Source organism: Chenopodium album, chromosome 18, assembly GCF_948465745.1.
Source record: "Chenopodium album chromosome 18, dcCheAlbu1.1, whole genome shotgun sequence".
NCBI classification, from domain to species: Eukaryota; Viridiplantae; Streptophyta; class Magnoliopsida; order Caryophyllales; family Amaranthaceae; genus Chenopodium; species Chenopodium album.
Window position 1 is genome coordinate 46,698,362 of NC_137851.1, and position 72,089 is coordinate 46,770,450.

At 34.1% G+C, this 72,089-nt stretch overlaps 2 protein-coding genes across 2 annotated transcripts; both read right to left on the reverse strand.

Moving 5' to 3' along the window:
• Window positions 1–42,837: 42,837 nt before the first annotated feature.
• LOC145592241 (uncharacterized) lies at window positions 42,838–43,197 on the reverse strand. The gene has a single exon (XM_081648695.1). The coding sequence runs from the start codon at window positions 43,195–43,197 to the stop codon at window positions 42,838–42,840; it is 360 nt and encodes a 119-aa protein (XP_081504821.1).
• Window positions 43,198–51,338: 8,141 nt separating this feature from the next.
• On the reverse strand, window positions 51,339–53,130 carry LOC145590960 (RING-H2 finger protein ATL20-like). Its single transcript, XM_081647341.1, has 4 exons — window positions 53,021–53,130; window positions 52,832–52,882; window positions 52,512–52,682; window positions 51,339–52,036 (listed from the first exon to the last, which is right to left on the reverse strand). Exons 1-4 carry the CDS (start codon window positions 53,060–53,062, stop codon window positions 51,893–51,895), a joined length of 408 nt encoding a protein of 135 aa, XP_081503467.1. The 5' UTR covers window positions 53,063–53,130; the 3' UTR covers window positions 51,339–51,892.
• Between the last annotated feature and the right edge of the window lie 18,959 nt (window positions 53,131–72,089).

Sequence of the window (72,089 nt, forward strand, 5' to 3'; positions counted from 1 at the left end):
GGAAAGATGATGTAGATGGAGAGATATGAAAAAATTAGGAATAGAATGTACCCCCAATTCAAATGACGGAAAAAACTGACTCATGCATGAACCTAAGACATGGTCATGGTGACATATACAAAGTGTGTGCTAAGACTAGTGAGTGTAGGTGACATGTTAAGACTCGTTTCACGACCATGTGGCTAGACTATGTGACTAGACTCAAGCAAAGACTAAGTTAAGACCTCACATATGTGCACTAAACTGGATAGGCTGTAATATTTTAGTCATTACTTTTTATCTGTGAATCCGGATTGGACGAAACCAACGGCAAATGAAAGATAAAACTCGGGGATACAGATCCATATCTTATACGACTCGTAACTCTTCCTAGAACTCTGGCTATGACCAAAACAAGTTGACGTTTGTGCAGTATACGGGAATAAAAATCCGAGTTGACTCAAAGGAACTATGACTCGATTTTAGACATATTTATTAGCCAAATTAATTAACTAATTAATTAAGCAAAGTCCTTTAGTCTTTGGTTAGTTTATTTAGACTTAAACACAAGTCAAACAAACGGTTAGCACATATAGGGTATGCACAAGCAAAGAATGCACAAATAGTTCAAATAGTCACAATATGATGCAATGAGTTTGCAACCAAACCATGGCTCTAGTTCTCTAAAGTTCAAGGAGATGGGTTAGACAAAGAGGGTCCATGGTTATGAGTCCAGATGCATCGCGCGGAAGCCTTACCTTTTGAAGGGTTGGCGCGTATGGATGGGACCCCGCAAGTTAAAAACTTGCTTCCACGGTTTGGTGGATTCACAAACTCGGATGTACCCGTCGTTGCCCAGAGCGTTCGATTGGGTAGATGGAGCGTTAACCCCCAGAGGGTTATGTCCATATGTAGAACACATATGGGTTTTAGAAAAGAGAGAAAAACTCAATCAGGAAGTAGAATCGAGCCAACAGTGCTAGAAATGGTCAAAACAAGAAGGCAGAGTTCTGGCTCGGTATTGGAAGAACTTGTCGCCAGACTACAGGGACTGTCGCCGCAAAAGTACCCCTGTCGCCAGGCGACAGGAGCATTTTACAGGCGACAAGCTCTATTTTCTAGACGCTAGTTCCTACATGCCTCAGCAGGTATCTACGTTCTTAGAATTTTCCAGATTTCGCAGTATTATTTCAATTCTAGTTGTGAAAGATATTTCTCAAGTTTTCTACGTGTAAAAATCCTATGTTTTTGACTCATTTCGGATGGTCTATCCAATGAGGACCTTTTTTATACATATGACAATAATGCTAATCAAAATTACGCACATGAAATACTTAGAACTTTTCGAGACTCATCCACTCATTCTAAATCATTGCCGAAATAAATTTCAGGAATAAAATAGAAATCCTCCCCAGTGGAGTCGCAAAAAACTGTAGGGAATATTTCAAGCATTAACCCCAAGCTTGAACCCCACTGTGATCATACACTTAATCATGGTGGCGTCCAAAGGGAAGGAAGCTAGAGCAAAAGAGTCGCCAACAAGTTTTAGGAACTTGTAAACCGTTTACAAGGTAAAGATTACACCCCTTAACGATCCATGAGATCGTCAACTCCAAAAGGTCTTGAACCAAATAGGGTTCGGGGATGAGGGTACAAATCCAACCTAAAAGAGATTGAACCTGCCCTAATAATAGGCCTCTACATTATTCTTCTCGTATTCATGTGCGCTTTCTGACTAACATGCAAACAATAGGTTAACCATAAACCTGTTTATCTATGCTGGTTAAATATTAATGCACAAATAAAACTATTATTGGCGATCACTTGAATTATAATCAAATTAACCCTAAATAAGATTATTAATTATCTTATTAAGCGTGATTACAAGTACAAATTCCCTTTAAACATGCATAAAAGGCGTGATCAAGCAATAACAATAAATAAACATCAAGAAACATAATAATAACAATAATCATAACAATCACCATAATCATAATCATAATAATAATAATATTCTCAATCTCAAAGCATAATAATATTAGCAAGATCCTAGGCATGATACTAACAAGATTAATAACAAACCCTAGCATGTCACTAAGCAATAAAAAACAAAGCTTTAGCTCTAACATGATACTAACATGATATTAGAAAAGAGTAAAATGCACCTTAAACATGATACTAGAAATCAATAATAATATCCTAACATGATGCTAGGAATTAATAAATAATAAACATGCTTTCTACAAGAATAGAGCGATAAGATTACATACTTTGATGCCTCGTACCTCTTTCTAATAACAAAATACACGCGTTAGTAACTTCAAGGAAAATATAAAATCAAAACAATTAAATCAAATAATTGAAATAGAGATTTGGGACCCAACCCTCAGAAATTATAATCTCTCACGTCTAGGGCGAAGGCAACTTCGACATTGACTAGGGAAGGTTTAGAAAAAGAATAGAGAGAAGGAAAGCTTCTAGCTTTAGAGAGAGAAAGATGATTGTGTAGATGATTGAAAAAAGGGGAGATATGACCTCTATTTATAGGAAAAAAGAGAGTCGAAGAATAAGAAAAGAATCCGAATTCGAATCGAAATAAAACTCGTCGGTCAGCAGTTTTTGCAAATTTTGTTTTTATCATAACTTTTGATCCAAAAGTCCAAATAAGTCATATAATATGTCTTTGGAAAGATATTGAAGTCTACTTTCCAACCCAATTGGAATAGGATTAAAATGTTTTGTAGATAAAAAGATATGTCCGAAATAGTGGAAGGGTATCATTTTTGGATAGAGTTTCGTATTCCTTTCATATTTTTTTCGTTATAGTTCGGAATTAATATTATAATATATTATTGGAAAGATAATTTCAAGATCTATCCAACCATATAAGATTTGGATAAAAATTATGAGGCACAAAAGTAATATCTGACCGTCTTTGAACATCTTTAAATTCGAATAGAATTAGGACTAAAAAAGGAAAGTTTTTATTCAATTTCAAATTCCTTTATTTTATCTTTTCAAAAAGGATAATTTAGATATTTTAGAAACTTATGGAAGCTTCTAATTAATCCTAACTAGTTTAGGAATAGGATTAAACCTTTGGACCCTCCACATGATCATTGGGCCGTAGGTAAACTCCGGTTTGAGCCCAGTTTAGTATTTTGGCCATAACTTCCTCATTTTTCATCAGAATTGGGCTTATAATATATCGTTGGAAAGGTCTTTTCAAGATCCACCCAACTACACTATTATTGGACCCATATCATGGACCAAACTAAACTGAACTGCACGTTTTTATAAATAGAGTAAGAAAAGAAATATTTTCTAAAACAGAAAGAAGAGATATTTTAATAAAAACATCCGCATCACTAGACTTTTCACACTTTCGCTTTGTTCGATAATCAAATGACATGAAAGGTATTCATCACCGGGTTTGGTTTTGGGGAGACACATTTGGGTGTCTACAGAATGCTAATGTACTTAAGAAATATCATGTGTAAACCCTTCGGGGCAGAACAATCTATGTAAGTACATTTCCAGTTATTAATGAAAATGCCTCTGAGCCACCATTTCTAAAAATACTTGCAAAATTTGTTATTCTTTAAATTCTGTCTTCTACTTACTCTTTAAGGGTTTTTCTTTGACACTGGCCGAAACTTTGCCCTAGAGGCACCATGTTTTTTATTTCCGCTAAACCCGCCTAAAACGGAATGTCAGTCTTTTCACCGAAGCAAATGCTTCGGGCATACTTGTTCTTGAGGGCAATGAGTCCATGGACGAGTCTGGGGTATTGCCTTAACCGAGCCTTGTACCCCAGATGGTTATTGTTTGAGACACTTCCTCAGGTTGGCCTTGTGTCTCATATATCCATTCTTTTGGATAGACAGAAAGCAAAGAAAAGTAGCGTTAAGTATTAGAAATGTTGTTAACATTAAAAGCTTCGTCTGAATCATAACGGACAAGCAGCAACCTCAGAAATTCAAAGACAATGACTTCAGATCTCTGGGGGGCAGGAAGTGCTATAATTCCTTCAGCCAACATTTCCAAGCCGAAGTTTCATACTTAGAAAATTTTTTGCGAAATTTTCAAAAATAAAAAAAGAGCAAGTGGCTAAACAATTGAAACAAGGCAATGAAATGAAGGAGAAGCAGTATATATCATAAGAAATACACTCGGATTCACGAGTTACATCAAACAAATGTCTCTAAACACAATAATGAAATCGACTTCCGCCCACAAGCGGAAAATTACAGCTGCCAAACCAAGTAAAACTAAAAACAAAAACAAAGTAAAAATTTTGTACAATGAGGCAAGCTGAAGCAAAAACATACAAGGCAAAAAAAATTTCAGAAGCGGCAAGTCAGAAATTAAGTGCACGTTGATCCACAAGATTCTGAAGACGACTGCCCGAGTTCCTAGGCTTCAGCTGAAGGATCTGGCTGAGCAGCAGTGCTGGGGTCTTTGTCAGCTTCGGCTCCAACTGTTGAAGAAGCAGGCTGAGCCCTCGTCTTGGCCTCCTTCTCTTTATCCTCAGCCTCCTTCTGAGCTTTCATCTGCTCAGCAGCATCAAGTCTGACCAGGAGGTCTAGCTCAGCCTGACTGGGATAGATCATGTGAGGATCTTTGGCATCCAAGGCCCAGACCTCACACTGATCCCAGCTGATGTTAGGATCGGCATGAAGAGCAGTCTCCTAGCTACATTGAAACCATACTCGTAGCCCAGATCATACTGAGCCTGAGTATAAATCTTGACCTTTAGCTGCTCTTGAGCATCCGCCAGCTGCTTCTTAGCTTCGTCGAGTTGGAGCTGAATCCTTGCAGCTTCTTCCCCTTGGTTCTTAAGCTGATCTCGGACAAGGCCCACTGTAGTTTGGGCTTGAGACAGTTCTTTCTCCTTCTCTTTCAGCTGAGCATCTAAATCACGCAGCTTCTAGTTTCAGCAGCGGCTCGGGCGTTGATGAGCTGGGTATCTCTGTCCTCAACAGCCTTGTTGAGGCGTTTCACCTCTTCATCCAGACTCTCTTCCCTTAGCCGGAACCTCTTCTCTCTGGCACCCCCTCAACAGCCTTGTTGAGGCGTTTCACCTCTTCATCCAGACTCTCTTCCCTTAGCCGGAACCTCTTCTCTCTGGCACCCATTCGAGTCCTGGTTTCCTCTTCAATCTTTTGCTCAATATGGGCTCAGAAACCAGGGATATCGACAGCCCCGTACTCATTTATCAGAGCTTCACCCTGATCTATTACAGGGAGGATGTGTTCCTCCATTTCGTTGCAGAATGTGCTGAAGGCTTCCTCTACTTTCTTTTGTCGCTTTTCAACAGCCTCACATTTCAGCTCGGCCAACTTGGCTCTGGCCTCAGCCTCCTCAACCTTCAGCTGAAGGGTGTCAATCATCTCTACAGTAAGAGTATGATTATACACCACCTGAAAATCCAAGGAAAATTAAAGTCAGCTGAAATTCAAAAAAATAAATAACAATAAAATACAAGTAACTGGAGAGATCGAAGTTACCTGCATCAGCAGCCTTTGATTCTCGATTGTTGGGTCGGGAATCCTCCGGCTGGACTCTCCAGTTCCGGCAGTGGCTCGGATAGACCATTCCCTGGCCCTATCCACCTCCGACAAAGTCGAGAGGTCCCCAAAAAATGTTGCAGCCTCGTCCCGATGCCTTCCCCAGATGGTGTTCCGAACACCAGAAGGGACAGGGATGAGGGGCGCAGAGAAGCCCATGTCGCCGGACTGAAAGGTTCGAAAAGAAGGAATGGAGGACGAAGGAACCTCATTAGGATTTAAAGTTTCGTTCGGTTCAGTTTCGTCCTCCTCCCCCATTTGACCACCAAGGTCATCAGCTCCGGCATCTTTAGACTGATGCCCCATCAAGGCATCAGCTTCTCGCTGAATAGCATCAGCAAAGGGTCCTTCTGCTGCCTCCTTCGCAGCATTTACTTTATTCTGCTCTTCCTCCCGAACCTCCTCCATTTGGTCAGGAGTTTTTAGGTTCACCTCCACGTCTTGAGTGACGAGAGGCGGAGGAGGGGTCTTCGGAGGACTCCTAGCAGGAGTCTTATGAGGGGCTTTGTCCTCGGGCTCCTAGATTCTAATTCCCCCGGTTGGCCTAGCTGTAGAGCTGAACCTTCCAGGAGGAGCACCGCCCTTCTCTTTCTCGGCGGCCCCATCAAATCCGGGTTCATCTCGTTGTCCGAGTCCGAACTATCAGACGAGAAGCCTTCGGCCACTAGTAGAAAAACTTTCATTTGCGTCGCCTTATTTGCGTCACTCGTAGAAACAAGCGAAGCAAATGATATATTTTAGCTTCATTATAAGTTATTTGCGTCGCTCATTGGCTATGAAGCGACACAAAAGCCTGATATGCTTCAGCTTTATGTTATTTGCGTCGCATTTATTTATTAGAACGACACAAATAACACTCTTATTTGCGTCACTCCTTTAGGGACAAGTGACGCAAATGAGTTTGTGAGTTATTTGCGTCACTTCTTTAATTAGTGAGCGACGCAAATAGTTAATTCACATCATTACATTTAAGTTATTTGCGTCACTTCTTTAATTAATGAGCGACGCAAATAAGTATAGGTATGTAATTAATTCTAAATTTTCTACCCATCTCGCCATTTGCTGCTGCCTCCAAATTCGATATACCCACAAAAAAATACTCTTGCTACCCTATTTGTTGCTGCCTTCAACAACTGAATTCAACATAGCAATTCTACCAAACCAAAACCCCAGAAAAATAGAAAGATTGAAGCCAAAAATCTCCCATTTTCGAGCACAAAATCGAACCAAAACCCCCAGCAAAATCGAACACTAAAAACCCCATAAAAATAGAGCAAAAACCCCCCCTAATTCGAGCAGAAGTTCGTTGTATAAACCCCCAGCAAATTCGAACCTTGCAAACCCCAAAAAAATCGAACATTTTCCAGCCAAAAACCCCCCAATTCGAGCAGAAATTCCAACCTCAACCCCCCAGCAAATTCCAACCCTGCAAACCCCAGAAAAATCGAACATTTTCCAGCCAAACACCCCCCCAATTCGAGCAGAAATTCCAACCTCAACCCCTAGCAATTTCGAACCCTAAAAACCCCAGAAAAATTGCACATTTTCGAGCCAAAAACCCCCCCAATTCGAGTAGAAATTTGAACCTAAAACCCCACCAAATTTGAACCCTTGTTTTCTTTATGATTTTTGTTGATTTAATGGTTGAATTTTGCCACAATCCTAGGTTTTTTTGCCCTAAGTTTTAGGGTTTTGTGTTATTTTTAATTGGGTGCTCTTCAATTGTTGTTTTCAATGCATTTAGTGATTCAATCTTTGAATTTTGCCTCTTATTTAGGGATATGTTCGGCTTTCTAGGGTTATTGTGATGTTTTATTATTTCTAATTATTTGTGTTTTGGAATTGTTATTAGAAAAGAAAAGCTTTACAAATTTGATAAAGAAAGAAATCAATGGAAAGAAAGGGGTACTGGTACAGTGAAGTTTCTAAAGCATAAGGTTTCTGGGAAAGTTCGATTGGTTATGCGGCAATCTAAAACTCTTAAGATCTGTGCTAATCATCTGAGTATGTGACTTTATTTCTATCATTTGTTAATTGTTCTGGGTTTTGTTTTTTTTTTTTTTTTTTGTATAATTATTGTGGGAAATTGCTTGAATTAATGAGTTTTTTCTATGAATGATCAATTTGTATTTGTAGTTATTGCGGGTATGATGGTTCAAGAGCATGCCGGGAATGAATAATCTTGTATGTGGGTTGCTAGTGATTGCTGATGGAGAGTTGAAGGAGTAGATGTTCTGTATCTGATTCGCATCGATTGAGAGTGAGTTAATTTGCTTTGAATTAAATGTTTATTATCTGTGTTGCTGGTCCAATATCCTTGTGTTTTTGCAATTTTCCAATTAAACGAATTTTAAGGTTATCTTTGAGTTTGTTGTCCAATTTTTTGATTAATTTGGTTTCCATTGCGAATTGCTAATTGATTTTAATCTCGATATTAATCTCGAATTTTGCTTGAAGAACCCCAAACATTGAATTTGTTGCCCTTTTGCTGAATTTGATCTTAAAATTTGCTTAATTCTTCAAGTCTATTTGTGAATTTCATTCAACCCATACAATTTGCTGAATTTCATTCAACCCATACAATTTGCTGAATTTCCTTATCCTTAAAGAAGGTTTTTCTCATTAATCTTTTAGTTTTGCTAATTTCCCATGTTAGTTTTGCTTAATTTTTATCTACTTTGCTATAATCCATACGATTTAACGAATGTTTTGGGTTTTGTCAATTTCTCATTACTATATGTTTACTTATTTCGTCAATTTTGATTCTATTTTGCCTTATTAATTGGTTTTTTCTTTCTATTTAATCAATAATTGAAGCTATAATTCCATTATATGTTGTCTATATATAAGTAGCACTTGAAGAACTCCCTGTCAAAAAGAAGAGGCCGAGAAAAAGACATTGATTAGGTATGTTTATTGCTTGTTTAATAATTTATGTTGTTTAATATATGAGTCAATGATTAATGTATTTGGTTGTCTACAATGAGTGCTTAATAACATATCCCCTGCTTCTATATATTTCAGATTTTTTTTTAATCTTTTAGTTTTATGCTTTTGATATTCGCTACTTTAAATTACCTTGATGTTATATGGGTAATATCGTTTGATTTTATAATGTTAGAATCTTTTTGGTTAGATGTTTAAAGACTTTTGTAGTGCTTTGCATTGAATTGTAAGCAGCTATATACCTGTACAAAATCTGTTCATAATAAACTTGTATCTAAGTTCTAAGGCTTAGTTGTTGGGGTGGGGGGTTTTAGGGGACTGAAAAACTGATAAATTTAGGCCTTTAAATAGGCTACAGCTATGTTAGCAAAACTTAGAAAACAAAGCTAAGAAATTGTATAAAACTTCAAGGAGAACAACCCTTGCAAGCAGAACATGCTTATCAGACTTTCCAGCTGTACCAATTGACAAAACCTGACTTTATTAACTGACTTTTAGATATATCCTTGTATATGAAGTCCCTGGAATTTATGGCTTATCTTTTTTTATCTGGTATAATATTGTAGAACTTTTAAAATGTGAATCTTACAGGGATCTAAGCAATATAATTTACTTCTAAGCAACACAATCTTACTTAGGTAAAACATATTTAATGTATGTAGTTTGTTTTGATGTATGTAGTTTCCTGTGTCTGAAATTTTGTGCTCTACTTAGGTAAAATATATTGAGTTGTAGCAATATAGCTTAGTTTTGTTCTGCTTTGCTCTTGGTTCTTCCTTGTCCTGGTATAAAAAAACTGATTATCATTGATACCACCATCGATTATTAGGGTGCAAAGTTGGCTAGATGAATGAGTAGCTATTAGATGTCAATTTTTTTTTTTTTTTTGTAGTCTGTAGAATTACATGCTTTATTAACTGCTTTTGTGCAAGGTCACAACTCACATATTTATGTTCTCGTTGCTATATTGATGTTAGCTATAATGAATTGATTGCTTAGTCATCATGGTTCCATTGAAAATGTTTAATGTACAATAGTAGGGCAATGCTTGTAAAATTAATTACATTGGTTTATCAATTGCTTTCCAATCAAGTGTCTGATTGAAACACCCTCTCTGTGCTTGAAATTTTGATGATGTTCACATATTTATTTATATTTTCATTAGGTTTTTGGTCTGTATACTTGTGTAGAGAACTCAGGTATATGTATTATCAGATCGCCAGTATATGCTCCATGTGGATACCCTTGAGAAAGTGAGAAACATTCCAATGCTGCGTTTGTAGCTGATTGTATGCCTGGTTTTCTATCACAAGAAAGAGAATCTATGTGAGTGTGGCTACTACGTCATGCGTTATATGTATGAAATACTTGAACATCATCATAGTAGTGAGGATCTTATTAAGGTATGAGTTGTCAAATATTTCATTTTTGTTTGATAAATACAATTTGATGTTAGCTACAATCTTGAATTAAAACTTTCCTCTTGTATATTTGTTGTGTTGATAGGATTCTTCAAGAACTACACCGTATACCGAGGAGGAGATAAATGAGATTCGAGATATTTGGGCAGAGTATTTTATATGTAATGTTGAACTTTAGATTTACACTTAGCGCAGCGCATGTTGGACTCTTGTTTTGGATTATAGGCTTGACATGAATGATTTTAGTTTATTGGTGTTGGGTTGATGAGTATAATGTCAATGATATTGAGATGTAAATTATTGGACAGGTTGTTAATATAATGCCGTCATTCCCAATTTTATGGGTAGGCCAAAATACAAAGGAGACTTTGCCGAAATTTACATTTGCATTCATTAATATTGCATTTTAATTTCAATTATTGGCGTTAGCATATTACTTTATACCACTACCAAGGAAAACAGGTACTACAAACATATACAAGCAATTATTATAATTTTTTAAAAAAAAAAAATTCACATCATTTGCGTCACTCATTAAACAAATAAGTGACGCAAATAAAGCAATTTTGTATTGTCTAGTAAGTCATTTGCGTCACTCCTATATAAACAAGTGACGCAAATAACAAACAAGAAGTTGCTCAGAACAGCTATTTGCGTCACTTGTTTATAAAGGAGCGACGCAAATAACTCTTTTTTGCGTCACTTGTTTATAAAGGAGTGACGCAAATGACTCTTATTTGCGTCGTGCCTAGGAGCGACGCAAATGATTTAAAAGTTATTTGCGTCGCTCATAGAAGCGACGCAAATACACTATAAATGAGCGACGCAAATGAGCCTTTTTCTACTAGTGGCCTGCGGCAGGAGCTTTTCCCTCACGCCTCTTCCCGTCGCCCTCCTCCTCGTCGGAGTGCAGAAAGTAGGGGGGCAGGAAACAGGATAAGTGAACGGAGAAGAAAATCCTTTGTCAAAAAAAAAAAAATAAATAAATAAAATTGGCTAAGTCAGAAGTCTGGACTCATCGAAGTCTTAAGCAGAGGCTCGTCTTTGCTAGCACCATCTTTTCGCTCTGCAGCAGCAGAAGTCCCGACCCCGCTTTTGAAAGCCTCGGCTACTCTGGCTACTTCAGCAGCAGTAGCAGCAGCCTCTTCCTCTTCGGGAGTTAGATAGAAGAGAGGATCCCACTTCTCCCACCAGCGCTTCTGCTTCAGATAGTCAGAAGCAGCGGCAATCAGGAACCTCTTTGCGTGTAGAGAGAGAGGTCGGTCCTTCGGATCTGTTATGTCGGGCTTGTTGTTGGTCACAACCCTGTTGGCACTAATGCTGAGACGTGTATAATCAATCCCAGAGTTGCCTTCGTGCACTACTGAAAGATAAAGAGCAAAAGATTCAGCAAAGCAAAGACAATTGTTAAGTACGCTAAAAAGTAAGGCAAGAAGGAAAAAGGGTAAGCCTCGGCCCCAGCCGAAATTTCTTACCGTCTCGGTACTTTCGGCTGAGGCCAACGACTGCCAGCATGTGTTCCTTGAAGGCGTAGTGGAAATCAGGCAGCCAAGTTTCGGGCATGTAGTACATTCGGCTCGTCCTTCCTGGGTTTCTCTTCTTGCCGAAGAGTGTCAGCTGAAGGTAATTGGGATCCCTAGCTGCTCCCTCGTATTCAGGGCCTAAACCTCCCATCTTCGGATCAGGCTCCGTCAAATACCGAGGAGCACCGAAGAAGTTCCGATGATCAGGATCCGAGGGAGCCCGAACCCAGATCCACTGGCCTCTCCACTCTTTATCAGAAGTGTTGTTCGGCCACATAGTCAGGTGCTTCGGCTTGCTTTCGATCCGCCACCACCCAGCACCGTGAGACCCATGGTCGCTTTGAAGGTTCGGCACCAGCTTGTGCAACTTCTTAAAGCAGTGGAGGTTCGCCTCGAGGGTGTAGAAGAGGCAAACCCAGAGATAGGTCATAATCCTTCGGATACTGACCGGTGTCAATTAACACAGAGAAATTCGGTACATATTCGGCACCCTCGTCACAAAGGAGTGTAAAGGGAACCGAAGCCCATACTGCAACTGCCGAGTGTACACCCCCACATAGCCGGGGGGTGGACGATGAATTCTATCGGTTGCGACGGGCATTCGGCACCAAGACCCGTCCTCTTCCAGGATGCCATAGAAGAGCTCAAGTTGCTCGGCAAAGCGGCAGGTTGACCCATTGTTCACCCACCAGTCATAGGGCATGAATGTCAGTACCCCGAAGTTCTGGTTGACGTTCCCCCATTCTTCGGCTCCTTGGGGAAAATCCCAAGGTGTTGCGGCCGGAACTTCTTCTTCTTCTCGGCCAGCAGTAATGGCCTCTTCAGACCCTCTAGGGGTCGCCAAATTAATTGGCACCGCATTTATTCCTGCTCGCCCAAGAGCAGCAACTTCGGCCTGCTGATGCCCAGGACGAGGAACTTCCCTTTCCTCATCACCTGCGGCCTTTTCAAGCTGTCGTCTCTGACCTCGACCTCTAGCCATTCCAGTCACCGGAATATCGAGTAAACGGAAAAAGAGAAAAAGTTCGAAAAATTCGAAAAAAGCAAGGGTAACCCGGAAACCAACCAAAACTGAAGAAAATTCGGGAAAATTACCTTTATATGAAGCGGAATTTGCCGATCTGCAAGTTCGTAGCAACGAATTCGGGTTTCGGAGCGCAAATCTCAGAGAAAAAGCGAAGAATCAGGAATTGGGAGTGCGGGTTGCGTGAGTTTGAATGAGAATTGGTGAAGAAATGAGGAGAGAGAGTGGAAGTTTGGCTTAAATATCTCCGAAAATGGAATTCAGGAAGTCGCGCCACTAAAATCCCATTAACTCCCCATTAAGTAACCGTTAAACACATTCTCTCCTAATTAACTACCCACAAAATCCAAACAGCAGTTATTTCACTAATAACAGTTCGAACTCAAATTTTTTGATTAAATTAAATCATTTACTTCCCTCCATTTCTTGTAAATCAAGACCCGACCCGTCATGCTTCCAAATCAGGTATGGGGGGCAAGTTGTTTGGGTCCAATTAATGTCAATTAGGCCAAGTCCATAAATGATTCAATTATAAGCCCAAGGTCAAAGGTCCAATCCTCTACCCTTGCCAAGTCAAGTCAAATAGCCCAGTCAACGTGGCAAGCCCACTTGGCTTGCGGCCCATATCTCCAATTGTGCTAAGGTATAAAAGCCTTCACTTCTCCCACTTTGCATTCATTCACATATAGCCTCACGCAATTAATTCTCTTGCATAGCTTTCTCTCTCTCTAAACACCGTTTTAACTTCGACATCGGAGGGGCCTTCCTCGGCACAACCCCCGAGGTCAGTTTACGTGCGTTTGCTGTGCAGGAAATCCTCGGCCCAACATCACTTGAACCGAGTCCTGTCTTCAGCCCATCAGAAAGGACTTCACCGAAGGTCCCATTGTTTTCACCCGAAACAACCTCTATAGTTGAGAAATTGTGCAATTAGTTCAACAAATTATTGAAGAATTGTTTAAATTGTAGCAAAATTCATGACTTTAGAGCTGATAATTAAGGTGAGAAAGCTTGAAACACGCTAGAGGAGAGAGAAAATGTTGTCAGCAAGAAAGAGGAGAGAGAAACACAAGTTTTTTGTTTTGGCTAATTTTCTGATTTAATCATAACACAATCGCAGCCATCCACTTTGTTTTAATCTGACGGTTGAAATGAGTTCTTAGTTCATATTATAGGAGAGGTTCTCATTATAACCTAGTCCATATATATATATATATATATATATATATATATATATATATATATATATATATATATATATATATATATATATATATATATATATATATATATATATATATATATATATATATATATATATTAGAAGTTGTTAGAACTAACTGAAACTTATTATTATTATTATTATTATTATTATTATTATTATACCTCAAAAACAAATAATTTTATACAACCTATAAAAAGTTAGTGAGAAGCCTTGTTGCCAAAGTCGTCATTTTATCGCATAAATAGTAAGTGAGTCGAAAATATACACTTCCTCTATCTTTTTAGTTGACGCTTTTATTTTTCCACGTTTGAAAATGCACTATTTTAATAATTAATATCTATAATTCCCAATTTCTTATAAATCTCACATGACTATGTTTTATTGTATCCATTAATCATAAAAAATTAGTCAAAATAGGATATGTGAAAAGTGTCAAAATGTGTTACTAATAGGATATTAACTTATTTTTATTTTGGCGAGAATTATATTATTTTTTATCAAACAATTTTCACATGATTTTTCCTTTATAGGTAGATTAAACCAAATTTTATTCATATTATTTAATATTCAAATTTAAAATAGGGAATTTAAATTACATGTTCCTCAAAATATAGCATTAAGTTTGATAGTATGTAAACATATAGGGAAAAAATAATAATAATCTTTGAACTAGAGGCATCATATTTCAAAAGTCCATAATTTACGTACAAAATCTAGTATTACCTATAGGTTTTTTTTTTTAAATAAATAAAATAAAAAATAATCATAGTTCAAAAGTCCCTAATTTTCTTTTAAATAATCATAGTTCAAAATTCAATAAATTACATACAAAATCTAATATTAACTTATTGTTTTTATATTTTTATTTATTTTACAGTTTTTTTGCGTATCATCCAATTACTACAAATATGATATATTGCTTGAATAAAATTACCTAAAATGCTATAGATAAAAATTATTTGTACGACCTCAAATTTTTTTTTTAAAAAAAAAAAAAAATGTTTATACATTCAAGTGTATTTGTATATGTACATTCATTTACGTAATGAAAATGAAAACTAAGACAAACGATCTAATTCATCTAAACAATCATACCAAAAAATCTGATACTCCTTCCGTTTTTTATTTATTTGCATTACTTAGAAAAGCACGGAGTTTTAGGAGAGTAATATAATATTGTGAGTGGGTGAATAAATTATTATATTAAAAGTAAGATGGAAACTATGAAAGAGAAAGAGAAAGAGAATGTATGTGAGAGATGATAGATATTTTTATTATATAAGTGGAGACCATAAAAGAAAGAGAAATAATAAAATAATTTAAATGGGGTTTAAAATTGGAGAGAGAAATTATAAAATATAGTATAAAGTTACCAAATATAGAAGTTATGCATATAAAAAAAACACCCATAAAAGAAAAGTGATGCAAATAAAAATAAAAATAAATAAATAAATAAAAACGAAGGGAGTATGATGTGATATACTACGTAAAAGTTGAAAGATTACAAGGATAATATGATGGACTAAAATGGAACCATGCATATGCTCATTACCCTTTACTCCTTCCATTTCATATTATATGTAACAATTGTATTGACACACATTATTAAATAAATTTTATTTTGAGTATTATATGACGAGAAATAGATAGAAATCTATGTGATGATCGAGGGGAGAAATGGATAGAAATGACAACTTAAAAAAATAAAATAAAATAAATAAAAACTTGTACATAATGTATGAATCTGTTTTTGATAAATAATGCTTATGAAATGGTGGTAGTATTAGAGGATGACATTACATTAAAATATAATCATAATATAGTGTGATGAAAGCATATTTCCTTTTTTTTTTTTAAATGCATCATTTTGATCAATATATTTGTTGAGACGTAACTTTGACCATTAATATCTTTAATTGTCTATTAGTGAAAATTATACTACCTCTGTTTCATATTAGTAAAAATGTCAAATCGTTGCAAATAATATGAAACGGTGGTGGTAATAAAATTATATTATGAAACTAGACATTATGACTAATCTAATGATATATTATATAATAAAATTTATTCATTTAAAAATGTGAAAAAATTAAGGCCTTGTTTAGTTCACCTTATATTTACTTATTTCAGAAAAAATAAGTTCAAATATGAAAAAATATGTTCAGACCAGATCAGATTAGAAAAAATAAATATAGATCATATCATCGTTTTATGTGTAGTTTTTTTATAACTAATTATCTTTAAATCCGTAATGAAAAAATTATGAAAATTACATTTTAATAAAATAAACATTATTACGAATATAACAAGACCCCACTTGATATTTTTTTCCTTATAGATTATCGTGCACTTAAGGTCAAACTTTGGTCAAATTGGACAATTAGATCAGATCAGGCCAAATTAGATAAGTTTAGATAAGCAAAAGTAAGGTGAACCAAACAAGCCCTAAGTCAATCATGATATGCAAATAGTGCAAAAATCAAAGGGATGCATTTAAAAAACGGATGAAGTATTAAAAATACTATGGAGTAAAAGAAAAAGGACAGGGCACCTGTCAAGGGTTTGGAGAGGGCAAAGTGCCAAAGGAAGTACTTTTTGGTAATTTAAAAAAGGCTACTTTTTCCAAGGAAATTATGAAAAGAGCTTTGTTCTTTTATGACACGACTTTAAGCTGACTTTTATACGTAGTACTAGGTTAGAACCCGTGTAATGTACCGTTTATATAAAATCTATTTTTAATTTGTACATTTTAAAAGTAAATCGCTATTATACATGAATATAAATAAGAATTACATAAATTTTGTAATTTTAAAATTTTTTATTTTCATCAAAATTATGATATAGTATCTGTTTGTCGTCTAATTCATAGTTCAATGTAGGAGGTCATTTATTAATGTGCTATTTAAAATTGTTTCAATTTCCTACGATAAATTGATAGATTTTAGTTGTAATGTAGAAAAAATTCTATATTTAAATTTCAAAAATATTAAATATGATAGGTCTACAATAATAAAAAATAAATAAAAATAAGATGACATCATCATTGCATTTAAGCGGAAATTTTTTTATTGAAAAAGCGACACGTGGGCAATGGTGACGTCAGCAACTTCTATTTTAGTAATAGTTAATAGATTTTTTTCAATTGAAGGGCTTAGATGGAAGACACGTTACACAAGCCCAATATTGTTGGGTGGGGGCATGGAGAGGGATAAGGTCATCATTTACGGCCTTCTGCCGTTATCTTCACCTCTCTATGATTGATATGCCCGTTTCTTTTGAGATTCTGAACATAGTGAAAAAGAGCAGAGCTGATTAGAACATAATAAAAATTTCAGCATATTAAAACATATTTTAGCAATGTATAGCAAAGTAGAGCAGAAAGATCCAACTCAAAAGCACAAGATTGTCGGGAAATGTTGCACGTTTCAACAATACTTAAAGGGTGCCTCACCATTTTAGTTTACTAACTCTATTATTTCATATTATGTCTAACAATTATCAAAAATGGTTGATACAACAAATGTTTTCTTTTCTTTTTAAATTATCATTTCTTTTTTTCTCCTCATCAAATGCATCATTATCTTTCTCTCTCCATTCTAACACTCACAATAAATTTTGCTTAAGAGTCTATATAAGTTCATTTGTTGCATATAATATGACACAGTCAACAAAGATAGTACTCCTTCTTCCGTTTCATAATAATTGTAACATTGTGACCGATACATATATCAAGGTACAACTTTAACCATTAATAATTAAGATGTATAACTTTAACCATTAAAGACTAATCCAAATATATTTTACGTGATAATATATGCATTTTATATATTGATAAAAAATTATAGTTAAAGTGAGTATATATGAATAGTGCAAAAGTCAAAGTGCTTTAATTATTATGTAACGGAGGGCGTATGATTGTATTAATTTGACTTTTTGCACATTTTACTTACACTGTACCACTCGCTTGAATAGAGTTGGTGTTTATATATATATATATACTTTTTTTACGGTTATATATATAGGCTTAAATACAGTCATGTGATGCTTGTTAAAATTATTTCAATGTATAGCTTTTGTCTTTTTTGAATACAGATTGAGTACCATTTTTTCTATTTTATAGTTTATACTTCGTTTTATTTTTTAATAATTGAAGCTATCATTAAGGCATGTTCACTTCAGTTCAGATCAGTTCAGTTCAGCTCTAATCAGTTCAATTCAGTTCAGCTCCAATTAATTTAGTTTAGTTCAGTTCAGCTCCTAATTTCCTTCTTTCATAAATAATTCATTTCAGCTCTTTTAGTTCAGTTCAGTTTAATTCAATTCAGCTCCAATCAGTTCAGTTTAGTTCAGCTCCAATCAATTCAGTTCGGTTTAGTTCAGTTCAGTTCCAATCAGTTCAATTTTGTTCAGTTTAGTAAATGTGAACATGCCACAAGTCAAAATCTAACGATTTTTTTTTTATTTAAAAAAAAAGGGAGTATATTATATTTCTAACGATTTTTAATGTTTAACAATTGCCTCAAACAATGATGAAAGTAGTGAACCCGTTCTTTATCTTATCATTTGGTAATTTTCTAGCCTATGACGATAGGTACACAATAATATTTTAGAAAATCTTTAAAAATGGATTACTCTAACAAATAAAAAAGAAAACCCCCTTCATACATGATTTTAATATAAAAATTAAGAAGTGTTTCTTCTGTTTAATTTGATAGAGAAGTCGTTATCGAAAAAAATTTCTTTTTGTTATTTAATATGCACCCATGAACTGATGAACACAGATTAAGTATATGTCTTGAGTGGTTTAATAATCATATTTAACAAGTATATCGTCCAAATGTATAGATTACTACACAAAAACTTTTCAATACATAGCACATGCACTACATAAATGTGTTATATTAAACTTAAAAATTCTCCTTTTGATTATTGTTTTTTTTTTAATTACAATTTTTTGCCCTACATATTAGATTTGACAATCTTCAAATATATAATACTTCCTCTGTTTTCAAATAATTACTCCCTCCATCTCCAAAAGTTCGACCCTTTTGGCCTAATTTTAGTCCCAAAATGAACGACCTATTTACATTAAAATACCCACCAATTTACAGCAATATTTGTACAAAATTAGCTTCCCAATATAAAATTTAGTTTTTTAATGTACTGTTAATACTTTCTCTCTCAACTTTTTTACAAACTCCATATAAATTTATCCTTCCAATATTCACGAAATCAACCCAAAAGTGTCTTTTCGGGGACGGAAGGAGTAGGAAATTACTCCATCCGTTTTTTTTATTTGCATCACTTTCCTTTTATGGATGCCTTTTTTTTTTATTTTATTTGCATCACTTCTATATATAATAACTTTATACCATTTTTTATTAATTCTCTCTCTTACTTTAAACTCCACTCAAATAATTTATCATTTCTCTCTCTATGGTCCCCACTACTCTCTCACATACTTTCACTTTCATGGTCCCCACATTACTTTTAATATAATAAATTATTCATCCACTCACATTATTATATTATACCAAATTTACTCACTTAAAATTCCGTACAAACACAAGTAATGTAAATAAAAAAAAAACGGAGGGAGTAATAATCAAGTTACTTCAAATCTTCCAAAGTTCCAATAAATTTTATTCCAACCTTCATGCTATGCACTTGCTTAGGCACCCTTTTATGCACATTGGATTCTCCCATAACTGTTAAAATAATTTTGAAAATATAAATTATGAACAATCAAGTAATATAGTATATTTATGATAATATATGCTACTTACATATAGTACTCGTATTAAATGACAAAATTAAGGAGATCATCATTTCATTAGTGTTTGGCATCTATCATAATTTTGTAGAGTAAAGTTGCCAAGGGGAATATTAAGAACAATTATAAACACATTAGTATAAACCATGTGGGGGTACTAAATAATTCCTAATTAAATAATTATTCCCATCCAAACATACATCATACATGCCTAACCTAAGTTATCCTAAAAGCAGACTGTGTTTTGTAAGGTAAGTCACAACCCACTGAAATAGGAATAGTAGGTTATAATTCATTCACCAATTCTTTCGTTCTTCCAATCCAAAATGATGAGAGAACCTACTCCATGACTATGCGTTTTGTGACATGGAATGATGAATCTGATGATGCATACAATTACGTACCTCTGCACGTAATTGTCCTAGCTACTCGGTATATAGTGTTGGGCCATCTATTCTATATTTTATATTAATCGCAATATTTTAATTGTATAAGACTAAATAAGATTTTATTTAAAAGTAATACTCCCTTAAGCCCATAATGTGAAATATTGATAGTTCACTTGCTTTTAACACAACATGTGACAATAAAAAGAGTAATTTCTTAAGCCTTTACTCCTATAAAGTGTTTAAGGGTCTCTTTATTTTCCTATCAATGGGAAAACTTACATCAAATACATTTACATGGGATTATTTGTTTGAGAACATTATATTTAGATTACAGTATGACACTTACATAGTTACATACTTACATATATTGTTTTAGAAGATTATGCTTAGCCCAAATTATATTAAACTCATTACAGATCTAACCATAGGCCGATGTTTGGTATCATGTTACGTAGGACCTCTGCGGCTGTGCTACACACATCATCAAGATATAAGAGAAAAAAGTCCACTTTTAAAAATTCCATGTACAAGTTCTAGTGTTCTACGCACTTTTATTTAATTTCTTTTACAGTTTTATGGTATTTTTATTACTACTTTCGGTACACATTATATGCAACTTTGGAACTCTCACAGAATCCAAAATAAAATTTCATAGTAGTTAATTAATGAATTAAAGAGTATGTATTTAAGGGTAGGAGAGAGTGGAGATAATTAACCACCACCACCACCACCAGTCACCCCACTAGGCCACTCACCCAGAATCACCGCAAAACCACCACCACTCACCCAGAACCACCGCAAAACCACCGTACTTGCCCTAAACCACCAAAAAACCACCCTAGAACCACCGCAAAAGCACCGTACTCACCCAGAACCACCCCAAAACCCACCACCACTCTCCTAGAACCACCGCAAAACCACCCTGCTAACCCAAAACCCCTGCAAAACCACCATGCTCACCCAGATCCACCCCTTAACCAACCTGAAATCACCCCCCACTCACCCCAAAACACTAGAAATCATCTCCCACTCACCCCCAATCCACCTTGAACCCACCCTTACTCACCATAACCACCCTGTGTCAAATTTCGAAAACAATGTGAAATGGGCCTAGGCAACTCGAACAAAGAGGAGGAGAGTTTGGTCCACAAACAAGGTTTTGGAGCTTCCATACTAAAACCAATTGGCAATAGTAGGAGTTACTCCTCTACCTTATAAAGTGGAACCACCTCTCCTCTTTCTCCAATGTGGGACACTCACAAGTGATACACATTGGGTTCTTAACACTCCCCCTCACTTGTGAGTGTCCTTAGAATTAGAGCACACCAGAAGGTACAATATAAATCCTCTTTGGGAATGAACATCCAATAGAGACCCCTTAACCAGTGGCTTGACAAATACCCAGTTATAAACGGCCCAACAAACCTGGGCTCTGATACCATGTCAAATTTCGAAAACAATGTGAAATGGGCCTGGGCAACCCGAACAAAGAGGAGGAGAGTTTGGTCCACAAACAAGGTTTTGGAGCTTCCATACTAAAACCAATTGGTAATAGTAGGAGTTACTCCTCTACCTTATAAAGTGGAACCACCTCTCCTCTTTCTCCAATGTGGGACACTCACAAGTGATACACATTGGGTTCTTAACACCCTGAACCCACACCACCATAAACCCAACCAAGTCCTGTCGAACCCACCTCGAAAACCCCCTAAACCAGCCATGTTCCACCATTAACCTCAATCTACTTGAACCTACCCTGAAAACCTCTTAAACCACTCAATACAGGCCCAACCAACTCTAATTCATGAGATCTGAAGATTTGATTGAAGCTTTGATTAAGAGAAGAAGAGAGAGAAAAAGGATCTGCGCGTAGAGAACGATAGCGCGCGCGACTTCGAAGGTGGTGGTGGACCCCTGGTGGTCGGTGACGTTGAAGGTGGTGGCCAATGACGTTGAAGGTGGTGGTGGTCGGTGACGTTGAAGGTGGTGGTCGGAGGAGTTGTGAAAGATGAATGGATGGAAGTTGAATGGATTTTATTTGGGGTGAATTGAATTTGATGAGAAGAATTATGTTTAATTAAGTTAAATTATTATTTAATGAATTCTGATTTAGTTGTTTAATTGTGTTTATGATATTTTGAACAAGGATATTTGAGGAATTTTATTTAAAAAAATTTACCAAAAAAAAGGAAAGAATGGGAAAGTTGCATCTAATGTAAAATTTCATTTTTGGCAAAAGTTGCATATAATGTATACCGAATGTAGTATTTCAAAATAAGTCCGATTAAAATCTTATTATTCCTTCCATCACTTTATTAAAAAGGTATTTCTAATATTTATTACTCATATAATAATAAAAAAAAAAAAAAAAGACTTTTAATATAGAGACAAAGAAAGTATTATTTTTACAAAATAAATTGATTCAACTTCATTATTTTTATTTTAAAACCGCATCTTACAATTTCTTTACTACCTAGTATTCATTTTTCAAATAGCAATGTAAATAAACAAATGAGACTTTTGCAACACGAAATATAAAATGAGAATACACGTGTCAATAGTAATGGAACCAATTGACGTCACGACTCACGAGTCAGGAGGGTAAGATACTAAAGCTAATTAACACGTCAGCAAGTTCTATAATTAGAATTAAAAAAGTGGGTCCGAATAGCAAAAGGAGTGGACCCAAAAGACCTTATGTGTTAAGGCCAGATGTCGCAACATTTTAGCAGGTCTCCAATACAGTTAATATAAACATTTTGAAAATGAACATTTTATATACTTCGTAATAAAAATGAACATTTTTTTGGTATAGAATATTTATTCTTACAAAATTAAATATTAATTTTCATACTAATATTAATATTCATACTATTAAATGATGACACTATTTTCAGAAATCAACACCATTGACTCATGTAGTCCACACTCCTCCTAGTGAGATAATCAACAAAGATTGTTCTGTTACAATGTACTATTTCAATTATTAATTAATCCAATTTTTATAACTATAATTGGAATTATTGGCCTATATATTTTAAATTAAACCCATTTACACAATCTAACAACCAGTCCCCAACGAATAAGATGCATCTACATAACACTGCACGAGCAAAATCCAATCAAATTGAAAATCTAACTACCCAGAAAAATAATGCCATTGATAAACACTAAAATAATTTGAAAGGATTGACTTACGGAAGAGGGAAAGGATGAACAACAAGGGAGAGTTTAGAACCATAAAAATGACGACCTTGTTTAAGATTAAGAGGAGGCCAAGTATCACGAGAATCTGGTCAAAGAAAGTTTGAATGAAGGAAAAAGATATATGCAGCCTTAAGGGCTGTATATGAGAAGCTAAAAGTGAAAAGAATAGACAATAATTAAATGTTTATTACACCGATTTACTCGTGAATTGTCGATAAATTTTCAATTTAAAACTTAAAAATGAAGTATATTAAATACTTATAAAAAGGAAGTATAAAAAGGAAGCATTACCCTTCAATTAAAATACTTTCTGGGCTGATTTTTTGGGATTTTCGTACACAAATCTATCAAATTTTGCAGGAATTGATTGAGCACAAACATTTATTTTATAAGAATGAAAATCATATTGTATGAAAATGAACATAATTTTTAAAAAATATAAAATTATTGTAAAATATATTCAGTTAAAAAATGTTTAATTTTGTTATAGTATATGTTCATTTCTGAACGATAGACCATGAATATGTATGAATGTATCTAGTCTCGAGACCAGCTTCAACGACTGGCCAGATGTCCCAATGTGTTAAATGCCGTGTTGGAAGAAGTAGCCCAAAGTTTGTACAGTGGGCCCAATCTTATTGATCCTTTTCCTTTCCTTTTTTATTTTTACTTATTTTTTTGTTGGTAAAGGTGTGAGTCGTGTGACTAACATAATCTTGTCACTTAGAGAAGGGTACACGTGGTGCATCTACGTGAATTTAGCCGACAGTAATGTTTTGCTTCTTTGCATAAACTTTATATACGAGTAGGTGTTAACCCACCATCTCAACTTCATTGCTGGCATTATGATTTTGATTTTTGAATTCGACATATAGATACTATTCGCTGTCTTCCAACAACTTTACTCAAATATTATATGGGAGCGGACGTCTTTAAATTCTTAGTTAATCTCGGGTATATATCGGTGTAATCAAGTGTGCGTTTCTTTGCAAATTTTGTTCATTTAGAGCATTTATAATGATGGTGCATAAGGATCTAGCAATTACATATTAGCCATTATAAAGGTACAACCTCTTGTAAATAAGCCAAACTACATAACTTTATAGAGGTACGTAGTTTCACTTTACCCAACACACATATATTGATTTCTTTAATATTTATTTGTTTATTTATTTTATTATTTATATAATTTATTCATTATAAAAGGACGTAGTTTAATAATTATAGAGGTTGTACCTTAAATCCTGTAGGGGGATTAAGGATGTGGCAATCCAAAGCTACATGTATATGTGGCTAGTCATTGTGAATGCTTTTATAGCTCTTCAAAAAGTTAAGGTAAAATACGGCTCTTAAACTTTGATATTTGTAACATTTTAGTCCCTCAACTTTCAAATGAGACAAAATGATCACTTAACCATCATGACTCACTTTTTAGGTACAAATTAGTTGACTAATAATAATTTAGGGACCTTAGTGCACATGTGACAATAAATTTAATGATTTTGAATGCAAAATTTGTTGGAAATAAAGAAAGGAAATTCAAAGGGTCAGATTTGGGTGCCCGATCGGGCGCGAGAAGTGTCGTAAAATTTTGGAGTTCCGCCGCCTGATCGGGCGAGCTCCGCCCGACCGGGCGCCAGATCGGCCGCCTGACCAGGCGAGACCCGCACGACCGGGCGCGAGAAGACGTCTAGAAAAGGGGAGTGGCCGCCCGATCGGGCACGAGTTTGTCCGTTGGACCCCAACGGTTCCCTTGGATTCATTTTCTTGGTTAATTTCTTGTAACCCTTCATTTAAGAGGTTGATTATGGTGTTTTAATCATCATGATTATTCTAATTTTATTTTCTTATTGATTAAAGAGATTTCTCCTTGATCTTCCGTCTTCTTTATAAATTGGAGATTATTTTTCTGATCATATACACAAGAAATACATATCAAACATAAGCTTACTTAAACACATACTCTATATTGGGCATAAGTTATTTAGCTCCAACATTCCACCTAAAAGTATCTTTGTGTGGAAGTGGTGTGTTAACCTTAGGTAACGTGCCGGCGAATACAATTGTGCACCCCTGTTGTGCCTGAATTTCGTTTTCAATTCAGTGAATTTGCTTCATGACACACCGTACTCTTTCCATTGTCTAAGATCATTTTTTCGATCTTATTATTTACTTCTTATTGTAGCCTTGAAATATATCTAATTTTACAACAATTTGAAAATGAAATTATATATTTTCATTGGCTACTAATTTGGTATTGATCGAAAGATTAAATGTGCAAAGAAAAATAATTTTTCAAGAAAAATTCTTTTCACGTTTTTTTGGGAGCAATCCCGTAAATGGTCCCCGATCGAAGGTCAATTGTTCTTCGTTTGGGTTGAAATTTTGAGATCTTGTTCGAGACATATGAGGCTTCATTTTCAACGGTTGGATCATTGATAGCTGCTCACGTTTGGGAGTTATGGTTTCAAAGTTGAGCTGCATTTTTGGAGAGGAAATTTGGGCGTACTACGGAAAATGCTCATCTTTGACATTTGAATTAATTCAAGGGAGGTCCTTTCTAAACTAATTTCAATTTGATTATGCTTAACATATGACTTTAATTCTAATAATCATCTTGGCAAATATATGAGTTGCGATTTTTGGCATTAGAATATTAGATGATTATTTTGTCCATAATGTAGTATTTGTTACATGATTATTAATTTATAGGCTAAAGTATAATCCATGCTATATATGTGTGATATTATATGGTATGATTATTTTTATGTCTTTGTTCTATGCTTGTGGTTTGAACTTAGTACTTAGAAATACGTTAATTGGTTTTATTTACCAATTTGTTGCTTTTTTGAACATATGTCTTGTTTTGTTCATTGAGAAAGTAAATATTCGGCTATTGCTTTAGATTATTTTCTTTTAGCAATATATTGAGTACCTAATGTTTACATACCTATGTTGATAGATAATTCATGGTTAATTTTTTTTAACTTGTTAATAATTTGTAGGATTTATAAATTTTACCATGAATCATGTGTTGTGTTGAGTGTGTTATCAAAGATTATTGTTTTTAGCAAATATATATGTTGATATATATATATATATAAATAAATATATATATATATATATATATATATATATATATATATATATATATATATATATATATATATATATATATATATATATATATATATATATATATATATATATATATATATATATATATATATATATATATATATATATATATATATATATATATATATATATATATATATATATATATATATATATATATATATATATGTCATGCTTGTGGGAACTTTGTTCATGCTCATAATGCTTACTTTGCATACTTCTTTTCAAGGACTTATGTTAATTCTATCAACTTATTAAGTATGAGAAGTTTTTGAATGAGAATTATGTGATTATATATTTTGTGAAGAGTCATACGTGTATTTTTCTCCATATATAGGGGAATATCATTATGGTTGTTGTTTTTGTGACTCTTAATTGTGGCATATATCTATAGTTCTTGTTGGAGAGTATATATATGACTGTACTACTTCTATTAATTTTGCTTTTGAAATTCTTCTAGTGGCTATTTTAATATATATTAGTATGTTCACTAAGTTGTGTTAACCTTGTGATGAATTTTTGAAGTATGATAATGTTGAATTATTATTTAATTCAATGGTTAGATTATTTTACTACTTTAATTGTCCACCTTAAGAGAGAGTTTTCAAGAGTTATTAATTCTTATTGCATGTTTTGTTCATTCTTGTTCTTACTTGGTTCGATTTGGTTTAGTATTGGCATTTGTTTAAAGTATCATTATTGATTTCTTTATGTGTGGAAAGTGATTCTTAAGAATTTTATGTCTTTTGATGTTATACCTAGTAAATCTCCACATGATGCCAATATGCTTCAAGTAAATAACATGGATTCAAATGTGCTTCAAGAAGCTTAAAAATGTTTAGTGGATGCACAATCACTACAAGTGGTGGTCATTGGGTTTTTCGTTATTGATCGCTAAGATAAATTATTAGAGGCACCATGGAGGTATGTTCACATATTCTTTTCTCCTTTATTAACTATGTTTTGACTTTAGACTTAACTTTGGCATGTTGGGGTTATGATTCTATGAGTTTATAGAATTTTCTTGTAGGAATTTAGTTCTTATGAGCCCCATGTGAGATGTGTAGAGTTTTTCATGTCTAATTTCAATACTTAGTGAAAGACCTTTGTCGTCCAATGTGGGGGAAAGAGTAATATGATGAATTTTGTTGGACTCAAATAGCAAGCGGTTATTGAATTCCGCTTCCAAAAACACCAAAAAGAAAAAAAATAAAATGAAACAAGCAAATGGCAAGCGGTTTTGGGTGAACCGCTTGCAAAATTGTAAATGACAAGCGATTTGGACATTGAAGCGCTTGCCATTCTTTAAATTTGCAAATGGTTCACCCAAAATCGCTTGCCATTCTTTAAAAACACTCTAAAATTTTTACAAGCCTTCACTCCTTCTCATTTCCTTTCTCTCACCTCTACTCCACTCTCATTCTCCTTTCACAGACACGCATTCCCGTTCTCTCTCTTCTCATCTTCTCCTTTTTCTCTCCTCTCTCTCTCCTCCTCTTTTTCTCACACATCACCTCTCCTTCTCACGCACCTCTCCTTTCTCTCTCCTCCTCCCATTCTTATCCCCTTCTTCTCACCGACAGAAAACCCACCAAGCAACCCCCAACAAAATCGACCAAAATTGACTCACCGAGCAACCCCCACCAAAACCGACTCACCGAGCAACCCTTACCACAGCAAACCACCGTTCGTCACCAATTCACCGAGCAACAACACTTTAAATTTTTTGGGTTTTGATTTTTGGGTTTTGATTTTGGGTTCAGATTTTTGGGGTTTTGATGGGTTTCAATTTTTGGGGTTTTGATGGATTTCGATTTTGTGGGTTTTGATTTTTGGGGTTTTGATGCAGTTTTTTGGAGTTCGATTTTGTGGGTTCAGATTTTGGGGTTTTGATGCAGATTTTTGGAGTTCGATTTTGTGGATTTGGGTTCTGATTTCATGAGGTTTTGGTTTGATTTACGGTGGTTGTCCGATTGTAGTGGTAAGCACCACCAACACCGAGCACCACCAACACCAACGAGCACCACCAACACCAACAACAACAACACTTCCTTGCTCCAAGTATTTAGATCTAGTTTTTTTTTATTTTTTTTTTATTTTTTTTATATCAAATTTCAGATTTTAATCTCTTGTATGTTTTTATATTGAGATGTATAATTTTATAATTGTAATTTTTAATTATATTGAGATGTATTATTGTACTTTAGATCTTTTTTTTTTTTTTATCAAATATAATTGTAATTTTTAATTATATTGAGATGTATAATTTTTGCTGTTATGCAATTACAGATTTTTTTAATTATTATAATGTTTTTTTATGAAAATGTAATATTATAACAATTGATTAATGAAAATATTTATGTTATTATGTATGTTTAGTATTTATATTTCAATTTATGTGAAAAAAAACCAATTTTTTTTTTTTATTTTTTATATCCATAATGGGCAGCGGTTTGGCGTCAAAACCGCTGCCCTTTCACTACAAATGGCAAGCGATTCTGAACCGCTTGCCATTTAAAAGGCCAATGGCAAGCCCCCTAAGTGCATGCGGTTCAAAACCGCTTCCCATTAGGGGGTTTAAACCGCTTGCCATTTAGTACTTTCTACTAGTGAAAGAGTTGCCAACAAGTTTTAGGAACTTGTAAATCGTTCCCAGGGTGAAGGTTACACCCCTTCACGATCCATGAGATCGCTAACTATATAGTGGTCTTGAACCATGACTGGATATTCGGGGATGAAGGTACAAATCCAACCTAAAAGGGATTGAACCTGCCCTAAAAATAGGCCTCTACTTTATTCTTCTCATATTCATGTGCGCTTTCTGACTAACATACAATCAATATGTTAACCCTAAACCTTTTTAATCTATGTTGGTTGAATATTAATGCACAAACAAGTCTATTATTGGCGATCACTTGAATTATAATCACATTAGCCTAAACAAGATTATCAATTATCTTATTAAGCGTGATTGCAAGTACAAATTCCCTTTAATCCTGCAAGAGAAGGCGTGATCAAGCAATAACAGTAATACATCAAGCAACAATATATCATTGACACAACAAATCATCATCATCATAATAATCTCAATCTCAAAGCATAATAATATTATTAGCAAGATCCTAGGCATGATACTAACAAGATTAATAACAAATCCTACTATGTCACTAAGCATTAAAGATCAAAACTTTAGCCCTAACATGATACTAACATGATAAAACAAATAGGAAGCAACCTAAGCATGATACTAGAAACATACATGATATTAGGAATTAAGATAATCTAAGCATGATTTCTATAGAAATAAAACAATAAAACAACTTACTTTGTTGCCTCGTATCTCTTTCTAATAAAAAAATACACACGTTAGTAAGTTCAAGGAAAATATTAAATCAAACAATTAATTTAAATAATTGAAATAGGGATTTGGGACCAAAGCCTCAGAAATTATCAACCTTTCACGTCTAGGACGAAGGCAACTTCGAGCTTGGCTAGGTGTGTCTAGAACTCGTGAATGCGGAATTTTATTTGTAAAATGGAAGGCTATAAAGAGAGAGACAAAAAAGCTATTAGCTTGAGAGAGAGGAGAATAGAATATTGTTGATGATTGTGAATGAATAAAAATGGGGAAATACGACCCTATTTATAGAGAAAATAGTCTAGAAACAATAAAAAAAAGACCGAATCCCATTAGGAATAAAACTGCCCCTGTCGCAGAACGATTGGGTCCAGCGTGACGCGATAGGCTTGTCGCAGCGCGCCAGATTTGTCGTTCCGTGCTGATTCACGCGTTTTCTAAAAACCTGTACGGAATTCTTAATCTAATTAAATTCGATTAAAAACGCCCATACTTATCTTTAAAAATCAGATTTAATCTCTTTTGAAACACTTATTTTAATCCAAATATAATTCTTTATTTTTATAAAAGATATAATTATTAATCCTAATCCTATTAGAACTCAAAACAACCTTCTAGATTATTCTAGAAAATTAAAATCAATCCTAATAACTTTAGGAATATTAATTAATAAGCCCTCTACTAGATCATTGGGCCATAAAACCATTTCAGGCCCAATTTAGTATTTTGGCCATAACTTCCTCATTATTCATCGGAATTGGGCTTATAATATATCATTAGAAAGCTCTTTTCTAATCCAACTACTCTATTATTGGACCCTTATCATGAACCAAACTAAATTGGATTGGACATTTTCATAAATAAAGTACATTTTCGAAAATAGAAAGGAGATATTTTATTAAAACAACCGCATCACAAGACTTTTCACACTTTCACTTTGTTCGCTGATCAAATGACGTGAAAGGTACTCATCACTGGGTTTGGTTTTTGGGGAGACACAATTAGGTGTCTAAACCTATGTAAATTAATTGGAGAGTTCCATGTTGAAAAGAAATGTAAGCTGAAAGTTCAAGTGTGAGTTGACTTAAGTTTATTACCTAGAAAGTAGTACAATAATTTGGTTAGTATCTTGTGAGGATCTAATACTTGTGATTAAGTTTGCTTCTCACTATTTCCTTCAAGGTAATGTATTATGTGTTGTATGTCTACAATGTGAGTAATGTGGTGGTGTTGAGAATCACATGTGATTTGTAGTTAACAACTTTCTTGAACTTCTTATCTTTCCAATTTTGTTGAGCAATTTTCACGATTTGGATTATGACAATATGTTTTATTATTTTGAGAATAATAGTATCATTATGAGTTTTTGGTTCTTTCCAAATTGTCATACATGTTTCGTGATTGGAAAGATTTTTGCGATGATATGATATTTGTTGTTAATGTCATTATTTGAATGGAATATGTTTTAGCATGAATTATGTGTACTTTAAGGAGGTCTTAAAGTATGTCTTGAGTGGAGTATACTAATACGTTTAGCAATGTGATAGTGACATACATTACATTTTATCTTAATATATCATATATTTGTGAAATAGTTGAAGTGTAATATTTTACAAATTTAATAGTGAATGACTAACATTGTTTAAACTTTCTTCATCTTTTACTAAGTATCTTTTTAGGTACGAAGGTTGTGAAATAATACACTGTCTTTCAGGAAAAGTTGTTCAAAATTTACAGAAGGCAAGTGTTGGTGATTGATGGTTGATGAAGAAAGTTCACTAGTACGGCTATGTTATCTTCGAGGATTGGACTTGATTATGTTTTGAAATTTCAAGTTTTGGGTTGTCTTGTTACTTTATTCATCAAACGGTGAATGTGACATGTTTTCTAAGCATTTGTGCGAATTAAGTTGATGTTGGTAACATGTTAGTTTTCCTTATTGGAAAAGTATTCTAGCAAAAATTATTTAGCACTATGGTAAGGAAATTTTGAACATGTAACAATCCTTGATAACTTGTGGAAATGTCAAGGGAGATAGGCCTTAAGCCCATGTGGAAAGATTAAAAGAATTGCTTTTCTATCCCTATGACATGTGTTGTAATGCTTGATTGAGGTTGAGCTCTTTTGAGTTCTTAATGGATCAATAAACCATTTAGGTTGGTTCTATTTGAGACGCACTTGATTGATCCACCGTTTGAGGTTGAGTCCTTTGACTCTTAATGAATCCAAATGTTTGAGTGGACGCACTAAAACTTTGGAATCACAGTTGTTTATGATTGTTGTGAGGTTGAGCATTAAGCTCTTAATGAATCCATGGCCTTGTGGGGGTTAATGGCTACAATGTAGCATTTGTTAAAGTTCTTAGGAACATGTTTTAACCCCATTGACTAAGTGCTTTTGAGAAGTGCTTGTTATTCACCTATGTGGTTGTGAAGACTAGCCATCTTCTATGGAAAACTTGGGCGGGTTTCCTAGAGCTTCTACTAAACCTAAGGTGAATATGCTTGGCTATAAAAGAGTATATCTTTTCGCGGAGTTCAAGTAAATTTTTGGAGTGATGTATGTGTTGTGGGGGTCTTGCACTAAATCTTGGAGTTTCAAGGTTCGTCCACTCCATGATTTAGAGTCTTAAGGGTTTCAAGGTTTGTCCATCCTTAGACTTGTAGTTCATTGCCTCATTTTACTAAGCATTAGATTTCAAATTACTTATGTAATATCTAAGTGTTATGTATTGATCTCCTCTTATGCCCAATATGTTGCTTATCCACATCTTTCGTTAGTTTTTCTTTCCTTCCTTTAGTCGGGGATTGTTGGAAATAAAGAAAGGAAATCAAAGGGTCAGATATGGCCACCCGATAGGGCGCGAGAAGAGTCGTAAAATTCTAGAGTCCCGCCGCCTTATCGGGCGAGCTCCGCCCAACCGGGTGCCGATCGGGCGCCTGACCGGGCGAGACCCACCCGACCGGGCGCGAGAAGACATCTGGAAAAAGGGAATGGCCGCCCGATCGGGCGAGCTCCACCCGATCGGGCACGAGTTTGTCCTTTGGACTCCAACGTTTCCCTTGGATTCATTTTCTTGGTTAATTTCTTGTAACCCCCTATTTAAGAGGTTGATTATGGTGTTTTAATCACTATGATTATTCTAATTTTCTTATTGATTAAAGAGATTCCTCCTTGATCTTCCATCTTTTTCAATCTTCTTTATGAATTGGAGGTTATTTTTCTGATCATATACACAAGAAATACATATCAAACGCAAGCTTACTTAAACACATACTCTATATTGGGCATAAGTTACTTGGCTCCAACCTTCCACCCAAAAGTGTCTTTGTGTGGAAGTGGTGTGTTAACCTTAGGGAACGTGCCGGCAAATACAATTGTGCACTCCGGTTGTGCCGGAATTTCGTTTTCAAGTCAGTGAATTTGCTTCACGACACACTGTACTCTTTCCATTGTCTAAGATCATTTTTTCCATCTTATTGTTTACTTCTTATTGTAGCCTTGAAATACAGCTTATTTTACAACAAAGTTTAGGGATCTTTAGCTGATGAGTTGGCATTTAGAAATGAAAGTTTAAGGACTTAGGGCCTGTTCTCATTGACTGAAATGAGTTGACTGAACTGAACCGAAATGAATATTTTATGAGAAAAAGAAATTAGAAGCTGAACTGAACTGAATTGAACTGAACTTATTAGAGTTGAACTGAACTGAACTGAACTGAAAATAATCTAATGAGAACAGGGCCTTATAGGGTGATGTGGCTAATGTAATTGTTATAGGATAAAGTTTAGGGACCTATAAGGACACATGACGCTCCCATACAAGAGTGATTATAAGTTTTAACCCATAAATGTAATTTAGTTCAATTAAACTAATTTAATTTAACTAAACCAATTTAATTTTAGTAAAATTTTTTTACTTTATAAAAATATATAAGTGAGATAATTTAAGTGTGAATTTATGATCGTTACCATCTACTTTTTCTCGCTAAAATATGTTAAGAAATCTCGCTAAAATCTTGATATAATACGAAATTTGTTTGTAAAAGAAAAATTCCTTCTTAGTTCTTACTTATTCAGTTAAACATAATTAGTCAATAATCTAGGACAATTATTATTTTCTCATAGAAATCAACAAAAGAAAAAGAAGGAAAAAAAAGGAAAATCCTAAAAATTTTCACTCTAAAACCCAAAAAAATTGAAAATCGTTTACAACACAAAAACACATGGAAAAAAAAACCTTGAAATTGACACACAAAAACCCAAAAAATTGAAAATCTTTAAGGACATAAACTCATGAAAAAAATCAATTTTCAATTAATGAGAAATGTGGGGTGGTATTATTTTTTTATTCTAGTTTCATAATTTTATTTAGTTTTATATTACAAAGTTTGGGTTTTGTCTTACTCACTCACTTTGAAAACACGTTACATTTTTTTGGTTATATTTATTTTTATTTAAATTTATTTTGGTGTGTGAAATATATAAGGGATTAAGAGGTTAAGAGTTAGGATTCGAGTATGTGTGGTTAATCAGTTTAGTTGGAATATATTGTAAAAATTTTAATTACGAAAAAAGGGTAGGAAGAAAAGGAATGATAAAAAAAATATAAAATATATCATGATTATCAAATTTTATTACCAATTTTTATTGTTGTCAATTCACTTTATAAATATTTGGTTAAAAAAACTCACTTTATAAATCTCTAAGGTTTTGGTTATATTTAATTTAATTAATTGACTTGTGATTTAACAAATCCCTAAACTTTTGCTTGAAAAAAACAAGTGTAGTCCCTAAACTTTTGCTGAATCAGCGCTGGAAGTCCATGAACTTTTGCTTAGTTGGCATTGAGATCTCTAAAGTTTGCTGACTAGGAAGTTCCTCACTAATAGAAAAATGCAAATGGGAAGCCTCAAATGGGAAGCGGTTATTGAATTCCGCTTCCAATAACCCATAAAAACCCACCCAAAAAAAAACCTGCAACATAAAAAATGGGAAGCGGTTATGGGTGAACCGCTCCCAAATATTGTAATTGGAAGCGGTTTGAACATTGAACCGCTCCCCATTTGCTAAAAAAACCTAAAATTGTACGTTCTTCTCTCTCCTCTCTTATTACTCACGCACGCTCATTTCTCTCCCCTGCCTCCTCATTTCTCAGGCTTCTTCTTCTTCTTCTCTCTCCTTTCCTCTCATTTCTCACGCATTTTTCTCTTTCCTCTCTCCCCTCCATTCTCAATCACTTCCTCTCCTCTCTCCATCTTCTCTTTCTCCACAACAACCACCGGCCAACACCTACCGAGCAGCCAACACCCATCAGCCCGCAACACCAACAACAACATCGACGAGCTTCTTTCTCTTTGTTCTTTCTTTCTCACGAACTTTGATTTTCATGGTTTTTCATGGTCGAATTTAACCCTTAAAACCCAAATTTCAAGCCAATTTCGAGGTTTTGGTGGAATTCAAGGTATATTCCCTTTTTTCTATCTTTTATTTTGTTTTTTTTTTAAATTTTATTTTATGGTGATGTGTGGTTGTATTAGCTTGTTTCAGGCGGATCTGGTTTGGTGGGGGTCGTGGTGGGTGATGAGATGGGTTTATTTTTGTTTTTTTAGGTGGTTTAAGGTGGTTGGTAGTGGGGGTGAATCAAGATAGGATGGTGGTGGTGGTGATACGAGTTAAGGTGGTTGGTGGTGGTGGTGATATAATTGGTGGCGGCTGGTGGTGGAACTGGAACAAGAGCAGCAACCATTTATCATCAATTTATTTACTGTATTTTTTACTTTTTTTTTTTTGATGAAAATAAGAAATGTAATATTGAAGCAACTGATTAATGAAAATAGTTATGTTTATACATATGTTAAGTTCTTGTGTATCAATTTAGTTGAAAAAAACCAATTTTTTTTTAAAAAAATTATTATATGCGTAATGGGAAGCGGTTTAGAGCCAAAACCGCTTGCCATTACCTTCAAATGGGAAGCGGTTTGAACCGCTTGCCATTTAAATGGGCAATAGGAAGCCCCCCAAGCGCAAGCGGTTCACATTAGGGTTTTGAACCGCTTGTCATTTACTATTTTCTACTAGTGCCTCCACCAAAAATGGTGAAGCAAGGGTAGTTGAGGACCTTTTTGCCTCATTTCAAAGATGAGGGACCAAATGTGCTACTGATGGAAAAGTTAAGGTAACGTATCTTAGCTTAACTCGCTCTTCAAAAGATAAGTAAATATAATAAAATGAGTAAAAAAGAAAAAACCAGTTTACACCTAACCGCAAGTGTATGTAAAGGATTCAACATTATCATTATTAGGCCCTGACGCCCTGTTCACTTCACTTTAAAAATATAATATTCAGTAAAAATAATTTCAGTTTATTAAAATTAATTTCAGTTCTGTAAAAAAAAATTCAGTTTAGTTAAAATAATTTCAATTTAGTAAAAATTAGTAAACTTAAAGAAGAAATATAATAGAAAATCAATAAAAATAATTTCAATTCAGCAAAAATAATTTCAATTCAACAAAATTAATTTATGTTCAGTAAAAATAATATCAGTTCAACAAATATAATTTCAGTTCAGTAAAAACAATTTCAGTTCAGCAAAAATAAGGTGAAGTGAACGGGCCTTAATTATTGTTTATAGTTTGTGTAATCCCTTAATTTACTCATTTAGGTTGGTAGTCAAATATATTCCTAACTCTTAGCTAATGTACCTAGTCAAATACTCAAATGTATCTAGTCGTTGTTTACTCATGTACTATATACTAATTTAATCACATCATTAATCAAGTTTTCTCTCATCCTCTTTTCCCTTTCTTATATTTCTATCAGTATATTCAAGAAAAAAAATAGATGTATTCACTGATATTTGCTATGTTTTATCATTTATATTTATTTTTAAGTCAAATAAGCTCGAATTAAATCTAATTTCATCCATTCACGTATACTTGCAACCCGTGCATTTTCATTTGTTTTTAAAAATTATGTCTCACTCAACCCACTTTATTCATCAGTAAAATAAGGAATGTTGCTCATTTAACTCTTCTATATTACTTCCTCCGTTGTTTTTTACTTGACCTGTTTATTTTATTATGCTTATCGATATACAAATTTAACTATTAATAATTTTAATTCTCTCTAAGTAAGAATTATAAAAATTATATATTATGATAGTACTTATTTAGACGAATCTAACAAAATCCTATATGAACATGTTTTTCTTTACATATAATTCAGAAAAATCGATTAAAGGTGAGTTGGGAGAAATTGTTATATACACCCGGGTACACCGTACACCCATAAGTATTTTGTTCTCATTTTGATGATTTTTTTCATTTAATCATCAAATGAAGAGCAAAAACTAACCTTAGGTTAGTTGGATGTACGGTATACCCGGATGTATATAACAAATTTCAGTAAGCTGGTGAATAGTGTAAAAATCAAAGCGGATCAAGTAAAAAAGAAAGGAGGAAGTGTGTAAGTGTGCAACTTAAGGTATGTATTATTATTATTTATTATGTACTTCATCTTGTTACAATGTGTGACTTGCTCTATTTTTTACTTATTCATAGCCCAAAAGACCCCAAGTACCATATCTTCGCATTGAGCTTCTTGTCAAATAACCCGGCCCATTGCATTTGGGCCTCTCCAAAAATGCCAACCCGGTCACATATGAATAAATTATTTAAGAATTCCCAGATTAATTAGGAAACACTTGAAGTTTGAACACTAGTTTTGCTGTAATTTAAGAAAAAAACATAAGGTCGCAACCAAAGTGAGGATTTAATTATATAAAGTATAGTTGATGGGTTGATGGGATTATATTTAGTTGATTGTGAGAGAGAGCTAATATAAAAGTAACGAAAGTGGAATTAGTGGGAGAGAAAATTACTACGTATAACATGCATACAGTTTGATTTTTTTTATTTATTTTTTTTTTTTCCTAAGTGCCTAGCTTAGTTCTTGCTTGTACTTTTTTTTTTTTTTTTTTTTTTTTTTTTTTTTTGTAAGGAGAAAGGCCTTACCGGGTCGGAACTTCTCACAAGTCCTCCTGACCTAGGTTAGTGGGCTGGACACAGGGCCGTTTCTGAGTTTTTAGGGGCCTAAGGGCAAACTAATAATTAGGGGCCCTATAAATTTGGGTGTTTGCGTAATTTACTAAATTTAATTCAATTTCTTAAACACTATACTTAAAAAATAAAAATAGTATTAACTTAAAGTGCGAATACGCTACATTTAAGATAAAAATGTTATTGTATAAAATTCATTAAAAATATTAACACTTGAAAAAGTAGCCAAAAAAAAGTCGGTACTCGGGAGTATCATATATGTACCTTGGATATACTCAAAATAAATAGTGTTATTACACTTTTTATAAGATACTAGAAAATTTATACCCTATTTGTCTTGGTTTATACTTCATGTATTCTATTTTTGGTGTTTTAAAATTTCGTTAACGTTCTAGTTTTATTTTACATACTTTTATAATATCTCCTTTGTTTTTTTTTTTTAAATTCCTCAAATTGTTTTTGTACAATATTAAGGGACAAGAGAGTAGTAAATAATTAAGAAAATTGGATGCCGACTATATATAAAAATAAAACTCAAAAGGCTCAAACAATAAGAGGGAAAATTGAAACAAATACAAGAAGAAAACAAGTAAACATGAAGAGTTCTTATAAAATTTCCCAAAAACAAAAAGCAAATGGTTAAAATAGAAAGAAGAGTAGATTTAAAATAAAGAAAGAAGCAGAATTGAAAAACGAAACAAAAACATGAATGACAGGTATCGAACCCAAAACACAAAGCTAATTAAAATTCCACTATAACAAGATACAACTTTCTATTGGCCGTTGCACTAGTTTATTTATTTGTCTAACATTTTAGGAGATTAAACTTAATAGCTTAAACATTTTTCATAGAAACAGAGATTTTGATTTGGGGGCCCTGGGCGGCAGCCCCGGCTGCCCTGGTCCAGCGACGGCACTGGCTAGACACTTTGAAAGTGAGGGGGAAGGGTAAGGGAATCCCCGTGGGGTTTGATCCCACAACGTCTTGGTTGTGAGATATAAACTTGACCACTAGATCAAGCTATGCTTGATAGTTCTTGCTTGTACTTGCTTGAATGACTATCTATGTCCCTTTTCGTATGTCTGTGAAAGATGAGGGAATATTTTCCTTAGCTTTGTTATTGCTTTTCACATAATATATATCCAAAGGGTTAGCATTATCCTAGGCTACAAACTAGGAGTACAGACTATCAAATATACGTATAACAATAGCTAACAATTAGGAGGATAATTATGAGTAATTATCTCCTTTGACCAAGTATGTACAATATATTTAACACACCCCCACAGTCGAAGCGGAAGGTCGACGGACGCTTAGACTGTCTCGAAATTCCTCAAATAAAACTCGTGGAAGACCTTTAGTGAAGATATCCGCTATCTGATATCAAGAAGGCACATGTAGAACCCGAACTTCCCCACGTGCAACCTTCTCTCGAACAAAATGAATATCCATTTCAATATGTTTTGTACGTTGATTTTGAACTGGATTTCCTGACAAATAAATAACACTAACATTGTAACAATAAACAAGAGTAGCATTTTTAATCGGACAATGTAACTCCAAGAGAGGATTCCGAATCCAGCATGACTCGGAGACAACATTCACCACCCCACGATATTGGGCGTCTGCACTAGATTTTGACAATGTGGGTTGGCGTTTAGATGACCAAGATATCAGATTATCACCTAAAAACACACAATAACCAGATGTCGAACGTCTTGTTTCAGGACACCCACCCCAATCTGCATCAGTATATGCGACCAGAGAAGAAATAGAAGATGGATATAAATGTAAACCAAAATCAAGAGTGCCCTGTACATACCAAATAATCCGTTTGAGAGAAGACATATGATCAACCCTTGGGTCATGCATATGAAGACAAACCTGCTGAATGACATAAGAAATATCTGGCCTGGTGAATGTAAGGTATTGGAGAGCCCCGGCAAGGCTCCTATACAGAGACGGGTCCTCAAAATTAGCACTAGTAGTAGCGCCTAGCTTTGACTTCGTGTGAACCAGAGTCTGAGACGGTTTACACGATGACATCCCTGCACGGTCAATTATTTCCTCAGCATATTTACGCTGTGAGAGAAACAAACCACTCTTATGTCGAGTCATAACAATACCTAAAAAATAATTTAAAGAACCAATGTCCTTCATAGCAAACTTAGAGCTAAGAAGAGCCATGATAGAACATCGGAGTGCATCAGAAGAAGCAGTCAGGATAATATCATCAACATACAATAAAATGTAAGCCATATCAGACCCTTTACGGTAGATAAACAAAGAGTTATCCATCCTTCTGTTAGTAAATCCAAGAGACAACACATAATCAACAAACCGCTTATAACAAGCCCGGGGCGCCTGCTTAAGTCCATAAAGTGACTTACGCAAGAGACAAACATAATCTGGATGAACCCGATATCTTTAGCCAACTGGTTGATGCATAAAGACAGTTTCCTGCAACTCACTATATAAGAAAGCATTTTTGACATCCAACTGATGGATAGACCATGCCTTCGACTATGAAAGACTAAGAACAGTACGGATTGTAGCCGGTTTGACAACCGGACTAAACGTCTCACCACAATCGATGCCAACCTGTTGAGTTTTACCATCACCTACAAGACGGGCTTTATGCCTCTCAAAATCACCATTAGACTTGACTTTATGAGTAAAAATCCACATAAATCTAATGACATTCACATTAGTTGAACGGGGCACCAACTCCCACGTCTTATTTTTAATAAGAGCATCAAATTCATCATCCATAGCCATTTTCCAATTCGGATCCCGTAGAGCCGCAATTGGGTTACGAGGTAAAGGGGACCGTACAATAGAAGAATGACAAGAATACTTGGGATTGGGCTTAAAAATCCTATTTCTACTCCTAGTGACGACCCTGGGCTGTTGGGAAGTGTTTGGGATAGGAGGAGGAGGTGGGGCTGGAGTTGGGCCCGTGAGAACATGCGGCCCAGTCTGCTGTGGCTGAGTTCGCTGCTCCTGATCCGGAGAGGAGATGGGCGGAGCATGGATTGGAGAAGTGGGCTGAGATGGCTGCTGAATAGGAGAATCATCTTGGGCCGGTTGGGGAGAAGAAATAGTGGGATGATGTGTTTGGGTTTGAGAAGGTGTTGTGAGGCCAGAATGTTGCAAATGATTAATAACATATGGAGAAAAACCATCATCAAGAAAATTATAATAGTCAGAAGGTGGGGAATGTAACTTTGCAAAGGGAAAGACATTCTCATCAAATAGGACGTGACAACAAATCATAACACTTATAGCCACGATGGTTTGTAGGAAATCCCAAAAACACATATGGAGTAGACCTAGGTTGCAACTTGTTGATAGATGTAGAAGAAATAAGAGGATAACTCAAACAACCAAATACCCGTAAATGAGAATAAGAAGGTACCCTTTTGTAAAGAACCTCTAATGGAGACTTATTACCCAACCCTTTACTCGGAAGAATATTAAGAAGATAAGCAGCCATTTGCAACGAATGATGCCAAAAAGAATGAGGAAGAGATGCATGAGCAAGAAGAGTGCAAGAGATATTATTAATGGTGCGAATTTTCCGTTTGGCTTTCCCATTTTGAGGTGAGGTATGAGGACAAGAGAGACGAAATGACATCCCATTTTTCTTACAAAAATACCAAAAAGGTCCATTATCAAATTCTCGCCCATTGTCACATTGAACATTCTTGATATTTCGGTCAAATTGAGTGGAAATGTGAGCCTTAAAGGTCAAGAAAATGTCATATACATCCGATTTTTGTGTTATAGGAAAAGTCCACAAATAATTAGAAAAATCATCCAATAACACTATATAATATTTATGTCCCAAGGAACTCAAAATAGGGGATGTCCAAAGATCGCTATGAATAATATCAAATGGCATAAGAGTATTAGAAGAAGAAGAAATGAATGGAAACTTAATATGTTTGCTGAGTACACATGATCCACAAATACTAGAAGAAGAAAGTCTATTACAACCAATGCTTTTACTATGCCTCAAAACATCTAATATAGGAGCACCCGGATAACCCAAACGATCATGCCATAGCTTAGGAGAAATGGCGGTAAAGGTAGATGAAGTAGCTTGACTGTTGGTTGAAGAGGAAAAGGGATAAAGATCCCTCCGACTATCACATTGCATTATTAGTATCCTCGTCCGAAAATCCTTCATAGAAAACCCAAAAGGATCAAACTCAACTGACACGGAATTATCAGTGGTAAAATTTCTAACAAAAATAAGATTTTTGATGAGTTTTGGAGCATGAAGAACATTATTTAGGGAAAGGGACGGACTCGAGGAAGGCAATTGAGTATGACCATATCCTAGAATTGGAATAGTATGACCGTTACCCACAACAATACTATTAGTAGGATGATTGCTCAAATTAAAATAAGACGAGAGAGTACCTTGAGAGGACGTCATATGAGAAGTTACACCAGTGTTCATATACCAAGATGGATCGGGTTGGCTCAATGACGTAGTGTGCATAGCTGCTTCGATGTCAGTTGGCGCATAAGAAGACTGCTCTCCAAAAGAAGCATAAGCCTGCTTTGGGTATTGAGGCCTTGGGCCCAGAAGGCCTGGTTGACGCTATTGGGCTGGTGGCCTAGCCTATCCTTGCGTCGGGTATGGGCAAGGAGGGACGGGCATCCACCCCTAACCAGGAAATTGACCATGCTGCCAATATGCGGGTTGCTGACCACCCTGAACCTGCTGCTGCTGCGCACCGGCGCTGCGGCTGCCGCCACTAGGTGGTCCCCGGCCCTATCCACCACCTCCGGTGCCTAGGCCAGAACCTTTGCCAGAATTCTTCTTGCCTCCATATTAGCCCCTCTGATTTTTCGAACCCTTCGAACCATTTTAAGAGTCAGGATTAACGAGTGACTCATCACTCGAGGTTGCAACCAAAGCGGATTCAGAACCAATAGCCGCCTCCTTGGCCATCCCGGCTTCCTCCAAGGTGAGCATCTAACGGGCTTGAAAAAAAAGGGGAAGCGGGTTTCTTTGACGTATTAATGTACCCACACCACGATACGCCTTTGTGAGACCGCCAACCATTTGCAACACCAAACGACTATCCGAGACCGGTGCCCCAACATTCTTAAGTTGGTCAGCAAGGGATTTGAGATGCTGACAATATGCAGAGGCATTAGGAAAATCCTCCATAGAAGTATTGGAGAATTCTTGCTCAAGAGTGACGGCTCAGAAGTGTTGATTGTCTTGAAATATATCCTTCAACCTATTCCAAGCCTCCATAGCCGTAGCATCGGGTTCCATGATAGTGTGCAAAAGATCACTCGATATGGTGGAGTAAATCCACGAGAGAGCCGTGGCATCAAGGGTTGACCAAAGTTCCTTTTCATCCTCGGTTGAAGGAACTTTCTCCTTGCCCTTAGCAGGAGGAATGATATGGTCAAGAACTCGATGAGATCGGGCGTGAATCTTGAATAATTCCGCCCATGTAGGATACAACACGTTGTTCATCTCAAGAGTAATGGAAATATTATTTTTGATATTTGGAACGACAAGAGCCGGATGAAAGGAAGACTTCGATTCACCCATGATAAGTACCGAAAAGAACGGAGAGTAGACAGGGGAAGAAGAGAAGAAGAAGATGAATGAAGGCGGAAATTTGAGGAATGCAGCGGAAAGAATCGTGCCCTAGGCAACTGATACCATGAAAGATGAGGGAATATTTTCCTTAGCTTTGTTATTGCTTTTCACAGAATATACATATACAAAGGGTTAGCATCATCCTAGGCTACAAACTAGGAGTACAAACTACCAAATATACGTATAACAATAGCTAACAATTAGGAGGATAATTATGAGTAATTATCTCTTTGACTAAGTATGTACAATATATTTAATAGTCTGTCACCCCTTCCTCCCTTTATACGACTACTTCTTTAATTGTTGATCCTAGATTTATATCTAGCTCTAATTTAGCAACACATTTTCTCCAAATTTCTTACTCCAATTGAGTTATCTTATTATAGTCATTCCATGTTGATTATTCAATCATGTACTTGTCAAATGGGTGCTACTTAGGTAGTGCAGGTTAGTTATTGAAAGTTAAATCTTAGATTGAATAAGTGGTTCCGGTGCTTGGGACTTCGTCTAAGATTGATTAAGTGTTAATTAGGTGAGTGTAGGACACCTTTGTTCATTTTACTCTAGATTTTTATGAGGAAGCCCATATTAATCAATGGAATAAACAAAAATTGTTTATCTCATGGAAATTTGGTAAATAAATTATTGTGTATCTCAAAGATGAACTTGAACTTAACCAATTTTTATCTCAAACCGTTTCTTCTTTCAATCTTAAATTGTAAATTGTATTGAGTCACGACTCACGAGTTGACTTGGATACATTTGGGAATCGAGGGGATAATAAATTTTTAATGCTTTTAAAGTTTTACTTGTACTATCATACTATGTATCCTCAATATGATAACAATGTATGCTTCAATAATCCTTATGATGAGCTCAATTTGTGTTTTGGATCTAACCTATTTGAATGAATGGGCTATCCCATTGTGACTACAACCTCTCATGTATACCTTTAATTTCATTTATTCCTGTTATTTGGATGGAGCACACAAGAGGGGGGGTGAATTGTGTAGGAACTAGTGTTTCAAAGTTTTGCAGAAATTAAAAACGTTTAATGCTATGGAATAAATAAAAGTGCAAGAGAGATTTTTACGTGGAAACTTCTTGTGCCCAACAAGAAGAAAAATCACGACCACTTGGGATTTTCTAAATCGACTTCACTATATAGGCAATACTATTACAACCTATTGGAACTCGACAAGAATTTAAGTTCCTTAGAACCTAAATCTACCCCAAGTGCTCTTTGCAGCTTCAACCCCGAAGCTTGAAAACTCAAGACTCATTTCTAAGTCTCTACAAAAGATAACTCAACCTTTTTTATGAAATTACACAACTCAATAATAGATTAAACTCTAGTACGTAGAAACTCAATAATAATTAGGAATTAGGAACTCTTGGAACTTGTAACTTGTGGTACTAACTTAATTACGTGAAATCAAATATATTTTATGAAAACATTTTCCACTTAAGTTAGACCCATAGGAAATGACAAATGAAGTCAGACCTATTTGGAAAGACTCGCTAAAGTCAGACAAATTGAAAATGAAAACAAAGCCTCTTATTTATAATGTACCCAAGTGTACCCACTTCCTCCAAATTCTCTACAACTAACAGTTGGTGTTCCTAAACTTTAGGAACAACCAATATCATCAGTATAGTGGAGAACGTGGGAAGGAAGTGATGAACGTGATATATGGGTCAGCATTTGAAAACTGTTTTCTTGGAGAGAAATTATAAGTAGTGGTTAAATTATCCTTGGAGGAAAAGAAAACGTTTTGTAAAATAAGGTATCCAATATATTTATTTTCCAAAACATTTCTTTAATCAATTTAATCACAAAAATAATTTCCAGTAAAATAATTTTCAACTTAAACATAATAAGAAGACTTGATCCAATTACAAACTTTTACAAGTTCCTTTGGATAGTCAGTACTGAAGTATCTCAACTGATTTTCCTTGAAAATAGCCAGTCAAAACAACATGATTAATAAAAGATAATTTTATGAAAAGATAAGTTTTTGTAAAATAATATCCTATGTTTATTTTCCAAAAACAAAATAAAATCTTTTCTTCCAAAATAGATTTACTTTTATCACATTAATAAAACTTTGTTTTATAAAGCATTTTCTTTAGGAAAAATATCTAAATAAGAATTCAATATAATTGAACGCTTATTTAGAGAAGATAAATTTTGTACTTTCTTTAAGTTCCTTTTAATACAGTGAGTTCCAATACCTTTCAAGTTTCTACATACGTACATGAATCCTAGAAATAAACTCATATCTTCTGTTTTCATGCTCCATGCTACTCCGCATATTGATTTGTTCCTTTTATGGAATTTCTAGTGATTCTCATAAAATCTTGTATATAGACTCCTAAAGGAACACTTGACTTGAACTTCTCTATTTTCTTCCTTCGATTAGTCTGCAGTCTATTTCATGTAGAGATCAAGGACTCCCCTTTGTTCCAACTCTAAAACTTGTTCCTTTCTCAAGAACGTGCCTAAAAACCTGTACACTTAATACACTTTCATCAAACCTAAGTGAAGTATATAAATGAAGTTCTTAAACTAACATAATTAAATAATAATAATGAATATAGTAATAATATAACTTTAAATACTTGTTCCATATTTATTAGGAACTTCTCCTTAGAAGTAGAGCTGTCAATTCAGGTATTCAAGTCGGGTTCGGGTTGGGTCAAATCAGGTCTTGGGTCAAATCAGGATCAGGTTGTGTCGGGTCAATTTAGCTTGAGATCAGGTTCAAGTTCCGGTCGGGTCAATTTCGGTTCAGGTTATTCCGGGTCGTTCATCCTTTCAGGTGTAGGTCAGGTTCAATTCGAGTCAAATTCATAACGGGTTCAATTTCAGGTTCGGTTGTATTGAGTCGGGTTTGGTCGGGTTAATAGATGGTACATTCGGGTTCGGGTTAAGGCTGGGTCAGATAATTATTTGGTCGGATAATCTTAAAGTTGGATCATTCTTGGTTTTGGTTCAAGTTAAATTCGAATAAATTCGATGTGTTCAAGTTAATTTATTTAATTACGCTCTGCATAATTTGTTCAAGCATTATCAAGGTTTTATTACACTTATATACGAAGTAATAAAGAGCAAAAGGTATATAAAATTTTATTAAACCGTCCTTGACTCGCTTCAATTACAGGTTGTGTTGGGTTATAAACATTTTCAGGTTCTAATAGGGTCAGGTACTAGTTCGGGTTCGGATTGTTGTCGGGTCAGATTAAATCGGTTGACGGTTACTATCGAGTCGGGTGTGAGTTCAGATTCAGGTCTAAAGTATTGGATAAAATCAGTTGTCAGTTAACATCAGGTTGGTTCAGGTCGGGTTACGGGTCACTAGTTTCACCTCATTATTCGGGTACAGGTCAGGTTCAGATCATTATCGGTTCAGGTCGGTTTCTCGGGTCGGGTTAATTTTTGACAGCTCTACTTAGAAGTACCCTCATGGGAACTTCACTGATTGTTGCTCTAACCATCTTCATGATATATAAGGATCAATCCTCCATGACTTGCTTAATATGCACATCAACACAAAAGTTAATTAATAAGCATCATTTGTTTATAATAATCAAAACCATATTATCTCAACAATTTTCCCCTTTTTTATGATGACAAACAAATGATGTTTATTGTAAATTAAACAGTAAAGCGATGTACATATATTTCCCCTTAAGCTTGCAGTATAAGAGCTATTGAACAAAGTCATGTGCATATAGAAAGGAACTAGCATAACACCCGTGCGATGTACGGCTTACAAATCTTATTACTTATATTTTAAGATAAAGCGATTTAATATATGACACCTAAAATGAGGAGGGGGAGGGGGAGGGGGGGGGGGGGGGGGGTTGAATAGTAGTGACTCATATATAGGGTGCTTAATTAGCATTTGGTTCCCAATTTCACATGGACAAGAAATTAATTATTGTAATGCTTCGTAGAAGTTAGGAGGCCAAAGATAGATAAGCTTTTATTTTATTATTAGGTAAAAGTGACATCAAGGCGATCAAGCCTATCATATTGTACGGCGAGTTATAATAACAGAGGGCAACAACCGTGAAGACCTAATAATATAAGAGGACATCACACGTATAAACAATCGTATAATACCCATAAATCAGCCATTTCAGCTAATTTATTTAATTCAACATTTATTAAAATCAGGTATAGGTTTGAATAACCAGAACCCTACCACAAATTCCATCCAAATTTATAGTTCAAAATGGTTTGACTAGGACTCTTTTTTTTATTAGTGGGTGAAAATTCGTACTGGAGTTAGGATAAATTCTTTATTACGGTGATTATAGGGACTGTTAAGAGTAATAAACAGATAAATATTCAATATTCATATACATCAGCTTTATATTATTGCAATTAAATTTATTTGTGAGCGAGTGTATAATAGAGAGAAAAACTAGCATAATGCCCGTGCGATGCACATTTTATAAATTAAATTACTAATAACGTAGAAAAAAAAAATTCAATTAGTAATAAAGGGCTCATATACTATTGGTCGATACAAAAATAAAGAAACGAATTTGAATAGTAATTTAAGTTATTTGTATTTTTTTTATAAATTCATTTTATTAATTAAAAAATAAATGAATATTATTCCACATAATTATGTAAGAGAAGTTGACTCATTTATTTCCTCTATCTCACGTAGGGAAAAAAACTAAAATTTTCTTGTCATACCTTCCGTTTTATTAGCTACAATCTAATACAAATTACATGTTTTACCTGTCGTATTCACAGAATTCTTATATTATTATTATTATTATTATTATTATTATTATTAATTTAATATAAATTTTTTCAATGAAAATATTTTTTAACTTTTAAATGTATATTTTTTTTAATCTAAGTTAATTTAATTTTACGTTAGGTTTGTATAGTAAAAATTTGGAAACTGTATATTTATGTAATATTACATTAGATATGTAGTTTAAAATTAGATAGAATGGAAAATATTAATTACAGAAACGGAAAGTGTATGAATTAATATAATCACAAATATATTATATGATTTGGTTAATATTTTGTGTATAACTTATAATAAGTAATTAATGTCATTAGCTTAAAAAAAAGGGAAAAATAGGAAAGGGGATTTTGGAGGGAAAAAAAAAGGGAAAAAAACAGCACTAGAAAATGACACGTGTTATTTATAGAGTCTATTGTAGTATTATATTATATATATATTAATTAATGATTTGTATGAATACATGTGATGAGGAGAGAGAGAAAATGACTACCTAGAAAAGAAGAAAATATTTATTGCAAATAATGTATACGTGTAGTACAATATCCATTTTTGACAGAAGTTAATTGCAACTTGCATATCCTTAACAGCCACATTGCCACCTTTATTCTTCCACAACCTCCTTCCTTATTAACATTTTAGACTTTTCCTTTCCCTCCCAACACGGTAACATCCTCCCCCTCCTCTTCATCCCCATTATCTTTCAAGGAACATATAGATTATTGAGTTGTGAAATAAACTCCCAATGCCGCCCTCAATCCATGTGAACCTCAAACCACAATTGACTATCTTCATGGACTTTATCCCACCACTACTATTATTGTTAGATTGGTATCAATTCCCATAAATGCTGTACCTTGTTTCAGGCATATATAGGATGGGAGACAAAATTAATACAAACATCACTTCTAAGTAATACTCCTTCCGTTTATTTTTAATAAAATGTTTGATTGTTTGCATTTCATCTAATTCATTTACTTTGTCTAATATTAGTGATTTATACATAAGAAAAAATCAGTTCGTTTGTGAGCGGATGGCCACACCATAGCCATTTGCAAAAGACCAAAGCAACCCTTATAACATTGACCAAGTAATTTCTGTAACACTGACCGAATAACCCCCATAACACTGATTGATTAACACATATAACACTGACTGATTAATACATATAACACTGACAAAGTAAACCATGTAACACTAACCGAGTAACCCCTATAACACTGTCGAAATAGCTTTTGTAACACTTACCGAGTAACCTATAGCATTGATAAATTGAAGTGACCCCATGATGGCCTTACCGTATGGCCAACCACATATAAGAAGTTAGGAGAAAAAAAATAAAAATAAATATATGAGTTTGTAGGTAATTGTTCAAATCGCCTAATTAAATAATTTATTAGTAACCAATTTTATAATTTCTATATATTGATATAATTAAAGCTATTGTAACTTTGTTAGTCAAAGTTTTACATTAAAATAGATACCAAGGTCCCATGAGAAACGTTGTACTTAAAAAAAGATTACATCTTATTATTCTGTTATTGTTCTATTCAACTTTTTTTTTTTTTTTTTTTTTTTTTTTTTTTTGTGGACAAGAAGTAAAAGGATTTCATTAATGAAATATAGCCAAACGATACTTATAAACAATTCCTAGAAAAATAGAATTCCAACACAAGTACAAATCACCTTAGAACTGAGTACATCGCAAATTCGATCAACGATCGTCTTAATAAAAAACTTTATCCGAAACAATACAATATGTCAGTTAGAACTAATTTGGCTTGAGATCCACTGATGAATAATTGTTTGAGTGAATATACTCTTATGGTGTTCTAGATACTCCCGAAGATTTTGAAACCCTAAATCTTCAATCTTCGACATTAACCCGACCTAATAGAATAACAACCATCTCAAAGATGGGATTCATTTATTGAAAGCAAATAAAAATTTTTTTGGGGCTTACCAGCGGTAAAAACACCGATGGAAGCCCCTACAAAGATTCACAAAAGAGCCTACCATCTCAAAGATGGGATTCATTTATTGAAAGCAAATAAAAAGTTTTTTGGGGCTTACCAGTAGTAAAAACACCGATGGAAGCCCCTACAAAGATTCACAAAAGAGCCTAGTAGAAAAGAGATGAAAGAGAAAGAGAAAAAAGGAGAAGAGTAAAGGAATTTTAAAAAAGCAAAAAAAAAAAAAATAGTAATAAAGCTTAAAAAAAACCTTCCCAAGGAAAAAAACCCAAGAAAGGAACCAAAAGAAACCCTCCCAAGGAGAGACCTTAGAGGGAACCCAAGTGCTCCCTAAAATTTTCTAGATTTTATTATCCGAAGACATGAAAACTTATTTTTACAAATAAATAATTTTTTTTTACCACACGAATATTTTTATTTTAAGTGTACTTTTGAGCTTACATATTTTCATTGTACCATAACTTAGGACCTGTTCTTTTCAGCTTAATTTCATTTCAGTTCATTTCTTAATTTTCTTCTCTCATAAATAATTTAGTTCAATTCAGTAAATCAGAACAGGCCCTTATTCCGTTTAAATTAATATAATGAACTAATATGAATTTATTTATTTTTTTTTAAAAAAAATTATTTGTTTGAAATAAGCAAGAATAAGTTACATGTAATAATGTGAAATTTTCTTTGTGGAGGTGAATGTACCAAGCATGGTACATCCGAAATTTTAATAAAAGACGAAATGAACATATAGTTGTTTTGTAAAGAACATATAGCTGTTTTAAAAAGAACATCCAACTATATGTTCTTTTTGTATATCTAAAGAATATCCACAATATTAATAATGAACATGATAATATTATGTAATGAATATTATTTATATTCACCCACCATAATCTAAAGACAAAATTTAAAGAACATTTCATACTAAACAATGAATATTATGTCACAAATAAAAATACATTACATTGACAATTGAATAACACGGAGATAAAGAATATTATTTAACAGTGTGTTCTTTATAAAATAATGTCATGTTCATTGTTATTAATAGCTTTATGTTCTTTTTTATATCTCTTATGTTCTTTTATCACGTTTATTACATTTTAACAATATATATTTTTTTTCACTTTAGATGTATGTTCTTTACAGTTCTATATCATGTTTTTTTCACTTTAACTAAATGTTCTTTCCACTTTTTTATTTATTTTTATTTATTTTTATTTATTTTTATTTTTTGTGAACGGATGTACCATGCGCATAGTATATCCACCTCCATATATCACTTACTGGAAATAATGGGCTTTAATTGTGACGAATGCACTGATTTTTGTAACAAACTGACAAGGACAATGATACTTTCTTTGTAGTTTATTACTAGGTACGGAGTACAATTTAATCACAAGTAAATTTAACTATACAAGCTCTTGGGATCGGATCACAACATAAATGTAATCTTATTACTCTGTATGACTGTACTCAATTTCACTATGCAGTAAAGAACTAAAATAGCAAGATAAAAAGAACTTGTTACATTATCACGGCTCTTGTTAGGTTGTAAGTATGAGTTGTTGTTCCACATGAAAAAATTAAAACAAAGAACTAGTTTATAACCTAAGTGAGCTACTCCTTCTATTACCATATGGTTGGAATGGAACTTCATTTGGGCTTATGTGTGGATTTTTCTCTCCTCCTTGACTTTCCCCCATTTTCTAACAGTTTTCTGAACTCCAAAAGCTATAGATGTCATGTGAAAATTCAAAGTAAATAGCAACGTACACACTCAGTCGCCTTTACAGTATAAATTCTTATATACAGTCAGGTTGTAGATGCAATGCTGCTTATTATCTTTATTGTTTGTCGTATAAATCATTTACAAAATTTGCTTCAATTTCTTTGTTGTCAAATGAAGAGGGTGTACATATTGATACTCCTTCTGCAGATGGGGCAAGATTTGTTCAAGACAAGCCATTTATCTATGCAATGTTTATGAAACTGGTGATGACATTGCATCATGCATTGCACTTTCTTTCCAGCTTCCAACTCCTGCTCAATCAATAAGTGTATAGAAAAAGTGTGTAATGTTGTTGCTAATATATATACATGCAATAATGTCAAGTGAAAATTACACGAAAAAAAAAATAACAAATTTGATGTGGAAAATAAAACTATAAGAAAATGTACGCCCTCAATACTTGGAACACTCGAGTTTGCTCATAATTTTGGAAAAAAGTGAATAGTACATGAAAATGAATAAACTAATTTTACAAGTGGGATTAAAGGAGTGTTCTCCGTTTTTGATGGCTTATGGGAGAAATTAATGAAACAATATATAAAGTGCAAGTGAGGTTAGTGGGAGAAATAAATATAAAGTTGATGTCATGTTAAATATATAGAAAATATTGCAAGTATTCAAAGTGAATGAAGTGAACGAGGCAATCAATGTCGCAAGTATATTCAAAGGGTGTACATAGGAATTGAACATTATGTATGTGGCCGGGGGTGGAAAAAAAAAAATTACCTGTAGACATATGGGACATGATCCTTTCACATGTAAAATATCAACTAATTCTCTGGCTTTGGTTTCACCCATTGTTGTCCTTTGTAATATTTCAACTATGTAACTAATGTTGTTGTCTTCCTCTAAAGTTTCACTAAAGCTTTTCTCAAGACGTTCCTTGAGAATTCCCATCTGAGCACAGCAAACATTCCAAGTTAATAAGGTGAAAAAGCATAATAATGTCAAACCAAAAACCGTGACTGCTTCAATTTTCTTTTACACACAAAAATACAATTGTGGATATTATATATACATAAATAAAAGGTAAAAAGGTCTACTACCTCCATTTCAAACACTTTCGAACCATTTAAAAAGTTTGCCAATACATCTGCCTGTACAATTAAAGCAAAATATGAATGGTAATTTTAGCTGAATGTGACTATTATGCACTCGAATGTATCTATAAATCTGACAAATTGAATATATTAAGAAGACATATATATAAGCGAAAAATGAAACAAATGAATTACCATGAGCGTAGTCATATCTTCCATTATTGTTTTCTTCATCATAAGAACACACCGAGAAAGGATTGAAATATTAGCAAAAGCTTCAACTATTCTCCAACTTTAAATAGAGCCCACCAAGAAAGGAGGCATTGATCCACGAGGCCACAAAAGCTATAAAATAACAGTATAGATGCATGGTCCCATAATTAATTAATAAGATATTTTACAAGAATTAGATATTTGATAACACATGGGAGTAATTAGAGATATTTTGGCAAGAATGGTGGTTTGACGAAAAAGACTTGACTTGAATGTTTATAAATTAGATTATGCAATTTGTAGTATTCTACGTGGTTAACCTTCTTTCTCACATACATAGGCCAGCAGACATCACCCACGGGTCACCGCTGAGTGTTAAGGGGCACGCAATTATTTCATTGAAAGGCCATGATTTTAATATTAATAACACTTTTGCTTGTTTGGCAATATGGTTATAAAAGTCGGTAATGACAATGAATTTATATATATATTGATACTTAATGGTTAAGTATTGTTATTTCAAAATTTATCATGCTTAATATCATAGATAAAAAGAAAAAATACAAGTTAATATTCTATATTAATAAAACTTGTTAATATCAAAGATAATTTTGTAAATTTAGATACCACACCAAGAAATATTTCGTAAATTTAGCAGCCACACCCCCTTTTTCTCCCTTCTATCACCACCGCACAACCAGTAGCTAGCTAGTACCACTAGCCAGACCACCCCACGACCATTAGCCTTCACTAACAAACCACCGCACAATCACTAGCACCACCAGCAGACCACAGCATGACCATTAACACAACCATTCGACCGTTGCACCTCTACGAGCACCACAAGCACAAGTAAATCCCCTTCCCTAAGGGGTTAGTATATCGGCCTAAATTACATAATTTGCTACTAGTATAGGCCATAGGGTGTCTTTTGTTTGGCCAGTCGACCGGTTTAGACCTGCAAAGGTGGTCGATCTTGGGCATGGCCATAGGAGGGGAGGATGGAGATGGAAATAGTGGCCATGGAAATGGAGGAGAGAGAAGGAAATAATGTCCATGTGAGGGGAGTAGAGAGAAAAATTAGTGATATAAACATGTTTTTGTTAATATAGGATATTAACTAGGTTTTGCTCATAGTTAAAATGGTAATGGATGGTTAAAGTCTTAGAGATCTTTTTATAAATAAAATTATCTAATATATATACAATAGGCTTTTTTTGGGAGCATTCGGCCAGCTACATAAACAAAAGGTATTATTTTGACCAATTAAAAATTAGATTGTATTTTATTCTAAAATTAAAAAATTCACTCATTCATCACTTAAGCAAAAGTGACGAATGAGATTTATGAATTTAGCCACGGAGGTAAAAAAAAAAATGATTTATTAAGATTTAAATTATGTTAAAACTGACTGTTTTTTTTAAGAACTAAAAATCATCTTTAGATATTAAAATTAAAATTATTTAAAAAACTAAAAATTATAAAAAAATGATAATAATAATAAAAAAACTGCCGCACGAGTTTGACGTGTAACATAAGGAAAAATATAATTTCGACAAATGATAAATTAGATTTATATTTTATATTAGAATTAAAAATTTTAGATTTGTACTTTATTTAAAATTAAAATATTCACTCACTGCCTAAGCAAAAGCTAGTGACGAATGAGATTTATGATTTTTCCATGTAGGTAAAAAAAAAGAATAATAATTTTTTCAGATTAAATTATTTAAAAGACTAAAAACTTATCTTTTTTTAAAGAACTAAATTATATATTAAAATTAAAATTATTTCAAAAACTAAAAATCATGCAAAATGAGGATGTAAAAAAATCGTACATCGCACAGGTTTGACATTCCACATAAGCAAAAGTATTATTTTGACTAATGATAAATTAAATTTATATTTTACTAGTTTTGTAACACTCCCAAATTCGAGTCTTTTTAGAACAATAAGAGTAACCTTTTTAACTTTCAAAATCCAACTATCGAACTCTGAGAGTGTTACTGCTACACCTATTTTCCGTAGAAAATAAATGCAAAGCAAAAATTGAAATAATAATTAATAAACTAAGTGGTCTAATTGGTGGCAAAATAAAATAGACATTACATCAAAACTGCAATTATTTTGAAACCAATAGTTGAAAGAAAATAATTAAATTCGGAAATAAACTAAAATGTCTTAGCTACGTGATTATTCTAACGTCTCCTCACACGTAACCAATTACCCTCTTACCAACCTGCAAAATAAATCAGAAACAAGAAAAGAGAGAAAACTCCCAAAAATCAGATAAACTGAGTAATTCCAACTCCATCCAGTAAAATAAATAATTTTAGTTCAAAACATTCTATACATAATATAGTCTCATAGACATTATAATACTTAACCAAAATTAACTTGTCACATAACATTTTATTACTTTAGTTAAGAGAGGGAAAGAGAACGCTAGTAAGTCGGGACTAGTCCCTGTCACCACCTACTTTACAGAGGGTCGCGCGTTACCCTAAATGGCCATGAAATAAACAGAATGTCCCTAGTGTGCACACCACTCACTAATACCCAGTGATTAGGAGGAAGACTAACAGCAATATACAATAATTTAAACCAACTAGTAGCAACCATAACTACTAGTGGGCAACCTGTTCTTCACCCTTTCGGGTTTCATTTCCCTTCTTAAATTAAATTTCACTGTACATTTTATTAGATTAAATCATCCGATTACACTGTACACAAGTATTGCACAAATCAATTTAATTCCAAGTAACAATACTTCAATTTCACTATTATTAGACCATAGTCATCCTGCATAACATATAGACCATCAATCATATATAACCAATCATCCAATTCCCAAGATCTTATTTATTTAAAAAAAACTCATACGATATCAAATAATCAAATTTTTCGAAAATACACATACTAGTACACAAAATAGAAAGCTACTATATAAATTGATTCCATAATATATATCATACGATAGCACACTCATCACATATAATTACATAAGCACGTATTTGGCACACAGTATATCAAAACAATTTCCTTACGGGATTCTAAAGATGATGGACATTGAAAATTACCTCTAGGACGCGTGGATAAAGGTTAGTAGTTCCCCGAGTAATCACCTATACGACCTTCATCTACAAATAAACAAATAAATGGCCTAAGTTAGATAATTATGTAACTAATTGAGAAGTTAGGCATAAGATCAACATATTACCACCCATAATCTTATAACCCCATAAGTACACTAATTGATAATAAGTTGAGTGATAAATATTGAAGATGACCATTTAGCTTTCTTAAAACAAAAGTCAAAGGTAAAATTCTTTCTTGTTTTTTTTTTTTTTTTTTTTTTTTTTTTTTTTTTTTTTATCAAATTCGAAAATAATAATTATAAAATCTATTAAAATAATATATATAATTAAAGTTTAAAAGTTTATACTAGCTAGAAAATTTGGGGTATTACATCTACTCCCCCTTAAAACAAAAGTTCATCCTTGAACTTTAAAGTTAGCTCTCAAATAAGGCTCACGCGATGACAAAGGCCAAGTTAGTATTACAAGTTTTGTACCCTACAATGTTTATATTGTTGACAAAATTTTAAAATAATTTTTTTTGTCTTGAATGTCAACTACGGTATTTTAAACCAATGTTCTCTATTATTTTTTAAAATAATTAAATATATAATAAATGGATCTTATTTTAAGGAGCTTTTAAAATCGAATCTTATGATGGAAAAAAATTGAAAATAGAACCGAGTTATAGAAAAATTTATTAAAGTTATGATTAATTTTCTATATATGAAATATTAGAAGTATATCGATAATAAAACTCTATACCATAATTTTATCATAAAAAGTTTATCTATAATTCGCTTACTTAGCCTCATATGTTTCACAATAATACCTATTTGTGGCCTACGTGGTGCGACACTTGGCATATCACTAATATATAGAGCCGGTCTTGCAGCCAGGCAGCGAGACAACGACACTTGTCATTCTAGTTTTTCGCCAAGTGACATGCTACATAGGCGACAAATAGATATTATTGTGACACATATGATGTTAAGTAAGCAGATTTTGGATAGATTTTTTAAGATAAAAATGTTATATATAGATTTATTAGGGAAAATTTGGAATTTGGTACCTCAAAAATGAGGGTTGTTGAAATTTGGTACCCATTTAAATTTTTTTTTTTTAATTGATACCCACAAAACTGTAACATTATAGGTTTCAATACTTCTATTAGTGTAGACACCCAGATATGTCTCCCCAAAAACCAAACCCAGTGATGAATATCTTTCACGTCACTTGATTATCGAACGAAGTGAAAGTGTGAAAAGTCTAGTGATGTGGTTGTTTTTATTAAAATATCTTTCTTTCTGTTTTTGAAAACATTTCTTTTCTTACTCTATTTATGAAAATAGCCAGTCCAATTTAGTTTGGTCCATGATAATGGTCCAATAATAGTGTAGTTGGATTGGGCTCGAAAAGTGCTTTCCAACGATATATTATAAGCCCAATTCCGATGAGTAATGAGAAAGTTATAGCCAAAATACTAAATTGGACTCGAAATGAATTTTATATGCGGCCCAATGATCTAGAAGAGGGTCTATTAATTATTATTCCTAAAGTTATTAGAAATGATTTTAAACTTCTGGAATAATCTAGAAGGTTCTTTTAAATTCTAATAGTGTTAGGATTGATAATTATATTTTAAAGAGTTTTATTTGGAATAAAATAAGTGTTTTATGATAAACCCGATTTTAATTTGATAAACACGGAATTTGCTGCTTAATCATATTAAGAAAAGGATTCTGTACAAAGCGCGTTTATCTTTTAATTAACGCCAAACGACAGAGTTTGTTGCCAGACAACAAAGTTTGTTGCCTGGCGCTAATGTCTGTCGCCTGGCGCTAATCCTGTCGCCAGGCGACAAATGCCAGTTTTATTCCGTATAGAACTTGAAGTATTTTCTATCGTTTTCGGACTATTTTTCTATAAATAGGGGTCGTATCTCCCCGTTTTCCTTCACCAACAATCACCAATCATCTATTTTCTCTCTCTAAAAGCTAGAAGCTTTATCTCTATTCTTTTCTAAGCCTTCCCTCCTACAAAATTCCACATTCATGAGTTCTAGACACACCTAGCCAAGTTCGAAGTTGCCTTCGCCCTAGACGTGAAAGGTTGATAATTTCTGAGGGTTTGGTCCCAAATCTCTATTTCAATTATTTAATTTAATTGTTTGGTTTATTATTTTCCTTGAAGTTACTAACGCGTGTATTTTGTTATTAGAAAGAGATACAAGGCATCCAAGTAAGTAATTTAATTGTTATTATTTTGATATAGAAATCATGCTTTGATTATTTTCATTCCTAATACCATGTTAGGATGTCTTTATGATTCTTAGTATCATGTTTAGGATAATAACTAATATTTCTAATATCATGCATGTTTCTATGATGCTTCCTATTCTTTCTTTATGTCATGTTAGTATCATGTTAGGATTAAAGATTTGATCTTTAATGCTTAGTGACATGCTAAGAATTCTAATTAATCTTGCTAGTATCATGCCTAGGATCTTGCTATTATTATTATGCTTTATTTAGAATATTATTATGAAGATGATGATTGTTATTGTTATTGTTGCTTGATATTATTATTTTTATTGCTTGATCACGCCCTCTCTTGCATGTTTAAAGGGAATTTGTACTTGTAATCACGCTTAATAAGATAATTAATAATCTTGTTTAGGTTAATATGGTTATAATTCAAGTGATCGCCAATAATAGATTTGTTTGTGCATTAATATTCAACCAACATAGATTAAACAGGTTTAGGGTTAACCTATTGATTGTATGTTAGTCAGAAATCGCACATGAATACGAGAAGAATAAAGTAGAGGCCTATTTAGGGCAGGTTCAATCTCTTTTAGGTTGGATTTGTACCTTCATCCCCGAATATCCAGTCATGGTTCCTGACCTATGGAGTTAGCGATCTCATGGATTGTGAAGGGGTGTAACCTTCACCCTGTGAACGGTTTACAAGTTCCTAAAACTTGTTGGCAACTCGTTTACTCTAGCTTCCTTCCCTTTGGATGCCACCATGCTTAAGTGTATGATCACAGTGGGGCTAAAGTGTGGGATGCTTGAAATATTCCCTACAGTTAGTGTTCTGTTAGATTTGCCGTTAGTGGGGCCCACACTCCAACGGCTATGTTTTTTAATTCCCTCCTTTAAAACAACATAACCCTTCAGTCATCCCTATTTTGATTTTGCGAACTAACCTTGAAAAGAATTCACTTAAAATCTGCATTGACTTTATGTATAATTTAGGGTTTACATTTGTTGCTGTATTACGAAGGGATTTGTCAGGGTTTGGTGCAATTGTGAAGGCAGTAACAATCGAATTGAAGGTTGGTTCTTAATTTTTTTTATTTTCCCCACAATTGCGTAAACTACTCAGGAATTTAGTGGAATGTATGTGTGTTGGTGGTTTGTATGTTGTTAATTTGTGATTCGAACTACTAATTGTTCTTTTGATTGAATTATAATTTTGAAATTTGGGGCTGCAAAAATTAGGGTTCTTTAGTTGATTGAATTTAGGGGATTATTGTTGGAGGTTTGTTTATTGAAATTAAGGTTGCATGTTAGTAATACAACTGAAATTGGGGTTCTTTGTTGTTTTTTTTTTTTTTTTTTTTTTGCAAATTATTTGCAGAATCGCTGATAAAATGGTGCTATTCAGATTTAAGTACATGAGTTTAGTTGCTGACATGGAGTATGAAATAGGAAAAGACAACCTGTTGGATATTGCAATAGAGGTTGAAAAAACTTCGTGAAATGGATGACCCTATAGAATGATCTGTAGACATCTTGCACCCCACTTTTCAGTATGTATATAAAAGCAAATTTTGGAGTTTAGAAGATGATGGTGATGTGTTCAAAATGATTAGGAGGTTGGGAATAAGGACATGTATATCATTGAAGTTGGTACCACTGATGATCCTGGTTTCTTGGCTGATTATATTTTGGAGTATAGGATGAAACAAAATGGCACATGGCCACCACCTAGTTATCCTCATTATGGAGGTCAACCACCAGTTTGACAAGGTCTGTTTGACTTTGATGTGTATAAGAGGTGGTGATTTGTAGTTGTTTAGTTAGTTCTAATGCCACTTGGTTTCATGTGTTGCAAGTCTGAAAATGTCCCGAAATTCCTCATCTCCCTCTAGGCAGAAGAAATGTAACTGTGGAGTCCCACTTGCAAGGCTGACATCTTGGACCAAGGACAATCCAGGGCGCAAGTTCAAGGCATGCAAATTTTTTGATCCAAACACTGAGACAAGGGGTTGCAGAACTTTTAAATGGGTTGACTCAGATAATGGGACTGATTGGCAAAGGGACGTGATAAATCAGTTGGTGCTTGACAAGAAACTAATGAAAGCTAAGATGAACTCTTTGAAAAGGGAGGTGGATGATCTGGTTGGGCAAAGGAGGTGTTTGTTGAATGAAGTTGACATCTTGAAGACAAAATGCAAGGCTTTGAGTGAAGACAGAAAGAAGATGTGCAGCAGCAATGGGAAATCTGACAGTGTTTCTTGGATTTTAGTTGTAGCAATTAGTTTAGTTGTTATTGTTGTAGGAAGTTGTATAATAAGGAAACTTGTTTAGAGGAGGTTGGGAAAATTTTGGCATATTTATATGCTTATGTAATGTTTTTTTTTACGATTAAGTTGGATGATGCATTCTATTTTCAAATTGGTACTTATGTATCACTTTAATAGCTATGAATGAATTTGCAACAATTTGGCATCCTAAAGTAATGTAGCATTTGGCAAACTTTCCAATTTCTTTTCAACTACTAATTTGTCATATATGTGCAAAAGATACTTAGCATCCTTAAGCATACATTGAAGTTAGTGTAATATGTTCATAACAAACCAAAAGATAGTTGCACCTCCTTTGTTCAAAACACAAATATTCTAAAACAAGCTACCCCCAAAAACATAAAGTCCTAACTGTAAAATAGTCTAATTGTTAGACCTATTTGTTGATTTCTTGGGTCTTCTTGCCTTGTTAGAAGTACTCTGTGGTGGCTTCTTAACTGTAGTGGTGGTTGAAGCCTGGCTGCAAAGATATGGTTCTGCTGGTGGTGTTGCAGACATTCTTGACCTTGTCATAGGTCTTGATGGTGTTGTTGCAGATGGTGTAGTTGTGCCTGCTCCTGTTGCTGTTGCTTGGGATGGTCCTGCAGCCTGAGATAATGCTACTGCTGCTTCAGCTGCCCTTTTCTTTGCTGCTTCTTCTTGTGTGAACTTTTTGTTGCCAATGTTGTTTGGGCCTGCACCTGCAGCAGTCTATTTTTTTATTTTGAAGAAAAAAAAAACAAAAAATGAACACCTGTTATAAACAATAATCCAGTTTTATTTCAGAACAGAAAATAACATCTAATGCTCACCTTACTCAGTGCCCTAGCTGCCTTTATTCTTCTTTGTTCTACCACTCAAGGTGTGTTCACAACATCCTTGCCTTTTGGTTTTGGTTGGGAGGAAGGTTCTGGTTTTGCTTCAGCTTTGTGACAGGTCTTTGCATAGTAGCTAAATTGAGCACATCTCTAGCATCTTTTCTGCCTCTTCTGTTGGGTACACTCTACTGGTTCACTTGCACCCTTACCCCTTTCCTTCTTTCTCTTTTTAGACTTGGGTCTGCCAGGCATTACCCTTACTGGTGGGGGTAGTGGCTCTCTCATTTGAATCTTTTCCCAGTGTTTAGGACCTGGCATAGGTTGCACAGGAAGTTCATATGCCAAAATGTACATCTCCTTTGTGTAATATTGATCCACATACTGTTCTGGATCAGCCCTCTTATCAAGTATGCATGCAAACCCATGAACACAAGGCAACCCTGTGAGCTGCCAATGGAAGCAAGTGCATGATCTCTGTTGCAGATCAACTGTGACATAGTCACCATTCAGTTCAACCTCAAAAGTATCACCCCTTGATACTTGCACTATGAAATGCCTAGCAACCCCCTCAATCCTTTCAAACAGCTTAGTTACATATGGAATAACCCCCCTTCCATTTTTTGCACACCCTCCCATTTGGCATTATGTCTCTTCATTAAGTATCTCCTTAACCACTCCATTTGGGTTAATATGGGTTTGTCCCTGGCTTCTCTAATGCATGCATTGAATGTCTCACACAAATTGTTTAGAAGCATATTGGACTTCCTAGATGTAGAAAAAGCATGCCTTGACCAATGACATGGAGGGATGTTATCGAAATACTCATATGCATCCTCACTAAGAAACTTAATAGACTCCATTGCAATTTCAAAATCAACCTACACAAATTGTTTAGAAGTTTGAAATTACACAAGCATACCAAAGTTGTGGCTCTGGCAGCACTCCAGAAGAGTTCGTTAAATGTTGAGCTTGTAAACTGAAGCTTGAAATTAGCCCATATATGCCTTATACAAAATCTTTTCTCAACTAAGGGCACCATCTCTTCAAAAGCTTCAAGCTGTCCTTTGTACAAATAAACACAATGCCAAGTAAGAGATACAGTTGGTATGTGAAATTTTTTTTTCTTTTTTTTTTTTTTTAAAAAAAAAAAAAAAAAAAAAAAAAACCACAACACCATCATAAAACTTGAACCAACCTTCTGCCTATCTGACATGTAAGTGAATCCACTTCCCATTGCTAAATCATCAAGGCTTTGCTTCAGGCATTCCAAGAACCAGCACCAGGTTTCCTTGTTCTCAACTTCAATAGTAGCCCAGGCAAAGGGGTATATGCAGTTGTTGCCATCCTTCCCCACAGCCACCAATATCTGACCTGGGTTAGCCCCCTTCAAATGACATCCATCTACCCTATCAATGGCCTGTAGCCTTTCAAGAAACCCCTAACCAGTGGACTGAGGCACACAAACATCCTCAAGAATAAAGGAGGTTCTGCCTGTCCAACTGATCAACCACCACATTTACAACACTCCCTGGGTTGTACTTGAGCACTACCTTCCCATAATCCCAAACTCTGGCATACTGCTCAAAGGCAGACCTATAAATCATAAATTTAGCCCTTGCCTTGGCTAACCATGCCATGTAATACCCAATCTTAATACCCAAGTCACTCAAAACTCTATCCCTGAAGCTTTTGATCTTCCAACTAGGGTTGCTCCTCCACTCTTCAACATATTTCTCAGCTAAATACTCTACGCTCATATTTGCATTCATATTATTCCTCATACACTTATGCTGGAAAAACAAATCATGAATCTTCCACACTGAACTCTTGAACAAAGGCCTTGCAATGACCTTGTAGTTGCATCTCTTCACTTCTTCACTGCAAGCACACTTAGGCAGCTTGGTCCTTTATGAATCCCACTTATAACCACACCTCCTCCTACAGAAAGTGCTTACTTTATCCTTATTATTGTGCAAATAATAGAACTCATATCTATTCTCTATGGCATGTGTTGTGTTCTTAATGCTTTCCTTAGCACAAGAATGTTTGTGAATTTCTGGTTCTTAAGTAAAACTATAGGCTTTTTGAAATCAATTTCTTCCCTAAACCATGGACTCTCATCCTCTTCTTCATTAGACCCATGTAAGCTCCTCAAATCATCCTCATCACTCTCTTCTGCCTTCAGTTCAACCTGATCACCCCCTAGATCTTTCCGTAACTGCTGTAACTTTTGAGTAGTCCTCTTAGTACCACCAGAATGTTTGACCAGTGCCAAACTCCTGTGAACTGCCCCCATTATGTCACCATTTCCTTCATCCCACCCATCTTCTTCATAATCACCCTCCTCCTCCTCTCCAAAAACCCAGTTAACACCTATATCACTTAAATCTTCACTTGAAGATCCTGAGTCAGATTCTTCACCTAGGAACAATTTCCTTTGACACCTCTCCTTCTCCTTCCCTTGAACCTTCACACTATTACTATTCAACCCAGCCTCTTCACTCACTTTCCGTTTCCCTTACCCTTCATCAATTCCCCTGTTCCCTGCATCCTTCACAGCACCTCCAACCTTCTTCTTAGAAACAGAACTAAACCTAGGGCTCCTCCTTATTACTACTGGCTCACTGAGTGTAATAGTACCCTCATCCTTTTTGCCTACATTAAACTTGAGGCTCCTTCTTACTACTGCAGAGATGGCCTTTTTAGGGGTATGTTTGGCAGTTATGGCCTTTTTAGGAGTGTCTTTGGGAGTTATCGCCTTTTTAGGAGTGTGTTTAGCAGACTTTGATTTAGGTAAACTAATTTGTTGGTTTGGTTGTGGGCTTTCTTTTGGAACTGGATCAGTTGGCCCAGGTTCTCCTTCTGATACAGTGTAGTACAGCTCAAGGTGACCATCACTATGTGCAGCCTCAATAAACCCCTTCACATCCTCTACTGTCTCTATCTTCCTTTTCCCAGTCATCCATGTATGCCCCTTTTCTTTGTACCAGATGCAATATATGTAAGGGACTTCAAACCCCTTGTCCTTAAACCCTTCCCCACATAAATATCTTAAATGGTTAACTGATATAAATGAGACAGGCACACCCAACTTCCAATACACAAAACCAGCCTCATATACTTGATACTCACTCCCCTTCCTTTTTTTAAAAACAAACCCCCCAAAAAGTCTTATCTTTATATCTACAGTATTATCAAGTTCATCCATTTGTGTTATCTACAAAACAAGCAATGATTCCACAGTAATAAGCATGTTATTCTTACCTAATTAATATAAAACATGTAACAAACTAACCAATTATAAACAATAAATCACAACATATGTTAACTTCAACGACAACAATACACTACCACTTGCTGCTACAACCATCAATTATTAATCAATTTCACAAAAAAGCATAAAATAATCCAAACACAGTAATCTAGGGTTTTTGTCAAAATTTCCAAAAATAACCCTAACTTTTGTACACAATTGCAAAATTGTCACCATTGTTGGACCACTATAAAAGGTTGAAGGAATTATACCTGTCCTTGTCAAAAGAATCAGCTCCTTTTGTCAACGGAGGTGACGACTGACTATGCTTCTGCTTCTGCTTCTGCTTTGTTGGAGCCGTCACTCTGCTTCTGCTTTGTTTAGTCCACGTAATAGTCAAATGAAGAAATCAAATTTCTTCAACTAGGGCTTCAACTTGCCAGTAGAGAGAGAGTAAGAATTTGTGGTTGAGATTGAAAAATGGAGTTAATGAGTTAGTTGGAGGAATTGATGATGGAGGAAGAAGGGAAAGAGAGAGAGACAGAGAGAGAGAGACAGAGACAGAGAGAGACAGATGAGACAGTATAATTCGAGGAGAAAGAAGGAGTTAAAGGAGGTTAGTTAATTATGTGGGCCCCACTAACGGCAAATCTAACAGAACACTAACAGAAGTATTGAAACCTATAATGTTACAGTTTGGTGGGTATCAATTTAAATTTTTTTTAAATGGGTACCAAATTTCAACACCCCTCATTTTTGAGGTACCAAATTCCAAATTTTCCATTTATTATCGATATATTTCTAATATTTCATAGATACAAAATTAATCATATTTTTTAAGAAATATCCTATAACTAGATTTTATTTCCATCATAAAATTCGTTTTAAAAAGTACTTTAAAATTAGATCCATTTATAATATATTTAATTTATTAAAAAATAAGTTTTAATAAGAAAAAATAATTTTAGTTTGGTAAATATGAAAGGAATAGTGTCCTTCTAACAAGTGTATTATTCCGATAGGGGGTTCGGAATTATTAGAAAGCTAATTTTTCAGTAAGGTCAAGTGATCAGAATGCCTGGGTGGAGGCCGCTTCCGATCAGTAATATTAATGTATGATTGATATTACAGCTTAATCTTGACTGAACCCTTTGGATCACACCCAAGCAACTAACGAGCCGAAGCGACGAATTAATTAGGAATTAATTAATAAGTCGATCGAGTAATTAATATTTAGACGTCGGAAATTCGAGCTTGGAGCGTCGAAACCGAGCGTTGGAAGTCGAGTCGAAAATAGTAAAAGACGAGACGTGAAAATAATAATAAATCAACAATGACCAAAATATCCCTAGCATCGAAAAACCGAGTGCTAGGGGCGCGGCAAATGCTAGCAGCCTGCACCAAGTGCGGGGCTAGGCTAGCATACCGCAGCTAGCAGCCCGCACTAGTGTACGTGGCTGTGCTAGCATACGGCAGCTAGCAGCCCGCACACTTGGTGCGTGACTTGCTAGGCTGTGGCAGCTAGCAGCCCACGATTTTGGGCGCAAGTGAGGTGGTTCGAAGCCTCACAACCGCACCATGGCAGCCCACAAGGCAACCATGGGTGCCCAAGTGAGCTGCCATGTGGCCGAACTCAATTGGAGGAATAGAAAGGGAGGTGACCGGTTATGGGAGCTAGAGTGGGGGGCAAGTTTGGTCCCCCCCTCCTCCAAATGGTCCTCACCTACTCTTCCTTATAAGCTTGCCACTTGTTGATTTATTATTAGTTTGATTATTAATTTTATTTTAGCTTTAAAATAAAATGGGAAAATCAAATTCTCCTACATTGATGGGAGAGCTTTTCACACTCTTGCATTTCCCTATAAATACCCAACTTGGGGTATTGGGAAAGGCACTTAAGTAAGAGTTGGAAAAGGCATCACTAGTAGTGAAAACCTTTGAACTCAAGAATTGAAAAAGGCATCACCATTGTGAAAACATTTGAACTCAATTACTCGGGTTTCGGTCGGGCCTTGCTAACTCCAGGGCATTGGATCTGGTCGGTGTTCGAGTTGTGGGTGGACTTCCGTTGGAGGTCGTTGTAATTTCGAGGCTAGCTTTCGAAGTAAGAGCCCCTCAAGGTCGGGCGAAGCACGTGTCAAAGGTATAATTATTATCTTAATCTTGTCATTAAGTTAATTATGTTAATGATTTTATTTATTGCGAGTGCGGTCTTGTTTTTGGGTTTGTTTCCGCGGTGAGTCGGACTCACCAAACCCCAACAGCGGTATTGGAGCCTCGCTCGTTTATTTTTAAAATCATATTATTTTTCAAGGTGTTTTTATGGCTTAATTTTTCTGGTTTTAAGTTGCTAATTAGATTAGTAGCTCGGTTTATTAATTTTAATCCCGTATTAGAGCTGACTTCAACTTCTGAACCCAGATTTTGACCCAAAAATAGTGAATTTTGGGTGGAAATGGCGTTCTGCAAATGGTCTTACCCTTTCAGAACTCGGTTTTTAGCCAAAAAACGACCAGAAATGCACTTTTCGAGGGATTTTTCGTTTTGACGAAATATTTTAAGTCTTTCTAACCTTGAAAATTAATTTGCATATTTATGGTGTTTATGTAATTGGTTCAATCCTTATTTTATATGCAATTTTAAACCTCTTTAGGCATGATTACTTGGTAGTAATTTGTGTTTGAAAGCTTGGTATAATTATTATCTGAATCTTGTCATTAAGTTAATTATGTTTATGGTTTTATTTATTGCGAGTGCGGTTTTGTTTTTGGGTTTGTTTCCGCGGTGAGTCAGACTCACCAAACCCCAACAAAATATACTTTCAAGTTAGTAAAAATAATTTAACTTCAATTAAAAAATTTCAAGTTAATAAAACATAGATATCTATTTACAAACAAACTGCAAAAAGTACACTATTATATAAATAAGAGATATGATTATCTAAATATTTTGCATCATCAAAAGGGATTATAAGACCGTATTTAACATTCAAGCCAGAAAGTTTATCCTGAAATTTTATCAACAATGTGGGCATGTTTCGGGCACAAAATTAGTATATAAATAAAGTGGGCATTTTTTGAAAGTACTCGGCACGCCACATAAGCAAAGCTCTTATTTTGACCAATGAAAAATGAGATTTGTATTTTATTTTAAAATTAAAAAATTCACTTACCACCTAAGCAAAAGTGACGAATGATGTTTAAGAACTTTGCCACGTATGTAAAAATACCGAATAGTGGTTTATTAGGATTTAAATTATTGAAAAAAAAAACAAAAAAGTTATCCATTTTTTTAAAGAACTAAAAATTTTCTTTAGATATTAGGGTTTAAGTTAATTAAAAAACCATAAATTATTCTTTCAAAAAAAAAAAACCCATAAATTATGGTTTCAATAAAAAAAAAATCATAAATTATATTTTGATAGTAGGATTTAAATTTTTAAATTATATATTATCTTTTGATATTAATGATTTTATCCAAATTCAATTTTGGATTAGATTGAAAAAAGATTATAACATATGAAAATTGGTTATAATAAAATGTACATAATACAGTTAATAAAAATAATAAAAATAAAAAATGATAATCACGTTCAATTGATAATTTATTTTTTACAAAAATGGATCCGATAAAGAAAATAATGAAATATGAGAAGTGATTATAATTAAAAAAAAAAAAACTAATATAAAAAAAGCATGTGTAATTAAAAAAATTATCAGTTTTGGATTAGATACAAAATAAGAAAAATCTTTGAAAATAAAAACAAAATAGTTTTCTTATCTCGCAACAAATAAAATTGTCATCATTTAGACAAACTATCATACGTGGTTAGCACCGTTTCGCCAGCCACACATTTTTTTTTAAAATCGACTAGGGGTTACTCACTCGGCCAGGGGTTACTTGGTAAATTAGGGTTACTTGGTTTTGGGTTATTCAGTTAGTCAAGGGTTAATCTGTAATACCACGTAGTTTCATACGTATTTTCTAATTAATTAATTAGGAATTATTTTATAAAAGGGTATTTTAGTAAATTAAGTATTTGGAGCCAAAATAATATTTGAATTTTGGCGCCAAAAGTATTTTGAAAACTAATCATTATTTTGGATAAGATTTATTATCAATTTATCCTATTTTAAAAATCGGATTATTTACATATTTCGAATATTTTAATAAAAGCAAAATAATATTTTATTTATTAATTATTATGGCCGAAAATTCTCAATAATGAGCTAAGGAATTTCGGATTTTCCATGTATGCAAAATCTGATTTTTCTTGGTTATTTATTGGTGAATAATTGGTATTTAATTAATTATTTAATTATTTATTCTATATTATTTATACAATTATTTTATTCCTTAAAAACCGAGCAAAATCTTCCTAAATATATCTAGCGGAATCCGAAAATTTGAGCTATGGTAAGCTCAATATTTTCGGCCCTTTTGAATTATTTTGGGGGAATTTATTTGGTAAAATTGTATTTTAAATTATCTCCCAAAATCTCTTATTTTCCTTAATCCTATTTCTCCATCTTTTTAATATCTAATCATCATATTTTCTTGCCATTCATTCTTCTTAATTATTCCCCAAGTAATTCCAATTTCCTTATTATTTTTCATGACATACATACATTCCATATTCAATTATACACAATCACCTTAATATCCAAATATTCCTTAATTCTTTTACTCACTTTTCCAAGTAATCTCTTAAACCCTACTTGCCATAATTTTTCCCACATTTTGTTGCTATAATTCTTGCATGAGCTAGCCTATAAATACCCCTCCATACCTCTCACATTCTTCACACCAATTCTCTTATTTTCTTCTCCTCTTTTTACACAAATCATCCCGTTTATCTTTGAAGCCAATTTTCGGGCACTTCTGGTCAGTTTTTGGGGTATTGACGGTTCACAGAAGATTGTTCCTCTCGAAAAAATCCTTGAGGTTAGCCTCAAGAATCACCCAATTCGAAGTTATATCGAAGGAGTTACAGCCTCTGCAAGTTCTGCCAATTCTTTCCAACGCAAATCCAATTCTTCTCTTCTTCTTGGTTTCTTATCTTTTCTTCTTCTTTTCTCTTATTCAATTATTATTATTATTATTATTATTATTATTATTATTATTATTATTATTATTATGGGGGATTAAAAAAAATTATTATGAGTAGTTTTAATTATATAAAATCATATTTTTAATGATGTTTATGAAAATTAATTTAAAAGGTTCATGTACATATAGTTGGGAGGTTTTTAATTTAATTATTGTCATTATTTGTTAACCTTATATTAATTAAGGTTATATTTATTTGTAGGGTGTGTTCGAACAAGATTCTTGAGGTTCCAATTGTGTGTTTTGATAAGCGAGGATCAAGGTACGTTAGGTGGTTAGATAGCTTGAAAAAAAGATTGATTTGAATGAGCATGTTTGAATGATTTCTTATGATGATTGAATTGAATTGAATTATGATATATGAAATAAAAGCATGTTTAAATAAATTGGTTTGATAAATAAATTGGAGTATTGATTTTATATCATGTTTTAAATGACTTAATTATTATTCATGTTTAAAAGGGGTTTTATTTTGAAAGCATGTTGAATTTAATAAAAAGGAGTTTCGGAATTATTATTAAAAGTTGGAAGTATTGGATTTAAAGAGGATTTATTGAATTATTATTATTATTAAAGCTTTATAGGCATGTTAGTAATCCCACTATGCGGATTTGGTTTATTTGATAAGACTTTGGACTTTGTATGACCGAGTCTTTCCTCAAGAATAGCCTTGTAACATAAGGAGACTAGCTTGGGGGTGTGCACACTTGGGAGAGGAATAATTGGAATTGGTTTTTGAATAATTGGAATTGGTTTTAAAATAAGTGGAATTGGATTTATTGGATATTAATATTGGTTATTGAAATTGGTTTTGGAATTTTGAGTTGGAATTATTGATTTAATTATTGGAATGGATGGAATTGATTCCAAAAGCATGTTTATGAATAAATTGAGTTTAATTATCTTGCACTTATCGTACTTAGCATATTTTGCTAATTCGTATTTCTTATTTTGTTTTGGTTCGCCTTGTTTACCTTATTGGTAAGCAGTGTTGACTAATTTCAGGTGAAGTCATAAATGAGCATCTGGAGTCCCTGGAATGGTTCACCTAGATTAGGATATGTTGGTTCTTGTATTTATTTTTGAGTACTCATGACAATGGTTACTATTTTTAGTCTATTATTAAATAAAGAAGAGTTTTGAAGTTTTCGCAGCAAAGTATTGGTTTATTTAGTAAGTTTGAGTAGCCTTGCTTAATCACGCGGCGGTAATATGCATAAGTCTATCTCTATAGTTATACGTATTATACTAGTATTTCCGTAGAGGAAGATTTGGGGGTGTTACAAAGTGGTATCAGTTTTCAAGGTCCTAAAAAGATTAAAAAAAATGGTGGGTAGACTTAAGAAGGGCATATAGGATAGATAGAGTTTCGCATTGTGTGAGAGTCAAAAGCTTTATTTTTATATAAAACTATTTTCATATTTATGGAAAGATGAATGAGAAAAGGATGCTCGAGTTCTTTACGGAGGCCTATAATTGGTACGACTCTCTGTCTAGGAAAGGCTCTCCTCAACGTCGTAGGTAACTTTCCTGGGAGACGCGGGCTCGACCGTCCTATAATCATGATTCAAGTACATATTTATTATTTTCGAAAATAAAAAGAATTGAAATTATTTAAAACTTGAGTATGCGATTATGTGTGCATTAAAGTTGGTGTTAAAACACCTTGAAGTGTGTATAGGGGGTCCGAAATTTTGGAGTGTTACCCGTGATTGGGTGATTTTGAGTTATACTTGGTTTATTGAGTTATGAATTGCTTATTGCAAATGGATTTTGAATTGAATTGTTTGTGTGATTCGAAATTTAATTAATTGTTTTGCATGTGTGTGTGAAACAGATGGAAAAAATTGATGAAATGAGACACCATTATTTTGACATTCATTACTTGAAAGATAATGGAGTCTTAGTTAGTGATTTCATGACTGGAATTTGTATTTTGGCCTTGACCCTTTATGAGAAGTTTGGTGAGGAAGTCTTGACCCAACAACCTTGGATGGTCCTTTTGGCCTTGGCCCATTTACCTAAAACTGAGAAATATCAACCTCTCTTTGACAAATATGGGGATGTGATCAAGGAAAATGGGATGTGGAATGAGAGGCATCATCATGAAGGGAAATGTTAGCAAGCATGTCTAGCCTTAAGAGGGACTTGCACTATGTAGAGCGCAAGTATGAACCTAGGAGAAAAATTGTGAAAATTCCCAAGCCTCCAAAAGGTTGCA

Coding starts and splice junctions, on each gene's coding strand:
- LOC145592241 (XM_081648695.1), bottom strand. CDS start 43,197: ATGGGTGAATCGAAGTCTTCCTTTCATCCGGCTCTTGTCGTTCCAAAT.
- LOC145590960 (XM_081647341.1), bottom strand. CDS start 53,062: ATGATGAAGAAAACAATAATGGAAGATATGACTACGCTCATG. Junction 52,883..53,020: donor AAGATATGACTACGCTCATG/GTAATTCATTTG, acceptor TTAATTGTACAG/GCAGATGTATTGGCAAACTT. Junction 52,037..52,511: donor CATGTCCCATATGTCTACAG/GTAATTTTTTTT, acceptor TTGATTGAGCAG/GAGTTGGAAGCTGGAAAGAA.